Source organism: Heterodontus francisci, unplaced genomic scaffold, assembly GCF_036365525.1.
Source record: "Heterodontus francisci isolate sHetFra1 unplaced genomic scaffold, sHetFra1.hap1 HAP1_SCAFFOLD_85, whole genome shotgun sequence".
NCBI classification, from domain to species: domain Eukaryota; kingdom Metazoa; phylum Chordata; class Chondrichthyes; order Heterodontiformes; family Heterodontidae; genus Heterodontus; species Heterodontus francisci.
This window is the reverse complement of record NW_027142342.1, coordinates 782,739-854,827: the sequence shown is the minus strand read 5'-3', so window position 1 is coordinate 854,827 and position 72,089 is coordinate 782,739.

Sequence of the window (72,089 nt, the reverse complement as noted above, 5' to 3'; positions counted from 1 at the left end):
AACAGCATGTCAATGGTGGATCTCTCTGCTCGATAGCCTCACTGTGCCTCAGGGTAGACATGCTCAGCCAGCTTCTGAAGTCTGTTTAAAACGACTCGAGGGAAGACTTTCCCCACTGTGCTGAGCAGGGAGATTCCACGGTAGTTGTTGCCGTCACCAAGGTCACCCTTGTCCATATAGAGGGTGATGATATTGGCATCTTGCATGTCCTGTTGTACTGTTCCCTCATCCCAGCACAGGCAAAGCAGTTCATGGACTGCTGAGAGTATAGCAGGCTTAGCACTCTTGATTATTTCAGAGGTAATGCCGTCCTTCCCATGGGATTTTCCACTGGCTACAGAATCAATGGCATCACTGAGTTCCGATTTTGTTGGCTGTTCGTCCAGCTCATCCATGACTGGCAGAGACTGGTTTGCAGTGAAGGCGGTTTCAGTGACAAAATTTTCCCTGGAGTACAGTTCTCGGTAGTGCTCCACCCAGTGGTCCATTTGCTTGCGTTGGTCAGTGATTGTGTCCCCAAATTTAGACTTGAGAGGGGCTATCTTCCTGATAGTTGGCCCAAACGCTTTCTTAATATCATTATACATTCCTCTGATGTTTCCGGCGTCGGAGGTCGGCTGAATACGACTGCATTGGTGTTGCCAGCAGTCATTTGCAAAGCGCCTGGCTGTTCTTTTTGCAGTGCTTCTGCCTACTTTAAGTGCTACAGATTTTAACTCACTGGGGCCTTTCTTGTAGTTCAACAGTGTAATGTGCCTAGCGGCTATGACAGGTTCCAAAGATTGAAACCAGTCCACATTCTGCTTCTCACGTTTGCCATAGGTGGTCATTACTGAGCCGTAGATGGCATCTCTGATGTGGGCCCACTTGGTTTCTGCATTCCCTGTAGGAGTGTTTTGAAGGGCTTTTTCAAGTGAAATTAGAAACGTGTGAAACAGCTGCAGATAAGAAATTCTGCTGTGTTGATTTGCGGGCAGGGGGGCCCTTCTGCTTGGAGTGATGTAACTTCTTTGGTTTGAGTCTAACTTTGCTGCACACCAGGGAGTGGTCTGTGTCACAGTCCACTCTGTGGAAGCTGCCTGTGATTTGAACACTGTTCATAGAGGCTCGCCTTTTGATGATGAGGTCCAGCTGTTGCCAACGACGTGACCTTGGGTGCCTCCATGAAATCTGGTGTAAACCGTAGCGTGGAGTCAACTCCCCTTTGGCCCCTTTATTCCCATCACCCACTTGATCCTGGCCATCACGTGGGACTAAGTCCTCTTAATTCAGGCTCAGGCTGGGTGTTTGGGATATCGGGTTGCAGGAGAGCCACCCTCCAACTAATCCACCGGCTACAGTTAATGGCTTAGTACAAAGAGGAGAAAAATCAGTCCTTTCTTTAAATATCAATTTACTTTATTCACGTTGTTGTACAATGTAAAAATAAGGCTTATTCACTTGGTTAGACAAAAGCATGCAAATCAAACTGGGTTATACAGATAATAACAAAGTTAGCTAGAATTGCTAAGCACACCCACTAGGTTCCTCTGACCTTTCCCTGACCTAGTCACAGAAAACAAAGGATAATACCCGAAAAAGGGGAGAGCTGACACTGCCCAGGCGTTCCATTCTCTCTCTCTTTTACGTCGTAGCCGCGTTGCAGACGCAGGGTCTTCGGATGGTTGGTCTCCAGAGTTTATCGCTGGCTCTGTGCCCGAGAAGTTCTATACTTATTCTCCTTCTTATCTCTCCAAAACGGAGCTGTCTCTTTCCGGTTGGTTTAAGCTTGCTCACCTCGTTCATATCTTCTCCTAATTGGCCCAGGCCCAAAGACCCCGGTATCATACCGTGCCCAAATAAGTCTCTTTTCTTGTGCTCTCGCCTTTGTCTTGTCACATAAATTAATTAGTTCAAACTGGTTTTTACCAGCACAGGCCAGTGTCTAAGCTCCAGATTACGATAGTTCACAAACAATCCAGCAGTTTGTAACAGACTCTGTATTTCTCGCAGTCCCTGGCTAAAACTGGTGACAGGGTTTAGTGTGAAAGAACTAGTTAATGATGCAGCGGTTGTGAGTGGGACTCAACTCCAGCAGTCTCTGTCCATTCTCATTCATCCTTCCAATGCCATAACGCCCAAGGCAGGAGGGCCATGTGTCATGGTTAGCTCCAACCCTGGCATTAAAGTCCCCCAGCAGGAACAAATGTTCGATATTGGGAATGCTGCTAATGATATTATGGCATTCCTCATAGAACTGGTATTTTACTTCAAGTGGGGAGCAGCGTGTTGGAGCAGAGATGCTGAGCAGGCGTACTGGACCAGAGGCGTGAGCAGTCGGAAGGACAATATGCATTCTGTGCCATGTGAGGGAGGCTCTATCATGCTGAGCAATGAGTTTCTGATGGTGTAGCCCACTCCATGTTGTCTTGGTTCTTCAGGATCCCGACCCTGCCAGTAGAAGGTGTAGTCTTGCTCTCTTAGAGATCCGTCCGCAGGGAGGCGTGTCTCCTGAAGTGCTGCAATGTCCAGATTGAATCTACTGAGATCGTTGTTAATGATGGCGGTCTTCCGAGAATCGTTGATTTGTGTAAGGTCTTCCAACAGGCCGGGACACATAGTTCTGACGTTCCAGCTTGCAAAATGAAGAGTTGGCACCTTCTTTCCGTTTTTCGTCGTGCTGTGCGGTGCATTGTTACAGTCCACTTGTCGGGCAGCTTTACTCTGCATCGAACGCCACAGTCTACCTGCCCCAGGGTGTTTGATAGAACAGAGAAGTTGGAGATTTACTCTATAGCTGACTACGGGCTGCACTCCGCTTGGCAGTATTTGATGGGACACTGTAGATGGAGATCTACTCTATATCGCTGGAATTTAGATGGTTAAGGGATGGCTTGATCAAAGTTCACAAGATAATAATGGAACTAAGGGACGATGAAGAGAAACCCTTCTCACTGGCTGGGAGAGTCTTCGACCAGGGGCAAAGTCTAAAAATCGAACATTATTCTAAAACACTTTCAAGAGTGAAATTAAGAAATATTTCTGCACACACAGCATGGTAGCAGCTTGGAACTGTCTTCCACACGTGACCCTTCCCTACCCCTGTAATCTCCTCCAGCTCCACAGTCCTCCAATATCTGTGATCCTCTAATTCTGTCCTTTTGAGCAGCCCCAATTTTAATCGTCCCACCATTCGTGGTCGTGCCTTCTAGCTGCCAAGGCCCAAACTCTGGAATTCCTTTCGTACTCCTCTCCATCTCACTACCTGTTTTCCTCTTTGAAGACGCTCCCTCAGACCAACCTATTTGACCAAGTTTTTGGTCGTCTCGTCTAATATCTCCTCAAGTGACTCAGCGTCAAATTTGCATTTTCTTTATTTATTTGTTGGATGTGTGCATTACTGGCTGGGCCAGCATTTATTACCCATCCCTAATCACTCTTGAGAAAGTGATGGTGAATCTCCTCCTTAAACCACTGCAGTTTATGTAGTGTCATTACACCCGCAGAGCTGTTAGAAGACAGTTCCAGGATTTTGACCCAGTGACAGTGAAAGAGCAGTGATCTCACTGCTAGTCTGGATTGAGTGTGACTTGAAGGGAAGCTTGCAGGTGGTCCTGTTCCCATGTGTTTTTTCACTTTCTATCCTCCTCATTCTCACACTATTCTCCCCAGTCTCTTTGTCTATCTCTCTCTGTCTCTCGCCCTCTCTCTCTCTCTTTCTCCAACTCTGTCCAAGACATTATCTGTGTCTCTCTCACACTATCTCTCACTCTCCCTCTTTTAATCACTCTCTCCTTCCCTCTCTCCTTGGACAACCATGCTTTCAGTCATTTTGTGGTTAATGTCGAACCTGTAACTCTTACCCTTGCTGGGAAAGTCAATGTAGTTTGAAGATATCAAACATAGATCCAATACTCACCCTAAAACACTCACACGAAAGCCTCAATAATGAATTGGACAGAACGTGGGGATTATTACTAAGGTGCTGTCAAGCACTCCTTACACCCTGTCTCCCTTCTTCCCTGCTTGTAAAGTGTATCAGTTTTTTTAGCAATATTTTTTCAACAGCATTATATGTAAAGTAAATGAAACCTGGGGCTCAACATCAACAGCCATTTTTGTCAGAAAGTTCCAAACAAATATCACACCTGGTGTGTTGAAGCGTTTCTTCATTTCACGCTTAAAAGGTTTTCAGGCTATGTTTAAATTTTTAGACTATGCCCCAAAGTTCCTGACTGCGCAGCCAGTGGGAATAGTTACTCTCTGCACACATTATCATTTTCCCTTATGATATTGAAAACATTGATCAAATCACCCCTTAACCTTCTAAATTCCAGGGATACAGAGTAAATCTCCACCGACAATGTCCCAGTAAACACTCCCAAGCCAAGCACAATGGGAACACAGAAGGGGAAACCTGGGGTGAGATACAGGGTAAAGACAGGGCCTATTGTATTATGAACATAGAAATGGTCTTGTGTAGTACAAACTGAGACCGGGTGAAACAAAGCAGAACCAGAGACATGGCCGAGTGTAACAAACCGAGACGTTGTCTAGTGCAGTAATAATGGAGGCAGGGTCTCGCGCTTTACGAGCAGAGGCAGGATTTAGTGCAGTAATATCTGAAATAGATTGTTGGTCTTAAACAGATGAAGACAAGGTCGCGAATCGTGGGGCTGTTTGATTGTGGGATGAAGGGATGGAGTGTAATGTGTCCAGTTAGCTGGTAACACAAATTGAGGTGAGACAGTAAGCTGTGAGGAGGACACAGAGAGGGGGTGGAGTACGGAATATGGACTTCTTCAGTGAGTGGGCAAGAAAGTGGCTGATGGAATATACTGTGGAGAAAAGTCAGGTATTCACATTGGCTGAAAGAAAAAGTCATTGACATTGAAATGATTGTGTTTTATGCAACACATTATTTACACCAGTTCTTTACCAGCGATTTACTGATGGAATCTCCTGATTGTCTACTCTTTCAGTCTTGCAGGAGCTGCATTATATTTAATGGTATTGGTTTTAGTAACCCTGGAATACTTACTGGATTATTGTGTTTATTTAATATATTTGAATCAGATGTCTCGGTTAAGATCAAGAAAAAGAGCTTCAGGAGATTTTCACATTTTCGTGATGTGCAACTAACCGGTCCTGGAATATTTTAATGATTTTTTTTCGCTGTTTGATACCGAGACCACCCACAATATCTATGTTACAAGGAGGCAGCAAAATATTCTCCCAACCCAATAACATGGTTCAGTTTAACTGCGATTTCAATGTATTTATTGGTTATCACTGTTATAAAATATATTGTGTATGTCTGACACTGCTTCAGAGGTCTGGCTACTGAACTGAGTTTGCTGCTGCCTCTTTCACATCTCCTTCTCTGTTTCACCGTGGAGTCTTCACTGTCACTAAACTACATTGTAAAACAGAAAGTATTGATGTGATGTTTTATTGGTTTACACTGTATCAGTTGAATCAAGAGTCTTTTCATTTATCTGCAGATTATCAGCTGCACCGCTGGTGTTGGTGTTTTATTAATTTAATTACCTCACATTCTAACGGTGTACTTTATAATTCCAGGAGAATGAATTTCAATGATTCTGAGGTTTGTCTGGAAGAAGCTTTTGATTCTGTTTATTCCATGTATTGTTGATGAAGTGAAGAGTGTAGGTGAACAGGTGGAGACTTGTGTGCTCTATAGATACACTAAATTATTCAAAGATGTTTCACCATTGAACAAACTGACTCTTAAAATAGAATCATTGAACATGGGGCTGGTGAAGAGAACACAGGCACAGAATGTGATGAACAAATCGCGTGTGAAAAGTGGTATTAAGTAACAGTTTTCAGGATATGAGGAGCCCAGAGAGCTCGGGAGGGCAACTTAGAGAAGGAGCAGGAAGAATGAAACAGAGGGGAAAAGATAACCTGAAGGAAAGTGAAAGAGGAAGAAGCAGAGTGAATAAATCACTCGCATAAAGTGCTGGAATATTCAAAGTAATTATTGAGAAAAACTGAGAGTTGAAGCTGTCAGTTGTCAGATTGTGTTAATTTTACTGTTCGAATTGGTCCCTCAGTATTTATTTCTGTCAGGTCTTCATTTTGTTTTGTAGAAAGTTCATATTCCTTACTTATTGACTTAATGAACATAATAAAATCAGTTCTTCGCTGATGGTTATTCATTATTTAAATACTGTACTTCAAAATTTCTGTGACGATTGAATTCAATAAAGAGCGAGGCTGATAACAGAAATATGCTTAAATTGATATTTAATTGACTGTGCAAACTAAATGTATTGACTATATTGTATAACCAATGACACGTTCTCCAGCACCAATATTAGTTTTTTAATAAATTAATTGAGTTTTGTTGCTGGGATCTATAAATTAGTTCTGCACGAACGCTTTGCTGCAGTCTCTCCCCCTGAAGCTCAGCCTCTCCTCTCACTTTATTGAATCCTCTGCCCATTGCTTCAATTTATCCACTTTCCCAAACCGTTTGCTCCTGTCTCCCCTCCAGCTCGAACATGACCTTTTCCTTCTCGCCCTCCCAATCTCACTCACTTGCTTCACTTCCAACTTCCTCTTCCAAATAAATCCCAACCCTCAAACTCACCGCAGCAGCTCTCACACTTTTCCCACTTTGTACCAGCCTCTGTCTGTTCTCTGAACCCACAGAAACGAACCAGCTGTTCTCAAACCTTCCCGAACGACAATCTGGAGATAAATCCCCATTTAACACATTGGATTCCATCTCTGTAAAACACCTTCTCATTTCCCCACCGGTACTGCATCCTCAGTCAGTACTTTCAGTCGTTCCAGTGCTGACTTTATTCGCTTTCTAGATCAATTTCCCAATTCACCAATAATAATTGTATTTTAAACATTTCACTATGACAAAGCACTGCCCAGGTCAATGAATCAGTTTTCACTGCTCGATGCAGCAACAAAGCTGGGAATTTCAGCCCAGATCCTGTCAAACTGCTGCTTTGTCTCCAGGTCTGATCAGTAATTTCTCCGCTTCTTTTTCCCTCTGTTCCAGTTAACTTGGTGGCGATTGTGATCCTGTCCCGGGGAAAGTGCGGTCTCTCCAAATGTATCACTGTCTACCTGGTGGGAATGGCAGTGCCTGATCTCCTGGTCGTTATGTCTAGTCCCATACTGTTGTGGATTGGTTTAATGTATTTCCCAGATTCATTCCTGAACACTACTCCCAAGTGTTGTCTCATGGCCGTTCTGCTTTCTGCATCCACATTTATTTCTGCCTGGCTCACAGTCTCTTTCACCTTTGATCGATTTGTGGCCATTTGTTGTAAGAAGCTAAAAACAAAATATTGCACCAAGAAAGCGGCAGCTGTGGATGCAGGAACAGTGAGTGTGCTGGGCTGTGCACAGTCTCTCCCAATTTACTTTGCATATAAACCAAGATACATTATTGATAATGTTCCAATGCTTTGTGTTCATAAACCGAGCTTCTTCACTTCCCTCATATGGGCCGCATTTAAATGTCTTCACCGCATTTTAACCCCTTGTGTGCCGGCCTTGCTGATTTTGCTGCTCAATATTCTGACGATCAGACATATTTTATTCTCCAGTAAAGTACGCAGGGGATTCCGGAGTCACAGAAATGGAGAGAATTACAAGGACCCAGAGATGGAGAATCGGAGAAAATCAATTGTTTTACTCTTCAGTATATCTGGCAGTTTTATACTGTTATGGCTGCCCTGGGTTGTGTATGTCATTTATAAGCGAATTGCAGATATTTGGGATAATTTCTCTGACACTGAGCCTCTCGATACCATAAATTACACATCAATGATGCTGCAGGTTCTCAGTTCCTGCACCAACATGTGTATTTACGTTGTCACCCAGACTAAATTCAGAGAGGAGCTGAAGAAGGCGCTGAAATATCCTCTCAATCTCATTGTTAAATTAGTGAAATCATAGACAGAGATAAACACTGGAACTAAATCCCATTTCATATTCCATTCACTACACTCCCCCACAGGACAGAAAGCACATTTTATATTCGCAGCACAGAGCCCTGAAAATATTTTAAATCTGATTCTGAGATTATATTTTATTGATAATCTGACCGATTGAGATGGGATTTCCTCTGCAGATGATTCATGAATTGTTTTGAAAAATGCCTCACTCGAATGCACAGCTGAATTTAACTAAACCACCCCTTGGACCCACAGCAAATTGGGCAAAGTTGCAAATCGCAGTGATTGTGAGATTGTGAGGGGCAGAAACTGCAGTGAATCAGGGACACAAGCAGATGGCGCGAGTGAGAGGGGCAGCAAGTGCAGTGAGACAGGGATACCAGCAGATGGATATGGTGAGTGGAACAGTAACTGCAGTGAGTCAGAGACACCAGCAGATGGATATGGTGAGTGGGACAGTAACTGCAGTGAGTCAGAGACACCAGCAGATGGAGACGTTGCGAGGGGTGGAAATTGCAGTGAGACGGTGGCACCAGCAAATGGAGATGGTGAGCGGGGCAGAAACGTCAGTGAGACTGGAGCACCAATAGATGGAGATGGTGAGAGGCGCAGTGCCTGCAGTAAGACAGGGACACCAGCAGATGGATATGGTGAGTGGGACAGTAACTGCAGTGAGTCAGAGACACCAGCAGATGGAGATGGTGAGAGTGGGGCGGTGGGGGGGGGGGGGGGCAGTAATGGATGTTGCAGATTCCGGGATTTAGATGTTTGAGTAAGAACAGAGAAGATGGTAAAAGAGGGGGGGGGTGTGGCATTGTTAATCAAGGAGAGTATTACGGCAGCAGAAAGGACGTTTGAGGACTCGTCTACTGAGGTAGTATGGGCCGAGGTTTGAAACAGGAGAGGAGAGGTCACCCTGTTGGGAGTCTTTTATAGACCTCCGAATAGTTCCAGAGATGTAGAGGAAAGGATAGCGAAGATGATTCTCGACAGGAGCGACAGAAACAGGGCGGCACAGTGGCGCAGTGGTTAGCACTGCAGCCTCACAGCTCCAGGGACCCGGGTTCGATTCTGGGTACTGTCTGTGTGGAGTTTGCAAGTTCTCTCTGTGTCTGCGTGGGTTTTCTCCGGGTACTCCGGTTTCCTCCCACAAGCCAAAAGACTTGCAGGTTGGTCGGTAAATTGGCCATTATAAATTGTCACTAGTATAGGTAGGTGGTAGGGAAATATAGGGACAGATGGGGATGTTTGGTAGGAATATGGGATTAGTGTAGGATTAGTATAAATGGGTGGTTGATGGTCGGCACAGACTCGGTGGGCCGAAGGGCCTGTTTCAGTGCTGTATCTCTAATCTAAAAATGTTGTTATGGGGGAATTTAACTTTCCAAATATTGACTGGAAATACTATAGTTCGAGTACTTTAGATGGGTCAGTTTTTGTCCAGTGTGTGCAGGAGGGTTTTCTGACACAGTATGTAGACAGGCCAACCAGGGGCGATGCCACATTGGATTTGGTACTGGGTAATGAATCCGGCCAGGTGTTAGATTTAGATGTAGGTGAGCACTTTGGTGATAGTGATCACAATTCGGTTAGGTTTACCTTAGCGATGGGCAGGGACAGGTATATACCGCAGGGCAAGAATTATAGCTGGGGGAAAGGAAATTATGATGCGATTAGGCAAGATTTAGGATGCGTAGGATGGGGAAGGAAACTGCAGGGGATGGGAACAATCGAAATGTGGAGCTTATTCAAGGAGCAGCTACTGCGTGTCCTTGATAAGTATGTACCTGTCAGGCAGGGAGGAAGTTGTCGAGCGAGGGAGCTGTGCTTTACTAAAGAAGTTGAAGCGCTTGTCAAGAGGAAGAAGAAGGCTTATGTTAGAATAAGACGTGAAGTCTCAGTTAGGGCGCTTGAGAGTTACAAGCTAGCCAGGAAGGATTTAAAGGGAGAGCTAAGAAGAGCAAGGAGAGGACACGAGAAGTCATTGGCGGATAGGATCAAGGAAAACCCTAAGGCTTTCTATAGGTATATCAGGAATAAAAGAATGACTAGAGTTAGATAAGGGCCAATCAAGGATAGTAGTGGGAAGTTGTGTGTGGAATCAGAGGAGATAGGGGAAGCGTTAAATGAATATATTTCGTCAGTATTTACAGTATAGAAAGAAAATGTTGTCGAGGAGAATACTGAGATTCAGACTACTAGGCTAGATGGGATTGAGGTTCACAAGGAGTAGGTGTTAGCAATTTTGGAAAGTGTGAAAATAGATAAGTCCCCTGGGCCAGATTGGATTTATCCTAGGATTCTCTGGGAAGCCAGGGAGGAGATTGCAGAACCTTTGTCCTTGATCTTCATGTCGTCATTGTCGACAGGAATAGTGCCGGAAGACTGGAGGATTGCAAATGTTGTCCCCTTGTTCAAGAATGGGAGTAGAGACAGCCCTGGTAATTATAGACCTGTGAGCCTTACTTCGGTTGTGGGTAAAATGTTGGAATAGGTTATAAGAGATAGGATTTATAATCATCTTGAAAAGAATAACTTCATTAATGATTGTCAGCACGGTTTTGTGAAGAGTAGGTCGTGCCTCACAAACCTTATTGAGTTTTTTGAGAAGGTGACCAAACAGGTGGATGAGGGTAAAGCCGTGGATGTGGTCTATCTGGATTTCAGTAAGGCGTTTGATAAGGTTCCCCACGGTAGGATATTGCAGAAAATACGGAAGTATGGGGTTGAAGGTGATTTAGAGCTTTGGATCAGAAATTGGCTAGCTGAAAGAAGACAGAGGGTGGTGGTTGATAGCAAATGTTCATCCTGGAGTTTAGTTACTAGTGGTGTACCGCAAGGTTCTGTTTTGGGGCCACTGCTGTTTGTCATTTTTATAAATGACCTGGAAGAGGGTGTAGAAGGGTGGGTTAGTAAATTTGCAGATGACACTAAGGTCGGTGGAGTTGTGGATAGTGCCGAAGGATGTTGTAGGGTACAGAGGGACATAGATAGGCTGCAGAGCTGGGCTGAGAGATGGCAAATGGAGTTTAATGTGGAAAAGTGTGAGGTGATTCACTTTGGAAGGAGTAACAGGAATGCAGATTACTGGGCTAATGGGAAGATTCTTGGTAGTGTAGATGAACAGAGAGATCTTGGTGTCCAGGTGCATAAATCCCTGAAGGTTGCTACCCAGGTTAATAGTGCTGTTAAGAAGGCATATGGTGTGTTAGCTTTTATTAGTAGGGGGATCGAGTTTCGGAGCCACGAGGTCATGACGCAGCTGTACAAAACTCTGGTGAGGCCGCACCTGGAGTATTGCGTGCAGTTCTGGTCACCGCATTATAGGAAGGATGTGGAAGCTATGGAAAGGTTGCAGAGAAGATTTTTGCCTGGTATGGAGAGAAGGTCTTATGAGGAAAGGCTGAGGGACTTGAGGTTGTTTTCGTTCTAGAGAAGGAGGAGGAGAGGTGACTTAATAGAGACATATAAGATAATCAGAGGGTTAAATAGGGTGGATAGTGAGAGTCTTTTTCCTCGGATGAGGATGGCAAACACGAGGGGACATAGCTTTAAGTTGAGGGGTGATAGATATAGGGCAGATGTCAGAGGTAGTTTCTTTACTCAGAGATTAGTAAGGGCGTGGAACGCCCTGCCTGCAACAGTAGTAGACTCGCCAACTTTAAGGGCATTTAAGTGGTCATTGGATAGACATATGGATGAAAATGGAATAGTGTAGGTCAGATGGTTTCACAGGTCGGCGCAACATCGAGGGCCGAAGGGCCTGTACTGCGCTGGAATGTTCTAATTCTAATACTAGTTGTGAGCATTGTAGCAGGAAGCAGACATTTACAGAGATATTAATATCTTAAGTGAATGGGCAAAGCTGTGGTGGATGGACTTCAATGTTAGGGGAAAAAAAGAACAGAACAGAGTACTATATAGATGCGGAAAAACTGGAAACACTGGAGATGCAACGAGACTTGGTGAGAGGGAGCAGTACCTGCAGTGAGACAGGGACACCAGCAGATGGAGATGGTGAGGGTGCAGTAACTGCATTGAGACAAGGACACCAGTCGATGGAAATGGTGCAAGGGAACAGTAACTGCAGTGAGACAGGGACACCAGCAAATGGAGATAGTGAGAGAGAGAGAACAGTAACTGCAGTGAGACAGGGACACGAGCAGATGGAGATGGTGAGAGGGGGACAGTAACTGCAATGGGACAGGGACACCAGCAGATGGAGATGGTGAGAGGGCGACAGTAACTGCAGTGAGACAGGAACACCAGCAGATGGAGATAGTGAGAGAGAGAGAACAGTAACTGCAGTGAGACAGGGACACGAGCAGATGGCGATGGTGAGAGGGGGACAGTAACTGCAATGGGACAGGGACACCAGCAGATGGAGATGGTGAGAGAGAGAACAGTAACTGCAATGAGACAGGGACACCAGCAGATGGAGATGGTGAGATAGAGAACAGTAACTGCAATGAGACAGGGACACCAGCAGATGGAGATGGTGAGAGGGGGACAGTAACTGCAATGAGACAGGGACACCAGCAGATGGAGATGGTGAGAGGGGGACAGTAACTGCAGTGAGACAGGGACACCAGCAGATGGAGATGGTGAGAGGGGGACAGTAACTGCAGTGAGACAGGGACACCAGCAGATGGAGATGGTGAGAGGGGGACAGTAACTGCAGTGAGACAGGGACACGAGCAGATGGAGATGGTGAGAGGGGGACAGTAACTGCAGTGAGACAGGGACACCAGCAGATGGAGATGGTGAGAGGGGGACAGTAACTGCAGTGAGACAGGAACACCAGCAGATGGCGATGCTGCGCTATTGCTGATGGGCCATTCTGTGTTGCTGACGGTTTGAAAGTTTCCACAAGTTTGTGCAATTTATTTTTTGTAAACTTGAGATGCTGAACTAAAAAAAAACCAATTTGCGTTAAATGGATATTTTGCAACGATCTAAACACTTGTAACATTAACCTGGTTCCTGTTTGGATAATTATTTTGAGTGATTAACGGAAGTGCATAAATTAACAACTGCATCAAATAAAACTCAATCACTTACAAATAAAAACTCTCTTAATAAGTTCTGTTGAGTTTGTCATCACTAACGTTATGGCATCTTTCTCTTTCACATCTCGTTTATGCTGGTATCATCTCTACTATAACTAAGAGTAATTGAAGTTTTGATCCAGTTGTTTATTGTTTATTGAAAGTTAATATTTAATCTGCTTTCAGTAACCTGTCAGTCAGTGAATTGTCTGTAAATTATGAATTTTACTCTTTCTTCCCAATCCCCTGTAAATTCTATGATGGGTGAATAAGAGTGGTCCAAATGCCGATGCTTGGGGAATATCAATGACATCCTTCTGTCAAAGTGAGAACACCAGCTAGACGTCCATTCTGCTTCTTGTCCCCTAACTCCACTTGCTTTGAGATTAGTCATGAGTCTGCTGTGTGGTGCCTTATCGAAGGCCGTTGGAATGCAAATGTATATTACATATAACATATTATATTTGTATCTATTATTTCTGACACTTATTCAAGTATCCTTTAAGAATGCCTGCTGGCTTCTCTTCATTATGTCATGTGTTTGTTTTAGATGTTTATCTATTTCATCTTTGAATAAGGGTTCCATTATTTTTCCTACCATTGATGTTATGTGAACTGGAATATAGTTCCTTGAACTTGTTCGATCTTTTTTTAAATACCAGGCTCACAGTAGCTGTTCATCATTCCTCTGGTAGTATTCCCGATTCTGATGATTATTAATGAACAGATAATCGTGCCTCTACTATCTCTCCTCTATCTTTTCTGTCTGTGGATGCAATCCATCCGAAGCAGAAAGTTTACCTTCTTTTTGATAACTTGACCAAATATCTCCCACTGAACATCTTGAAAGATTTTTATGTCAAATTTATTCACTTATTTCAGAATTTACTTCCACCCCTGAGAGATCTCTATCCCTCCTTCAAGCTCAGAATCCTTATCCACGGTTTCATTCAGCCCCGATGGTCCCACGACACACGAGCCTTACTTCCTTCTGAGCTCAAAGTTCTGCTCCAGAATTCCATCTACATTTCTGTCCATGTCAGTCTGCCCCTCTCTGATCCAAATTCCAGTACACTCGAGCTGTCCTTAAAGTCATAGTGGATGGGATGATGCCTGACAGACACTACAAGGCCATTTGAAGCCAGTTTCCCTTCACCATCTCCTGCTGATACATTCCCAGGGCCCCATTTGTATTTGATTTCTTTCATTCACTCGCAATTCCTGTTGGAACACCTCTTTTCCTCTGCAACTCTCATCTGGGAATGGAAATCCTCCCAGGATCCTGATCTTGACCTGGAGGCAATGACCCTGTTGTACAGTGGATGTCCCGAGTATAAACATTGGAATATTCCACACTCAAAGGCTGTCGTTAAGGAAGCCTGTTTGGGTCCTAGAGATGAGACTTTGTGTAGGATAAATGGACCATTCTTTGTTCCAATTCGACTCAGCTTCTTCCCTTTACATATTGTTTTTCTGATACTTTGATGACTGTGCTGGTGCCATTTCCTTCTGCTGCCTTGAACTGGAATCTTCTGTCAACTTTTCTTCTAATTTCTAACCATCCCCCGTCTACAAATTGTCCATCTCTGACACTCCCCTTCTCTTCCTCGACTTCTGCACCTCCATTGCAGGAAATTGGCTTCCCGATAATATCCGTTATTATCCCACTGACTCCCACAACTACCTTGACTATATTTCCTCCGAAAGAAATTAATGGAAAGACTCTGTTCCATTTTCCCAGTTTCTCCACCTCCATTACATCTTTTCTGATGATGCTTCCTTCCACACCAGAGCTTACGGAATATATTCATTATTACTCAACCAGATATTCCCCTGCACTGTGGTGAACAGGGCCCTCGACTGTGTCCATCCCGTTTCCCACGTTACTGCCACCACCCCTTCCCCTCCGTGCCAGGACCACAATAATGATCGATTCGTCCTCGCCTTCCATCCTACCGGCCTTCGTATTCCAAGCTCCATCCGCCAGATTTCTGCCACATTCGGCTATGTCCATGTACAACCGTATATTCTGCTCCCCTCCCGTCCCCCTGCTCCTTATGAAACCCTGGTCAACTCCTCAATTCCCCCAATAACTGTTTCCTTTCCTGGAGCACCTTTCCATGTGAGCGCAGGAGATGCAACACCTGGACTTTCAGCTCCTCGTTTCCCATTATCCAAGGACAAGCACTCCTTCCATGTGAAACAGGGATTTGCTCCCACTTCTTGCAAGCTAGTAATTGTATTCACTGCACGCAATGGAGTTCCCTGGACATTGGGGAAAGGAGCGAATGGAGATTGTGTGATCACTTTGCTGGACTCCTCCGGTCTGTCAGCAAACGTGACCTTGAGATTTCCCTGGGGATCACCTCTTGGAGCACAGCTGGCAGACTGGGCCATCCCCTGGGGTTCACTCACCATTCTCTGTCACTTCTCCAGTCGAATGGAACCTTCTGCTTGTTGCCAGATTTTCCATACTTCCCTCCCACTCTGTTATTCTGTAACCATTTACACCTCCTCTGGACCCAGCCTCTTGCTCTTTAATTATCTCATTCGCCTTGCACCATCATCCTTTTGCCCTCCATTCGATCACGGACATTCCCCTTTGCTATTTCCACCCTCTACCCCACTTTTCACTGGCTTTAACCATTGCTTGCAAGCTGTTATTCTGCAATACATTGAAATTCCGATGAAAAGCTTTCAGCCTGAACCGTTAACTCTCTTTTCTGTCTCTACAAATGCTGCCTGACCTGCTGAGTGTTTTCAACATTCTCCTAATTTTATCAGATTTAAAACCATTCCATTATTTTATTTTTAATCCAGTAATTAGTCCTGGGTATTACAGAGGTGAGTGACATAGGTGGGGTGCGAGTTGCCAGAGTTTTAGCTCCACAGACTGTCTGTATTTACGTTGACTAGTTCCCATCCTGAAGTCTGAAGTCAGGGTGATTTTAATTGCCTTGGCTTGGCTTTCGGTCGGACAGTGGGGGGGGGGGGGGGGACTCTGGAGCAGGACCCAGGCCCAGGATTGTCCAAACAATGAGCCCGAGGTACAGGGAGCTCCCTGATATTGGGGAGTATCCGATCACCAACTCCGGAGGTGGGGAGGGTGGAGACATTACTGATCACTGGACTGTCGATCCACAAACCCTGGAGCCGTCTCCTATCGGGCAGTGCAGTCCCAGTCTTGAGAGGTGAAGTCAGGGAGAGAGAGTGGCTGGTCCTTAAATCCAGGGCAACGTCTCCCATGATGGAGATTGGACTGACACCTGGGACAGGGAATGGTATGGAGGAGGGAGAGTGATTCCCAACAGCGGGAGTGGTCTCCCATGCTGGAGTGTGGTCTGACAACTGGGACAGAGAAGGGTCTGGGGCAGGGAGAGTGATTCCCAAAACTGGGGAGGGGTCTCCCATGCAAGAGTGTGATCTGATAACGGGGACAGAGAAGGGTCTGGGGCAGGGAGAGTGATTCCCAAAACTGGGGAGGGGTTTCCCATGCAAGAGTGTGATCTGATAATGGGGACAGAGAAGGGTCTGGAGGAGGGAGAGTGATTCCCAAACACAGGGAGGGGTTTCCTATACTGGAATGTGGACTGACAACTGGGACATTGCAGGGTCTGGGCGGGAGGTGGGGGGGGGGTGGTGGAAGAGTTATTCCGAACAGCGGGAGGGGTCTCCCATACTGGAGTGTGGACTGGCAACTGGGACATTGAAGGGTCTGGGCGGGGTGGGAAGAGATTTTCCGAACAGCGGGAGGGGTCTCCCATACTGGAGTGTGGTCCAAGTCCGGAAAGGTGGATGGGGCATGTGGAGTGTCTGATTGCAGACTTGATGTGTGGGTCCTAACACCCGGGATGTCCGAACCAAGGGTGGTGTTGCAGTCCCGTGTGGGTGGTGTAATCCCTTCGGGACTTCTGATCCCAGAATATCCAATCCTGGGAGGGGTTTGTGAGTACCCAGTCCTGGTTAGTGGGTGTGATAAATTTCTGGGAGGGGTCTGATCCCAGGGTTTGAATGCCAGGGAGGCGGGATGTCAGACCAGGGCAGGTGGTCTGATCCTGGGGAGAATACAATCTCAGGGGATATCCAATCTTGTTGGAGGGGAAGTGTCTGATCCTGGGGAGAATCCAATCTCAGGGGATATCCAATCTTGGTGGAGGGGAAGTGTCTGATCCTGGGGAGAATCCAATCTCAGGGGATATCCAATCTTGGTGGAGGGGAAGTGTCTGATCCTGGGGAGAATCCAATCTCAGGGGATATCCAATCTTGGTGGAGGGGAAGTGTCTGATCCTGGGGAGAATCCAATCTCAGTGGAAATCCAATCTTGGTGGAGGGGAAGTGTCTGATCCTGGGGAGAATCCAATCTCAGGGGAAATCCAATCTTGGTGGAGGGGAAGTGTCTGATCCTGGGGAGAATCCAATCTCAGGGGATATCCAATCTTGGTGGAGGGGAAGTGTCTGATCCTGGGGAGAATCCAATCTCAGTGGATATCCAATCTGGGTGAAGGGGAAGTGTCTGATCCTGGGTAGAATCCAATCTCAGTGGAAATCCAATCTTGTTGGAGGGGAAGTGTCTGCTCCTGGGGAGAATCCAATCTCAGGGGATATCCAATCTTGTTGGAGGGGAAGTGTCTGATCCTGGGGAGAATCCAATCTCAGGGGATATCCAATCTTGGTGGAGGGGAAGTGTCTGATCCTGGGGAGAATCCAATCTCAGGGGATATCCAATCTTGGTGGAGGGGAAGTGTCTGATCCTGGGGAGAATCCAATCTCAGTGGAAATCCAATCTTGGTGGAGGGGAAGTGTCTGATCCTGGGGAGAATCCAATCTCAGTGGAAATCCAATCTTGGTGGAGGGGAAGTGTCTGAACCTGGGGAGAATCCAATCTCAGGGGATATCCAATCTGGGTGGAGGGGAAGTGTCTGATCCTGGGGAGAATCCAATCTCAGTGGATAACCAATCTTGGTGGAGGGGAAGTGTCTGATCCTGGGGAGAATCCAATCTCAGGGGATATCCAATCTTGGTGGAGGGGAAGTGGCTGATCCTGGGGAGAATCCAATCTCAGGGGATATCCAATCTTGGTGGAGGGGAAGTGTCTGATCCTGGGGAGAATCCAATCTCAGTGGATATCCAATCTTGGTGGAGGGGAAGTGTCTGATCCTGGGGAGAATCCAATCTCAGTGGATATCCAATCTGGGTGGAGGGGAAGTGTCTGATCCTGGGGAGAATCCAATCTCAGTGGATATCCAATCTTGGTGGAGTGGAAGTGTCTGATCCTGGGGAGAATCCAATCTCAGGGGATATCCAATCTTGGTGGAGGGGAAGTGTCTGATCCTGGGGAGAATCCAATCTCAGTGGATATCCAATCTTGTTGGAGGGGAAGTGTCTGATCCTGGGGAGAATCCAATCTCAGGGGAAATCCAATCTTGGTGGAGGGGAAGTGTCTGATCCTGGGGAGAATCCAATCTCAGTGGAAATCCAATCTTGGTGGAGGGGAAGTGTCTGATCCTGGGGAGAATCCAATCTCAGTGGATATCCAATCTTGGTGGAGGGGAAGTGTCTGATCCTGGGGAGAATCCAATCTCAGTGGATATCCAATCTTGGTGGAGGGGAAGTGTCTGATCCTGGGGAGAATCCAATCTCAGGGGATATCCAATCTTGGTGGAGGGGAAGTGTCTGATCCTGGGGAGAATCCAATCTCAGGGGATATCCAATCTTGGTGGAGGGGAAGTGGCTGATCCTGGGGAGAATCCAATCTCAGGGGATATCCAATCTTGGTGGAGGGGAAGTGTCTGATCCTGGGGAGAATCCAATCTCAGTGGATATCCAATCTTGGTGGAGGGGAAGTGTCTGATCCTGGGGAGAATCCAATCTCAGGGGATATCCAATCTTGGTGGAGGGGAAGTGTCTGATCCTGGGGAGAATCCAATCTCAGGGGAAATCCAATCTTGGTGGAGGGGAAGTGTCTGATCCTGGGGAGAATCCAATCACAGTGGAAATCCAATCTTGGTGGAGGGGAAGTGTCTGATCCTGGGGAGAATCCAATCTCAGTGGATATCCAATCTTGGTGGAGGGGAAGTGTCTGATCCTGGGGAGAATCCAATCTCAGTGGATATCCAATCTTGGTGGAGGGGAAGTGTCTGATCCTGGGGAGAATCCAATCTCAGGGGATATCCAATCTTGGTGGAGGGGAAGTGTCTGATCCTGGGGAGAATCCAATCTCAGGGGATATCCAATCTTGGTGGAGGGGAAGTGGCTGATCCTGGGGAGAATCCAATCTCAGGGGATATCCAATCCTGGTGGAGGGGAAGTGTCTGATCCTGGGGAGAATACAATCTCAGTGGATATCCAATCTTGGTGGAGGGGAAGTGTCTGATCCTGGGGAGAATACAATCTCAGGGGATATCCAATCTTGGTGGAGGGGAAGTGTCTGATCCTGGGGAGAATCCAATCTCAGTGGATATCCAATCTTGGTGGAGGGGAAGTGTCTGATCCTGGGGAGAATCCAATCTCAGTGGATATCCAATCTTGGTGGAGTGGAAGTGTCTGATCCTGGGGAGAATCCAATCTCAGGGGATATCCAATCTTGGTGGAGGGGAAGTGTCTGATCCTGGGGAGAATCCAATCTCAGTGGATATCCAATCTTGTTGGAGGGGAAGTGTCTGATCCTGGGGAGAATCCAATCTCAGGGGAAATCCAATCTTGGTGGAGGGGAAGTGTCTGATCCTGGGGAGAATCCAATCTCAGTGGAAATCCAATCTTGGTGGAGGGGAAGTGTCTGATCCTGGGGAGAATCCAATCTCAGTGGATATCCAATCTTGGTGGAGGGGAAGTGTCTGATCCTGGGGAGAATCCAATCTCAGTGGATATCCAATCTTGGTGGAGGGGAAGTGTCTGATCCTGGGGAGAATCCAATCTCAGTGGATATCCAATCTTGGTGGAGTGGAAGTGTCTGATCCTGGGGAGAATCCAATCTCAGGGGATATCCAATCTTGGTGGAGTGGAAGTGTCTGATCCTGGGGAGAATCCAATCTCAGTGGATATCCAATCTTGGTGGAGTGGAAGTGTCTGATCCTGGGGAGAATCCAATCTCAGTGGATATCCAATCTTGGTGGAGTGGAATTGTCTGATCCTGGGGAGAATCCAATCTCAGGGGATATCCAATCTTGGTGGAGGGGAAGTGTCTGATCCTGGGGAGAATCCAATCTCAGGGGAAATCCAATCTTGGTGGAGGGGAAGTGTCTGATCCTGGGGAGAATCCAATCTCAGTGGATATCCAATCTTGGTGGAGGGGAAGTGTCTGATCCTGGGGAGAATCCAATCTCAGTGGAAATCCAATCTTGGTGGAGGGGAAGTGTCTGATCCTGGGGAGAATCCAATCTCAGGGGATATCCAATCTTGTTGGAGGGGAAGTGTCTGATCCTGGGTAGAATCCAATCTCAGTGGATATCCAATCTTTGTGGAGGGGAAGTGTCTGATCCTGGGGAGAATCAAATCTCAGTGGAAATCCAATCTTGGTGGAGGGGAAGTGTCTGATCCTGGGGAGAATCCAATCTCAGTGGATATCCAATCTTGGTGGAGGGGAAGTGTCTGATCCTGGGGAGAATCCAATCTCAGTGGAAATCCAATCTTGGTGGAGGGGAAGTGTCTGAACCTGGGGAGAATCCAATCTCAGGGGATATCCAATCTGGGTGGAGGGGAAGTGTCTGATCCTGGGGAGAATCCAATCTCAGTGGATATCCAATCTTGGTGGAGGGGAAGTGTCTGATCCTGGGGAGAATCCAATCTCAGGGGATATCCAATCTTGGTGGAGGGGAAGTGGCTGATCCTGGGGAGAATCCAATCTCAGGGGATATCCAATCTTGGTGGAGGGGAAGTGTCTGATCCTGGGGAGAATCCAATCTCAGTGGATATCCAATCTTGGTGGAGGGGAAGTGTCTGATCCTGGGGAGAATCCAATCTCAGTGGATATCCAATCTGGGTGGAGGGGAAGTGTCTGATCCTGGGGAGAATCCAATCTCAGTGGATATCCAATCTGGGTGGAGGGGAAGTGTCTGATGCTGGGGAGAATCCAATCTCAGTGGATATCCAATCTTGGTGGAGTGGAAGTGTCTGATCCTGGGGAGAATCCAATCTCAGGGGATATCCAATCTTGGTGGAGGGGAAGTGTCTGATCCTGGGGAGAATCCAATCTCAGTGGATATCCAATCTTGTTGGAGGGGAAGTGTCTGATCCTGGGGAGAATCCAATCTCAGTGGATATCCAATCTTGGTGGAGGGGAAGTGTCTGATCCTGGGGAGAATCCAATCTCAGGGGAAATCCAATCTTGGTGGAGGGGAAGTGTCTGATCCTGGGGAGAATCCAATCTCAGTGGATATCCAATCTTGGTGGAGGGGAAGTGTCTGATCCTGGGGAGAATCCAATCTCAGTGGATATCCAATCTTGGTGGAGGGGAAGTGTCTGATCCTGGGGAGAATCCAATCTCAGGGGATATCCAATCTTGGTGGAGGGGAAGTGTCTGATCCTGGGGAGAATCCAATCTCAGTGGAAATCCAATCTTGGTGGAGGGGAAGTGTCTGATCCTGGGGAGAATCCAATCTCAGTGGATATCCAATCTTGGTGGAGGGGAAGTGTCTGATCCTGGGGAGAATCCAATCTCAGTGGATATCCAATCTGGGTGGAGGGGAAGTGTCTGATCCTGGGGAGAATCCAATCTCAGGGGAAATCCAATCTTGGTGGAGGGGAAGTGTCTGATCCTGGGGAGAATCCAATCTCAGTGGATATCCAATCTTGGTGGAGGGGAAGTGTCTGATCCTGGGGAGAATCCAATCTCAGTGGAAATCCAATCTTGGTGGAGGGGAAGTGTCTGATCCTGGGGAGAATCCAATCTCAGGGGAAATCCAATCTTGGTGGAGGGGAAGTGTCTGATCCTGGGGAGAATCCAATCTCAGTGGATATCCAATCTTGGTGGAGGGGAAGTGTCTGATCCTGGGGAGAATCCAATCTCAGTGGAAATCCAATCTTGGTGGAGGGGAAGTGTCTGATCCTGGGGAGAATCCAATCTCAGTGGATATCCAATCTTGGTGGAGGGGAAGTGTCTGATCCTGGGGAGAATCCAATCTCAGTGGATATCCAATCTTTGTGGAGGGGAAGTGTCTGATCCTGGGGAGAATCCAATCTCAGTGGAAATCCAATCTTGGTGGAGGGGAAGTGTCTGATCCTGGGGAGAATCCAATCTCAGGGGATATCCAATCTTGGTGGAGGGGAAGTGTCTATTCCTGGGGAGAATCCAATCTCAGTGGATATCCAATCTTGGTGGAGGGGAAGTGTCTGATCCTGGGGAGAATCCAATCTCAGTGGATATCCAATCTTGGTGGAGGGGAAGTGTCTGATCCTGGGGAGAATCCAATCTCAGTGGATATCCAATCTTGGTGGAGGGGAAGTGTCTGATCCTGGGGAGAATCCAATCTCAGGGGATATCCAATCTTGTTGGAGGTGAAGTGTCTGATCCTGGGGTTAATCCAATCTCAGTGGAAATCCAATCTTGGTGGAGGGGAAGTGTCTGATCCTGGGGAGAATCCAATCTCAGTGGATATCCAATCTTGTTGGAGGGGAAGTGTCTGATCCTGGGGAGAATCCAATCTCAGTGGATATCCAATCTTGTTGGAGGGGAAGTGTCTGATCCTGGGGAGAATCCAATCTCAGTGGATATCCAATCTTGGTGGAGGGGAAGTGTCTGATCCTGGGGAGAATCCAATCTCAGGGGATATCCAATCTTGTTGGAGGGGAAGTGTCTGATCCTGGGGAGAATCCAATCTCAGTGGAAATCCAATCTTGGTGGAGGGGAAGTGTCTGATCCTGGGGAGAATCCAATCTCAGGGGATATCCAATCTTGGTGGAGGGGAAGTGTCTGATCCTGGGGAGAATCCAATCTCAGTGGATATCCAATCTTGGTGGAGGGTAAGTGTCTGATCCTGGGGAGAATCCAATCTCAGTGGATATCCAATCTTGGTGGAGGGGAAGTGTCTGATCCTGGGGAGAATCCAATCTCAGTGGATATCCAATCTTGGTGGAGTGGAAGTGTCTGATCCTGGGGATAATCCAATCTCAGTGGATATCCAATCTTGGTGGAGGGGAAGTGTCTGATCCTGGGGAGAATCCAATCTCAGTGGAAATCCAATCTTGGTGGAGGGGAAGTGTCTGATCCTGGGTAGAATCCAATCTCAGTGGAAATCCAATCTTGGTGGAGGGGAAGTGTCTGATCCTGGGGAGAATCCAATCTCAGTGGATATCCAATCTGGGTGGAGGGGAAGTGTCTGATCCTGGGGAGAATCCAATCTCAGTGGATATCCAATCTTGGTGGAGGGGAAGTGTCTGATCCTGGGGAGAATCCAATCTCAGTGGATATCCAATCTTGGTGGAGGGGAAGTGTCTGATCCTGGGGAGAATCCAATCTCAGGGGATATCCAATCTTGGTGGAGGGGAAGTGTCTGATCCTGGGGAGAATCCAATCTCAGGGGATATCCAATCTTGGTGGAGGGGAAGTGTCTGATCCTGGGGAGAATCCAATCTCAGTGGATATCCAATCTTGGTGGAGTGGAAGTGTCAGACCCTGGGGAGAATCCAATCTCAATGGATATCCAATCTTGGTGGAGGGGAAGTGTCTGATCCTGGGGAGAATCCAATCTCAGTGGATATCCAATCTTGGTGGAGGGGAAGTGTCTGATCCTGGGGAGAATCCAATCTCAGTGGATATCCAATCTTGGTGGAGGGGAAGTGTCTGATCCTGGGGAGAATCCAATCTCAGGGGATATCCAATCTTGGTGGAGTGGAAGTGTCAGATCCTGGGGAGAATCCAATCTCAATGGATATCCAATCTTGGTGGAGGGGAAGTGTCTGATCCTGGGGAGAATCCAATCTCAGGGGATATCCAATCTTGGTGGAGGGGAAGTGTCTGATCCTGGGGAGAATCCAATCTCAGTGGATATCCAATCTTGGTGGAGGGGAAGTGTCTGATCCTGGGGAGAATCCAATCTCAGGGGATATCCAATCTTGGTGGAGGGGAAGTGTCTGATCCTGGGGAGAATCCAATCTCAGTGGATATCCAATCTTGGTGGAGGGGAAGTGTCTGATCCTGGGGAGAATCCAATCTCAGTGGATAACCAATCTTGGTGGAGGGGAAGTGTCTGATCCTGGGGAGAATCCAATCTCAGTGGATATCCAATCTTGGTGGAGGGGAAGTGTCTGATCCTGGGGAGAATCCAATCTCAGGGGATATCCAATCTTGGTGGAGGGGACGTGTCTGATCCTGGGGAGAATCCAATCTCAGTGGATATCCAATCTTGGTGGAGGGGAAGTGTCTGATCCTGGGGAGAATCCAATCTCAGTGGATATCCAATCTTGGTGGAGGGGAAGTGTCTGATCCTGGGGAGAATCCAATCTCAGTGGAAATCCAATCTTGGTGGAGGGGATGTGTCTGATCCTGGGGAGAATCCAATCTCAGGGGATATCCAATCTTGGTGGAGGGGAAGTGTCTGATCCTGGGGAGAATCCAATCTCAGTGGAAATCCAATCTTGGTGGAGGGGAAGTGTCTGATCCTGGGGAGAATCCAATCTCAGTGGATATCCAATCTTGGTGGAGGGGAAGTGTCTGATCCTGGGGAGAATCCAATCTCAGGGGATATCCAATCTGGGTGGAGGGGAAGTGTCTGATCCTGGGGAGAATCCAATCTCAGGGGATATCCAATCTGGGTGGAGGGGAAGTGTCTGATCCTGGGGAGAATCCAATCTCAGAGGAAATCCAATCTTGGTGGAGGGGAAGTGTCTGATCCTGGGGAGAATCCAATCTCAGGGGATATCCAATCTTGGTGGAGGGGAAGTGTCTGATCCTGGGGAGAATCCAATCTCAGTGGAAATCCAATCTTGGTGGAGGGGAAGTGTCTGATCCTGGGGAGAATCCAATCTCAGTGGATATCCAATCTTGGTGGAGGGGAAGTGTCTGATCCTGGGGAGAATCCAATCTCAGGGGATATCCAATCTTGGTGGAGGGGAAGTGTCTGATCCTGGGGAGAATCCAATCTCAGTGGATATCCAATCTTGTTGGAGGGGAAGTGTCTGATCCTGGGGAGAATCCAATCTCAGTGGATATCCAATCTTGGTGGAGGGGAAGTGTCTGATCCTGGGGAGAATCCAATCTCAGTGGAAATCCAATCTTGTTGGATGGGAAGTGTCTGATCCTGGGGAGAATCCAATCTCAGTGGATATCCAATCTTGGTGGAGGGGAAGTGTCTGATCCTGGGTAGAATCCAATCTCAGTGGATATCCAATCTTGGTGGAGGGGAAGTGTCTGATTCTGGGGAGAATCCAATCTCAGTGGATATCCAATCTTGGTGGAGGGGAAGTGTCTGATCCTGGGGAGAATCCAATCTCAGGGAATATCCAATCTTGGTGGAGGGGAAGTGTCTGATCCTGGAGTGGGTGTCAGTTCTGACTCTGCCAATACTGGGTGTTTTTGTTTGCGGTGTGTTGTTATAATGGGGATAACCAGGGGCCAGAGTTACATGTCAAACACAGATTAGATCAGAAAATTCCAGTTTCATTTAAATATTTGCATTTCCAACGTGACCCCTGTGAGCAGTTGCCTGCCCCTCCCTGTTTCGGCTCAGTTATACCCAGAACTTGGTGGCTTTGAGGTCAGTTGTGATTTGCCTATTAATTTCTACCCCTGACCGGCCTCCAACAAACCTGTTTTTGGTACTACAGCCCTTCCCTTACTCTTTGGCTCAGACACGCAGAATGTTTGATTAGTAATTCGAGTCCCTTTTCCCTTCTCTCTCTTACAGTTAATTTACTGGCGACTGTGATGCTAAACCGTGGAAGTTGCGGCCCATTGGCTTCCTGGTGCCCATGGCAAAGGCGGATCCACTGCTCATTATTACTGCCGTGATAATGAACCAGATCAATTCTTATTACTTTCCAATATCTTTCCTGGATATCACCCCTGTGTTGATAGTGACCACTTTCCTGGCTGGTGCTGCCAGAGACTTTTCTGTCTGCTTCACCATCACTTTCACCTTTGATTAATTTGTGGCCATTTGTTGCAAGAAGCTGGAAGGAAAATATTGCACCGAGAAAATTGCGACTGTGGTTTTATCAGCAATCTGCATTCTGCTCAGTTCAGAAAACGTCCGTTTCTATGTTGTACATCAGCCTACAGAGATCATCAACAATATATCATGCTTCTGTTTTCCAAAGACAAGCTATTTTACTGATCCAGGATAAGTGTGAATTGACAGGTTTGAAATGTTTTTAACCCTATTGTACCCAATCGCTTTAATTCTGTTCCTCAACGCTCTGACAGTCAGACACATTTTAGTGACCATTTGAGTCCATAAGAGACTAAGCGATGACAGCAAGGGAGAGAATCACAGTGACCCAGAGATGGAGAGCAGAAGGAAATCCGTCATTTTACTCTTCACCATATCCGATAATTTCATGTTCCTGTGTTTGTTATTTGTAACAGATTTCTTATATTACAACATTGCAGGAAGAGATCTCTTGTATTGCAGGCTCTCCGAATGTATATTCCAACAAGTCGAATGGATGTTGCTGAACTTAAGTTGCTCCCCAAACACATTTATTTCTGTGGTGACTCAGTCCAAGGTCAGAAAGTGGTTTGAGAGTGCGGTGACATATACATTTACATCAATTAATGTATAAACAAAACGATTCGCGAGCAGCCCAGAGACTTTCCCAGTTCTTCCAGTCCATGAATGTAATATTTACCCCGAACTTCCAAGGGGTGACTGACTGTTGGATGCCCCAAAATACACTGGCAGGGGAGAGGTCACACACGTCCAACAGTAGCAGCAGCAGAAAAGAGGTGACTGACAGCTGGATGACCGGAAATCCACAGATGAGGGTGGGTGACTCGTGATCACACACAGCAAAGGACAGCGGGGCAGCAGGAAGATTTCACTTTTAGAGGGCCCAACAGAAAGGTGGCAGGATGATTGTCAGAGCGTTCCCTGCAGGACAGGAGGCGGAACAGCAGCCAACACTCTCTCTTCCAACTCCATTGATTCCATTCTCAGTTCCATAGATCTGCTCTGAAAATAAAACTTGTCCTTATAAAAGCTGTTTTATGATTCCTTCTATCTTTCTTCGAAGACAATACTTTAAGGGCTGATATTTGAATTGTGGACTGAATGAATTGAGCTCAGACTGCAAGGCACCTGTTTGCAAACAAGTCAACAGGGAAATGACAGGGAAATTTATGACTGTCATGTGACATGACTGTTGAAAAAGTTAGTTTCACTTTTGGATTGTGTTCAGTCGCTGCTAGACCTGCCAGAAATATAGCCAATAATGTCTTTCTCTTGAAAATAATTCCTGCATCAAGAGTAATTGCAATTTCCTTATGAACTTAAACAAACTTTGAATGAGTGTGAATTAAATGTGTGGGGGCTGAACCCTTGTTGCTGTGTCTGTCTGGAGAGAGGAAGCCTGTATTTCACTTGCAACAGTTTACTGTTGCCCCTTGTCTCTGAAGAATCTCTGAATTAAGCTGTACTGTTGCCTTTTGTGTTTGAAGAAGCCCTGAATTTGCAGAAATCATGCATTTATTATGGGGAACTTTTGTATTGAGTGTGAGAACTGACAGCTGTTGTTCCAGCCCTCATGGCACACCTTGTGTGATGCCTACTGCGAACGAATTGCCTTGACGTCCTACCCATCACAGACTGTTCATCAACATCGCCTGCAGTTACTTCGAGTGGAATCTGACTCTTTGACTCTGGGACGCTTCACCGACCAGGAAATACCCAACTAGACCGTGAAAACCCAGTTATTTTATTATTTCCAAGAAACAGTTATAATTCGAAAAAGCCTTTTACCCGGTTAACCTGTTTTTTGAGTGCATGTCTGTGTACATGAGGGTTAAGAAGAATAAGGAGTTTAAAATCTTTCAGACATAGATTTATATCATTATTGTTTAAGATTTAGTTTATTAATAAATAGTCAATGTTGCTGTTGAATTAAACCTAGTTTGGTGCACTTCATTCTGGTGCACAAATAGAGTGCTCAATTTGGCTATGTTCCACTAGCTGGTAAACTTTACATGATATGCTACTACCTATGGAGAAGTGGGACTGAGTTAACAGTGCATTACTCACGCCTTGGTCGTAACATATCAATTGGGAACTCTTGTTGGGATCGTTTCCAGCAATAATTACGTGAAGTACAAGGCAAGTAAATATTGAAACAGAAAACAAATAGCCAGCTTTCCCATATAATAGGTTAAAGGCTATACCATCAGAATTGTATTTGCAGTTGCAGCAGTTCGTTTTTTTTTCTGGGAGAGGAGAATATATCCATCAGTGACTTGAAATCTTTAAGAAACGAGAAAGCTAAAATAGTTGGCAGCACAATTGGGGTTAAAATTGAAATCAGGTACAAAAAAAACAGAGATAATTAATGAAATAGACCAACATCGGAAATTAGAAGAAGAAGAATAGAGTAAGTCAGTGAGTGATACAGTTAAATTGGCTAGAATTCAGTAAAAAATGGAAAAAGAAAAACTTGAGGCTGAAAAATAATTTTAAAAACTTGACTTGGAAAAAGAGGGAAGGGGGAAGGAGAGAACATTTCAGCGAGAAAGTGAAAGAGGAGCAAGGAAATACAGATTAAAAAAAGATGGGATGAAGACAATGGATAATCTTAGTCCCTCCTTGGCAAATCCTTGTTCAACGCTTTCCAATTTTAAGGCAAAGAAAGCAGCACAAACAGGCTTTCTCAGGTTTAAAGAAGAAAAGTTGACATGTATTAAACTTGAACTCTAATTTGGTTGATGTCTACAGATACAAGACGCGCCCGCGCTTGCATGCATACACGATACACGCAATAAATAGTGGCAGAAAAGAGCAGAATAAAAAAGTAGAAATGTTTGAGGAAATATCTGCAGAGTTGTTGTTACTGTTCTTTGAGCTCACTGTCGAGTCCTTTATTGTCGGTAATCTTGCTTTTCGTTGGGGCCCATTATTCTTCTTAAACCTTGTTCACTGAAGGAGACTTTTCTCTCTTGGGGTTCTTGTGTCATCATGGATGACAGGTGAAATTGTGAGACTAGCTAAGAGGAAAAAGGAAGCATACATAAGGTCTAGGAGGCTGAAGAAAGACGAAGCTTTGAAAGAATATCGGGAATGTAGGACCAATCTGAAATGAGGAATTAAGAGGGCTAAAAGGGGTCATGAAATACCTTTAGCATACAGGGTTAAGGAAAATCCCAAAGCCTTTTATTCATATACAAGGAGAAAGAGGGTAACTAGAGATAGGATTGGCCCACTCAAGGACAACGGAGGAAAGTTATGCGTGGAGTCAGAGAAAATGGGTGAGATTCTAAATGAGTACTTTGCATCGGTATTCACCGAGGAGAGGGACATGACGGATGTTGAGGTTAGGAACAGATGTTTGATTACTCTAGGTCAAGTCGGCATAAGGAGGGAGGAAGTGTTGGGTATTCTAAAAGGCATTAAGGTGGACAAGTCCCCAGGTCCAGATGGGATCTATCCCAGGTTACTGAGGGAAGCGAGAGAGGAAATAGCTGGGGCCTTAACATATATCTTTGCAGCATCCTTAAACACGGGTGAGGTCCCGAAGGACTGGAGAATTGCTAATGTTGTCCCCTTGTTTAAGAAAGGTAGCTGGGATAATCCAGGTAATTATAGACCGGTGAGCCTGACGTCAGTGGTAGGGAAGCTGCTGGAGAAGATACTGAGGGATAGGATCTATTCCCATTTGGAAGAAAATGGGCTTATCAGTGATAGGAAACATGGTTTTGTGCAGGGAAGGTCATGTCTTACCAACTTAATAGAATTCTTTGAGGAAGTGACAAAGTTGATTGATGAGGGAAGGGCTGTAGATGTCATATACATGGACTTCAGTAAGGCGTTTGATAAGGTTCCCCATGGTAGGCTGATGGAGAAAGTGAAGGCGCATGGGGTCCAGGGTGTACTAGCTAGATGGATAAAGAACTGACTGGGCAACAGGAGACAGAGAGTAGCAGTGGAAGGGAGTTTCTCAAAATGGAGACGTGTGACCAGTGGTGTTCCACAGGGATCCGTGCTGGGACCACTGTTGTTTGTGATATACATAAATGATTTGGAGGAAAGTATAGGTGGTCTGATTAAGAAGTTTGCAGACGACACTAAGATTGGTGGAGTAGCAGATAGTGAAGGGGACTGTCAGAGAATACAGCAGAATATAGATAGATTGGAGAGTTGGGCAGAGAAATGGCAGATGGAGTTCAATCAGGGCTAATGCGAGGTGATGCATTTTGGAAGATCCAATTCAAGAGTGAACTATACAGTAAATGGAAAAGTCCTGGGGAAAATTGATGTACAGAGAGATTTGGGTGTTCAGGTCCATTGTTCCCTGAAGGTGGCAACGCAGGTAAATAGAGTGGTCAAGAAGGCATACGGCATGCTTTCCTTCATCGGACGGGGTATTGAGTACAAGGGTTGGCAGGTCATGTTGCAGTTGTATAAGACTTTGGTTCGGCCACATTTGGAATACTGCGTGCAGTTCTGGTCGCCACATTACCAAAAGGATGTAGATGCTTTGGAGAGGGTGCAGAGGAGGTTCACCAGGCTGTTGCCTGGTATGGAGGGCGCTAGCTATGAAGAGAGGTTGAGTAGATTAGGATTATTTTCATTTGAAAGACGGAGGTTGAGGGGGGACCTGATTGAGATGTACAATATCATGAGAGGTATCGACAGGGTGGATAGCAAGAAGCTTTTTCCCAGAGTGGGGGATTCAATTACTAGGGGTCACGAGTTCAAAGTGAGAGGAGAAGAGTTTAGGGGGATATGCGTGGAAAGTTCTTTACGCAGAGGGTGGTGGGTGTCTGGAATGCGTTGCCAGCGGAGGTGGTAGATGCGGGCACGATAGCGTCTTTTAAGATGTATCTAGACAGATACATGAATGGGCAGGAAGAAAAGAGATACAGACCCTTAGAAAATAGGCGACATGTTTAGATAGAGGATCTGGATCGGTGCAGGCTTGGAGGGCCGAAGGGCCTGTTCCTGTGCTGTAATTTTCTTTGTTCTTTGTTCTTTGTTCAAAGGTTTGTGAGAAAGAGATGGGAGCAGACACTAGAGAAATCTTCTCAGTCTATGAGCGAAGAGATCTCTTCCTTTTGCAGGCTCTCAGGAGAAGGAGCCAAATAGAAAGAGCCAACGAAATAATAAGACAGAGGAAGAGAGAGAAAAAAACAGACAGATATGGAAAGAGATAGCTGGAGGCGAAAGAGAAAATAGAGAAATATCCAAAGAGAAAGAGAGAGAGTGGGAGAGAGAGAGAGAGGGGCGGGGGGGGGGGAGAGAGAGAGAGAGGGAGAGAGAGAGAGAGGGGCGGGGGGGGCGGGGGGAGAGAGAGAGAGAGAGGGAGAGAGAGAGAGAGGGAGAGAGAGAGAGTGAGAGAGGGGGGAGAGAGAGAGAGACTCAGAGCGAAAGAGAGACAGAAAGAAGGAAAGCCAGAGAAAGAAAGAGGCACAAAGAAGGGGAAAGAGACACACAAAGAGAGATAGAGGGAGAAAGACAGTGAGGGACATTAAATATTTAGTACTCAGCATCCCACACGGTCTGTGCTCCATCGTTGGACTCTCTCCCCTTCCGTCCATCAGCTCGTCCATGATGGGGGTGAGAGGAGGGGTGGGTCGGTGAAAAAATCCTGGGACGGGGGAGATAGGGGTTAGAATTAGGGGAAAGGGTTAAAACTGGGACAGGGAGAGGGGGATTAAAGCTGGACTCTCTGTCTCACACACACACCCACCCGGTAATCAGTTGCAATTCACCTGGGCGCACAGACACAGAGACTGAAACACAGAAACGCACCTTCAGACTGTGGCCGAAATGCAAAGTTTTGTAAAGGCTTGTTATCATTCCCGAGTAATGTCGGTCTTTTAGGCTAATGGCTGAATTTGACAGTGAAATGTGGCACCTGGGGGATATTTGAATTCAGATTTTCAGGTCTCAGAATGTGGATTTCACTCTTTAGCCTTCTACGGGAGAGGGGATGGGGTCAGCAGTGTTTGTGTATTTTTACAATGAGGCAGAAACAATGTAGAGACACACACACACAGAAATGGAGAGATACAGAGAGAGAGAGAGAGTAACAGCTGGAAGTAACAGGGTAAACATAGAGGGAGACCCACAGGCTCTAGGGGTTCTGCAGTGTTTAGTCACTGCCCAGCTCCCAGCCCCTGTAAAGATGCTCCACAGCCAATCGCAACCCTGCAAACCACATTTCCCACTCTTGACGGTGTCTTGACTTTTGGTAAATTAAATGCTGGGGCAGTGATTAAGTGTCAGCACGTTCAACTCAGTTTTTTAAAAAAAGAGAATTTCACAGTTTCTGGGAACAGAATGGAGCTGATTGCTGCAAATGTCTGTCTGTAAATTACAGCAATGTTGCCCACAATGGCGTTTGGACTGAAAAGTTTGCAGGTCATCAGGAAGCAGCTCCTTGTCATGTCTCTGCTCAGCGCTGGCGATGTTACCTGGATTAACAGGACAATGGGCATGTACTCAGCTCCTAAAACCCTCTGACACATCTCCCATCACCCCTCATTCTCTGTATCGGGGGATGTGTTTGTAAGATGGGGAGCCACTGAGAGATTGTTTTATGTCAGTGAATGAGAGAAAGAGCCCTGGGCTCTTGCTGTGTTTGTTTGATGTTAAACAACGTTTTGCTTTGTTTTAATCATTTTTTATTTCTCTTATTCCCAAGGAGAATCTTTCCAGAAATTGCAGCTTTGATGATGCAGAGGGAGAATCTTTTGGCAAGTGGAATTCTCAGGAAAGAGCTTTAACCAGAGAGGAAAATAATAATGAATACATATGTGTTATTGTCTAATTCATTTTTAGATTCAGGAAAGAAGACCTTGTCTTTTCGTGGCTGATATAAAATCAAAGTTCTGGAAATTTTCATTGTTTCCAGTACGGTTTTTATTTCAGATTTCCAGCATCTGCAGTATTTTGATTTTGTGCTTTGGGGAGCGGGGCCTTTTTACCACAAGGGAGGGGACTGGAGGGGCCACTGAAGTAAATAATTTGGGAAGCGCTGTCCCAGAACAGTCAATGTAATCCCATATATTTCCCTCTGTCCATCTCTTGCTACAACTATTTCTCTACCCCTTCCCTCCTTGTTCATCACTTAGTTTCTTCACATCTTTAAATCCCTGTCTCTGCATCTCTCAACATCCTTTATATCTCATGCCTCTGTCTTTGATCTCACAAACATAGAACATAGAACATTTCCCCTTTCTTTCTCTTTCTGCAACTCTTTGCATCTTTATCAGTCTCTCAGTGCATTTCTCTCTCACTCAGTTCCACATATCATTTCCTGCAAGATTATCTCTGCATTTCCCACACCCCTTCCCGGGACAGCCCTCTCTATTCTGAATCTGCACCTTACTTTGTAAATCTGCTGCTCGACATCTTTCTGTCTCGGCATCTCTCTATTTTTCTGGGATTATTCTCAATATCTACATCGCTGCTGCGTTCTCTCGCTGCACCTCCATCTCTCTATCTGTCCTTTTTTGTATTTCTACCCTCTGCTCCTAGTTTCTCTCACTGTTTTCTGACTCCCTGCCTCTCTTTCATTCTCCATCTCCCTCTCCATTTGTTTCTCTCTCACTCTCTCGCTCAGTCAATTCTGTCCTGATCCCTGGATCTCTGTTTTCTGTGCCTCTGTTCCTCTCTCTGGGGGTGGATTTGAACTCGCTGCCATGGTATTGTACAGGGTGAGTGTGAACCGGGATCCTGCTTTCCACCTCTTCTGCGTTCTCCTCCCAATGGAGGTAAAATAGCAGAGAGATGCTGAACCTGCTGCCCCCTCCCCGGTTTATACTATTGGCACCAAGTCCAATTCTAGCCCAGCGTTTCTTTGCCTCTCTGTGTATCCGCTCCCCGACTGTCTCTGCTTGTCTTCTTGTGGCCCGGTGGGGGAAGGGAAAGGCCAGCCATGATCTAACATCGGTGGGACAAGTTCAAAGGGCTGAATGACTTTGTCTATCCCTGTTCCAACCAGCGTGTGTGTGTGTGTGTGTGTGTGTGTGCACCTCAGTCTGATTCGCTGATGCTAATGGGGTGATGGGGAGAACAGGTGAAACACCTTTCTACAGGGAGAGATGTGTCTGCGACTGGGATCCTGCTGTGCATAAAAGGCTCACAATGCCAGTTAGCCTCTTCAGATACTTGCTCTCTGCCCGCCCCTGTGTTTGACCAGACAAGAGTTGAAGGTGCCGGGGGCCTGAGAGCCATTTGATAGAATTCCAGTGGCTTATCCGGACTGGAATTAAAATGAATTAGAGACTGTTGGGAGATGGAGCCACACCTTGGAAAGTGCTGGAGATTGGAATACACAGGGGGCTGTTCACTGGGACGGCAGTTACACAGATGGGGGATGTTCACAAGGGAGATGATACAGATTGGGACTTAATAGAGACGGGCGTCTTTTACTGGGCCGAGAGGGTAACTTAGAAAGGGAGGTGTGTTTACAGTGGAGGCAGGGGAGAATTTGAGGGCGATGTTCACAGAGAGAATTGGGTAATTTTCAAAATGGGAGGGACAATTTTCCATGTTTAAAATGGGAGGGGAGCTCTCCAGGTTTAAAATGGGTTGGGGATTCTCTGTGTTTCAAATGGGAGGTGGGACTATCCCGGTTTAAATTGGGAGGGGGTATTCAGGTTTAAGATGGGAGCTGGGTCTACTGCAGGTTAAAAATAGGAGAGGGGCTTCTCCAGGTTTAAAATGGGAGGGGGATCGACTCCAGATTAAAATGGGAGCAGGGCCTCTCCAGGTTTAAAATTCTGTGGTGGAGGGGTTACTCCAGGTATAAAATGTGATGTGGACCTACGCCAGGTTTAAAATTGGAGGGGAGTCTTCTCCCGGTTTCAAATGTGAGGGGGTCTACTCCAGGTTTAAAATAGGAGGGGGGGGGGGGGGGTTTACTGCTGGCTCAGATATTACCATGAAAAGTTAGTTGTTTTGAGTGCTCATTTTGTTTTTTTGCATGAGCAGTCCCTTTAAATTTTTATGAATTTTTGAAGACGTGTGTTATTTTTCACAGAAAAGGACCTGTGCAGTACCTTCCAGGCTACAGCACACAGCTTTGCAGGAACACTGACCGACACTCTCCATCCCAATCTCTTCCCCTTTCTCACTGGTACTCTCTCCCCATTGCTATCCTTCCCTCTCTCTGTTATTCTGTCTCTATATCTATCCCTGTCTTTCTCACTGTTACTCTCTCTATCTGGATGGAGAGGCAGCTTTACTCTGTATCTAACCCCAGACTGTACCTACCCTGGGAGTGTTTGATAAAACAGAGAAGATGGATATTTACTCTGTCGCTGACTCCAGGCTGTACTCAGCTTGGCAGCATTTTATGGGACAGTGTAGATGTATCCCTGGAATTTAGAAGGTAAAAAGGTGAATTGATCAAAGTTTACAAGATAATAATGGAACTAAGGGATAGAGAGAGAGAAACTCTTTTCACTGATTGTTGGAGTCTCCGACGAGGTTGACAATCTAAAAATCGAACATTAGTCGAAAAGTCTTTAAAGAGTGAAGTTAAGAAACATTTCTACACACAAAGGGTGTTAGAAATTTAGAATTAACTTCAACAAATGACCCCTCCCTATCTGTGCAATCTCCTCCAGCTCCACAATCCTCCAATATCTGCGATCCTCTACTTCTGGATTCTTGAGCATCCCCAATTCGAATCGTTCCACAATTGGTGGCCGTGCCTTCAAGCTGCCAAGGCCCTAACTCTGCAATTCCATTCCTAAACCTCTCTGTCTCACTAACTCTCTCTCCTCTTTGAAGATGCTCCCTAAATCCAAGCTATTTGACCAGGGTTTTGGTCACCTAGCCTAATATCTCCTTAAGTGGCTCGGGGCCGAATTTTATTTTATTTAATTCATTCGAGTGACGTGCGTGTCGCTGGCAGGGCCAGCATTTATTGCCCATCCCTAATTTTCCTTGAGAAGGTGGTGGTGAGCCATGTTCTTGAACCACTGCAGTCCATGTGGGGTAGGTAGACCCACAGTGCTGTTAGGGAAGGAGTTCCAGGATCTTGACCCAGTGCAATATAATTTCAAGTAAGGATGGTGTGTGACTATAGTTGTTGTGAGCGGCCATCTTTTTCAGTGCACAGTCCCTTTAAATTTTTGATATTTTTTAATGCTGTTAGATGTAAAAGTTCTCCTACAATCTGCCTGTCTCTCCCCATCTCTCCCTCCCTTTTGCTGCCCGTCTCTCCCTCTCTCTCTCTCTTTGTCTCCCTGAAGACCAAGATCGCATATGTTTTGCTAATTACTCTCTTAATATGTCCTGCCACCTTCAAAGATCATTTGAGCCTAATATCACCTGATATGGATCGGTGTATTTTTTCTTTTACTTTATCCATTGGTTGGATGTTAGCGTTACTGGTAATTCCAGGATTTATTGCCCATCCATAATTGCTGTTTGAGAAAGTGGCAGTGAACCGATTCCGAGAATCACTACAGCCAACGTGGTGTAGGTACACTCATAGTGCTGTTAGAATGGAATTATAGGATTTTGATCCAGTGACAGTTAAGGAGCAGTGATATAATTCCAAGTCAGGATAGTGAGCGACTTTAAGGGAAACTTGCAGGTGGTGGTGTTCCCATGCATGTTTCCTGTTTGTTCGCTCTCTCTCCTCCTCCCTCTTTCTGGATCTCCCTGTCACTCTCTGTCATTTGAACTGAAGAACAGAACAAATAAGAGTAGGAGTAAGCCATAAGGCCCCTCAAGTCTGCTCCACCGTTATCTCGTGACTCTTTGTTGTCCTGAATGTAAGGCAAGTATATCCTTTCTTAGGTATGGAGACCAAACCAGTACACTTTATTCTAGCAATCTTCTCACCAATTGCATTGAGACTTCCTTACTCTTGTACTCCAATCCCTTGCAATAAAGAGCAAGAAACCATTTGCCTTTCTTTTTTCACCAGTATGTTAACTTTGTGTGATCTGTGTACAAAGACAGCCAAATCCCTCTGAACACCAACATTTAATAGTTTCTCGCCAGAGAAGATCACGTGGCAGATGAAATATGGTGCAGAGAAGTGTAAAGTATGAGGAGAGGCAATAAAAAATAAAGGATACAATTCTGAAGTGGGTTCACGAACAGAGAGACCTGGGGATATCTGTGCACAAATTGAAGGTGGCAGGGCTATTTTAGAAAGTGGTTAAAAGGCATGTGGGATCCCAGGCATTGTAAATAGAGGCTTAGAGTATAAAAGCAAGGAGGTTATGATGAAGCTTTATAAAACACTGGTTCAACTTTAACTAGTATTGTGTCCAACAGTGGACACCGCACTTTCAGAAGGATGTGAAGGCATTAGAGAGGGTGCAGAAAAGATTCATGAGATCGTTTCCAGCGATGAGGGACGTCAGTTATGTGGATAGATTGGAGAGTTGGGGTTGTTCTCCATAGAAAAGAGAAACTTGAGATTAGATTTGATAGAGCTGTTCAAAATCATGAGGAGTCCGAACAGAGTAGATGCAGGAGTAAGAATGCAGCACATAGGACATTCCATAGCGATGTCTGTTAAGTGTTTAATTGTACAAGTGAATTGACCATTTAATATTTTTAACTTACTTAACCCTTGTGTTCCCACAAAGATCAAGCTAGCAAATTCAACAGTGGCCACTTTGACTTCATCCCATCGTGTCTTATCTACATTCTCACAGGATAGCAGGTATAACTGTAGTCATAAAATTCAACTGAAAATGGATCAGTTACATTGTTATTGCAGTCATTTCAGTCCATATTTACAGTACACACCGTACTTTACTTTTGTAATACGTTCATGGAGTATCTATTCATCCCACTGCAGCAAAATTTCACTGGCTCAACATTCTTACCAAATGCTAAAGCATTCTGCAATGCAAGGCTCACAATTTCAACACCAGATACATTTTTTTTTCATTCTCGCTGGTGTGTACTGTTTCTCCGAGGGATTGCTGATGTTTATCCTCCACATGGGCAGTCGCCCTAATCTCGTGCCCGTCCTGCTCCCAAACCCGGTATCCACTTACATTAAGGCAAGTGATGCAGGAGCGTCTCAGTGGCTGAGGCACAGTGAGTGACCCAGGTTAATCCGACACTCCAGGGACAGTTTAAACAGAGCTTTACGCTGTATCTAACCAGTGTGGTATCTTCTCTGAGAGTGTTCGATGGGAATGGATAGACATGGAGAATTTATTCCTTCAAGTGGATAGCCAAGTGTTTTTGATTGGGAGAATATGGAGAGCTGAAGATGAATTGAATGACCTTGGAGTGAATGCCCATGGATCCCTGAAGGTAGCAGGACAGGTCCATAAATTGGTTAAGGAGGTGTATCCCCCAGGACCTGCGTTTACAGTTGTGACTGCTCAGTATTTCCCCCAGGCCCTAGGTTTACAGTTGTGACAGTTCAATGTTTCCCCCAGGCCCTGTGATTAAGTTTGGGACAGTTCAGTATTTCCTCCAGGGCATGTGTTTAAAGTTATGACAGTTCAGTATTTCCCCCAGGACCTGTCTTTAAAGTTGTGACAGCTCAGTAGAGAAAGAAAATGTTGTCGAGGAGAATGCTGAGATTCAGAGTACTAGGCTGGATGGGATTGAGGTTCACAAGGAGGAGGTGTTAGCAATTTTGGAAAGTGTGAAAATAGATAAGTCCCCTGGGCCAGATGGGATTTATCCTAGGATTCTCTGGGAAGCCAGGGAGGAAATTGCAGAGCCTTTGTCGTTGATCTTTATGTCGTCATTGTCGACAAGAATAGTGCCGGAAGACTGGAGGATAGCAAATGTTGTCCCCTTGTCCAAGAAGGGGAGTAGAGACAGCCCTGGTAATTATAGACCTGTGAGCCTTACTTCGGTTGTGGGTAAAATGTTGGAAAAGGTTATAAGAGACAGGATTTATAATCATCTTGAAAAGAATAAGTTCATTTGCGATAGTCAGCACGGTTTTGTGAAAGGTAGGTCGTGCCTCACAAACCTTATTGAGTTTTTTGAGAAGGTGACCAAACAGGTGGATGAGGGTAAAGCCGTGGATGTGGTGTATATGGATTTCAGTAAGGCGTTTGATAAGGTTCCCCACGGTAGGCTATTGCAGAAAATACGGAAGTATGGGGTTGAAGGTGATTTAGAGCTTTGGATCAGAAATTGGCTTGCTGAAAGAAGACAGAGGGTGGTGGTTGATGGCAAATGTTCATCCTGGAGTTTAGTTACTAGTGGTGTACCGCAAGGATCTGTTTTGGGGCCACTGCTGTTTGTCATTTTTATAAATGACCTGGAAGAGTTTGTGGAAGGGTGGGTTAGTAAATTTGCGGATAACACGAAGGTCAGTGGAGTTGTGGATAGTGCCGAAGGATGTTGTAGGGTACAGAGGGACATAGATAGGCTGCAGAGCTGGGCTGAGAGATGGCAAATGGAGTTTAATGCGGAAAAGTGTGAGGTGATTCACTTTGGAAGGCGTAACAGGAATGCAGAGTACTGGGCTAATGGGAAGATTCTTGGTAGTGTAGATGAACAGAGAGATCTTGGTGTCCAGGTGCATAAATCCCTGAAAGTTGCTACCCAGGTTAATAGGGCTGTTGAGAAGGCATATGGTGTGTTAGCTTTTATTAGTAGGGGGATCGAGTTTCGGAGCCACGATATCATGATGCAGCTGTACAAAACTCTGGTGAGACTGCACCTGGAGTATTGTGTGCAGTTCTGGTCACCGCATTATAGGAAGGATGTTGAAGCTTTGGAAAGGGTGCAGAGGAGATTTACTAGGATGTTGCCTGGTATGGAGGGAAGGTCTTACGAGGAAAGGCTGAGGGACTTGAGGTTGTTTTCATTGGAGAGAAGGAGGTGGAGAGGTGACTTAATAGAGACATATAAGATAATCAGAAGGTTAGATAGGGTGGATAGTGAGAGTCTTTTTCCTCGGATGGTGATGGCAAACACGAGGGGACATAGCTTTAAGTTGAGGGGTGATAGATATAGGACTGATGTTAGAGGTAGTTTCTTTACTCAGATAGTAGTAGGGTCGTGGAACGCCCTGCCTGCAACAGTAGTAGACTCGCCAACATTAAGGGCATTTAAGTGGACATTGGATAGACATATGGATGAAAATGGAATAGTGTAGGTCAGATGGTTTCACAGGTCGGCGCAACATCGAGGGCCGAAGGGCCTGTACTGCGCTGTAATGTTCTAATTCTATTTATAATTCCCCCAGGCCCTGTGTTTACAGTTGTGACATTTCAGTATTTTCCCCAGGACCTTTCTTTAAAGTTGTGACGGATTAGCGATTCCTCCAGGCCCGGTGTTTACCGTGTGACAGCTCAATATTTCCTCCACGCCCTGTGTTTAAAGTTGTGACAGCTCAGTATTTCCCACAGGAGCTGTCTTTAAAGTTGTGACAGTTCAGTATTTCCCCCTGGATCTGTGTTTAAAGTTGTGACAGTTCAGTATTTCCCCCAGGAAATGTCTTTATATTTGTGACAGCTCAGTATTTCCACAAGGACCTGTCTTTAAATTTGTGACAGCTCAGTATTTCCCCGAGAACCTGTGTTTAAAGTTGTGACAGCTCAGAATTTCCGCAAGGACCTGTGTTTAAAGTTGTGACAGCTCAGTATTTGCCACAGGACCTGTGTTTAAAGTTGTGACAGCTCAGTATTTCCTCCAGGACCTGTCTGTAAAGTTGAAACAGCTCAGTATTTGCCATAGGACCTGTGTGTAAAGTTGTGACAGCTGAGTATTTCCCCCAGGACCTGTGTTTAAAGTTGTCACGGCTCGGTATTTGCCTCAGTACCTGTGTTTAAAGTTGTGACAGCTCAGTATTTCTCCCAGGGCCAGTCTTTAAAGTTGTGACAGCTCAGTATTTCCACCAGGACCTGTGATTACGCATGGGACAGTTCAGTATTTCCTCCAGGGCATGTGTTTAAAGTTATGACATGTCAGTATTACCCCCAGGCCTTTATTTAAAGTTGTGACAGATCAGCGTTTGCCCCAGGCCCTGTTTTTACAGTTGTGACTATTCAGTATTTCCACCAGTCCCTGTGTTTACAGTTGTGACAGCTCAGTATTTCCCCCAGGACCTGTGTTTACAGTTGTGACAGTTCAGTATTTCCCCCAGGACCTTTCTTTAAAGTTGTGACAGATTAATATTTCCTCCAGGCTCTGTGTTTACAGTTGAGACAGTTCAGTATTTCACCCAGGCCCTGTGTTTCCAGTTGTGACAGCTCAGTATTTCTTCCAGGCCTTGTGTTTACAATTGTGAAAGCTCAGTAATTCCCCCAGGAATCGTCTTTGTAGTTGTGACAGCTCAGTATTTCCCCCAAGACCTGTGTTTAAAGCTGTGACAGTTCAGTGTTTCCCCCAGGACCTGTTTTTACAGTTGTGACTATTCAGTATTTCCCCCAGTCCCTGTGTTTACAGTTGTGAAAGCTCAGTAATTCCCCCAGGAATCGTCTTTGTAGTTGTGACAGCTCAGTATTTCCCCAAGACCTGTGTTTAAAGCTGTGACAGTTCAGTGTTTCCCCCAGGACCTGTGTTTACAATTGTGACAGCTCTGTATTTCCCCCAGGATCTGTCATTACGTATGGGACAGCTCAGTATTTCCCCCAGAACCTGTGTTTAAAGATGTGACAGTTCAGTATTTCCCCCAGACCCTGTGCTTAAAGATGTGATAGCTCAGTATTTGCCACAGCACCTGTGTTTAATGTTGTGACAGCTGAGTATTTCCCCCAGGACCTTAGAATATTACAGTGCAGTACAGGCCCTTCGGCCCTCGATGTTGCGCCGACCTGTGAAACCATCTGACCTACACTTTTCCATTTTCATCCATATGTCTATCCAATGACCACTTAAATGCCCTTAAAGTTGGCGAGTCTACTACTGTTGCAGGCAGGGCGTGCCACGCGCCTACTACTCTCTGCGTAAAGAAACTACCTCTCACATCTGTCCTATATCTATCACCCCTCAACTTAAAGCTATGTCCCCTCGTGTTTGCCATCACCATCCGAGGAAAATGACTCTCACTATCCACCCTATCTAACCCTCTGATTATCTTATATGTCTCTATTAAGTCACCTCTCCTCCTCCTTCTCTCCAATGAAAAGAGCCTCAAGTCCCTCAGCCTTTCCTCGTAAGACCTTCCCTCCATACCAGGCAACATCCTAGTAAATCTCCTCTGCACCCTTTCCATAGCTTCCACTTCCTTCCTATAATGCAGTGACCAGAACTGCACGCAATACTCCAGGTGCGGTCTCACCAGAGTTTAGTACAGCTGCAGCATGACCTCGTGGCTCCGAAACTCGATCCCCCTACTAATAAAAGCTAACACACCATATGCATTCTTAACAGCCCTATTAACCTGGGTAGCAACCTTCAGGGATTTATGCACCTGGACACCAAGATCTCTCTGCTCATCTACACTACCAAGAATCCTCCCATTAGCCCAGTACTCTGCATTCCTGTTACTCCTTCCGAAGTGAATCACCTCACACTTTTCCGCATTAAACTCCATTTGCCATCGCTCAGCCCAGCTCTGCAGCCTATCTATGTCTCTCTGTACCCTACAACATCCTTCGGCACTATCCACAACTCCACCGACCTTAGTGTCATCCGCAAATTTACTAACCCACCCTTCTACACCCTCTTCCAGGTCATTTATAAAAATGACAAACAGCAGTGGCCCCAAAACAGATCCTTGCGGTACACCACTAGTAACTAAACTCCAGGATGAACATTTGCCATCAACCACCACCCTCTGTCTTCTTTCAGCTAGCCAATTTCTGATCCAAAGCTCTAAATCACCTTCAACCCCATACTTCCGTATTTTCTGCAATAGCCTACCGTGGGGAACCTTATCAAACGCCTTACTTAAATCCATATACACCACATCCACGGCTTTACCCTCATCCACCTGTTTGGTCACCTTCTCGAAAAACTCAATAAGGTTTGTGAGGCACGACCTACCCTTCACAAAACCGTGCTGAATATCGCTAATGAACTTATTCTTTTCAAGATGATTATAAATCCTGTCTCTTATAACCTTTTCCAACATTTTACCCACAACCGAAGTAAGGCTCACAGGTCTATAATTACCAGGGCTGTCTCTACTCCCCTTCTTGGACAAGGGGACATTTGCTATCCTCCAGTCTTCCGGCACTATTCCTGTCGACAATGACGACATAAAGATCAAGGACAAAGGCTCTGCAATCTCTTCCCTGGCTTCCCAGAGAATCCTAGGATAAATCCCATGTGGCCCAGGGGACCTATCTATTTTCACACTTTCCAAAATTGATCACACCTCCTCCTTGTGAACCTTAATCCCATCCAGCCTAGTACTCTGAATCTCAGCATTCTCCTCAACAACATCTTCTTTCTCTACTGTAAATACTGACGCAAAATATTCATTTATCACTTCCCCTATCTCCTCTGATTCCACACACAACTTCCCACTACTACCCTTGAGTGGCCCTAATCTAACTCTAGTCATTCTTTTATTCCTAATATACCTGTAGAAAGCCTTAGGGTTTTCTTTGATCCTATCCGCCAATGACTTCTCGTGTCCTCTCCTTGCTCTTCTTAGCTCTCCCTTTAGATCCTTCCTGGCTAGCTTGTAACTCTCAAGCGCCCTAACTGAGCCTTCACGTCTCATCCTAACATAAGCCTTCTTCTTCCTCTTGACAAGCGCTTCAACTTCTTTAGTAAACCACGGCTCCCTCACTCGACAACTTCCTCCCTGCCTGACAGGTACATACTTATCAAGGACACACAGTAGCTGCTCCTTGAATAAGCTCCACATTTCGATTGTTCCCATCCCCTGCAGTTTCCTTCCCCATCCTACGCATCCTAAATCTTGCCTAATTGCATCATAATTTCCTTTCCCCCAGCTATAATTTTTGCCCTGCGGTATATACCTGTCCCTGCCCATCGCTAAGGTAAACCTAACCGAATTGTGATCACTATCACCAAAGTGCTCACCTACATCTAAATCTAATAACTGGCCGGGTTCATTACCCAATACCAAATCCAATGTGGCATCGCCCCTGGTTGGCCTGTCTACATACTGTGTCAGAAAACCCTCCTGCACACACTGGACAAAAACTGACCCATCTAAAGTACTCGAACTAAAGTATTTCCAGTCGATATTTGGAAAGTTAAAGTCCCCCATAACAACTACCCTGTTACTCTCGCCCCTGTCGAGAATCATCTTCGCTATCCTTTCCTCTGCATCTCTGGAACTATTCGGAGGTCTATAGAAAACTCCAAACAGGGTGACCTCTCCTCTCCTGTTTCTAACCTCAGCCCATACTACCTCAGTAGACGAGTCCTCAAACGTCCTTTCTGTCGCTGTAATACTCTCCTTGATTAACAATGCCACACACTCCCCCCCCCCCCCCCCCCTCTTTTACCATCTTCTCTGTTCTTCGTGAAACATCTAAATCCCGGAATCTGCAACATCCATTCCTGCCCCTGCTCTACCCATGTCTCCGAAATGGCCACTACATCGAGATCCCAGGTACCAACCCATGCTGCAAGCTCACCCACCTTATTCCGGATGCTCCTGGCGTTGAAGTAGACACACTTTAAACCAGGTTCTTGCTTGCCAGTGCCCTCTTGCGTCCTTGTAACCTTATCCCTGACCTCACTACTCTCAACATCCAGTACACTAGCACTACAATTTAGGTTCCATCCCCCTGTTGAATTAGTTTAAACCCCCCCCCGAAGAGCACTAGCAAATCTCCCCCCCCAGGATATTGGTACCCCTCTGGTTCAGGTGAAGACCATCCTGTTTGTAGAGGTCCCACCTACCCCAGAAAGAGCCCCAGTTATCCAGGAAACCAAAACCCTCCCTCCTACACCATCCCTGCAGCCAGGAGTTCAACTCCTCTCTCTCCCTTTTCCTCGCTTCGCTATCACGTGGCACGGGCAACAACCCAGAGATGACAACTCTGTTTGTTCTCGCTCTAAGCTTCCACCCTAGCTCCCTGAATTTCTGTCTTAAATCCCCATCTCTCTTCCTTCCTATGTCGTTGGTGCCTATGTGGACCACGACTTGGGGGTGCTCCCCCCTCCCCCTTAAGGATCCCAAAAACACGATCCGAGACATCATGTACCCTGGCACCTGGGAGGCAACATACCAACCGTGAGTCTCTCTCGTTCCCACAGAACCTCCTATCTGTTCCCCTAACTATGGAGTCCCCAATGACTAATGTTCTGCTCCTCTTCCCCCTTCCCTTCTGAGCAACAGGGACAGACTCTGTGCCAGATACCTGTACCCCATTGCTTACCCCTGGTAAGTCGTCCCCCGCAACAGTATCCAAAACGGTATACCTGTTGTTGAGGGAAACGGCCACAGGGGATCCCTGCACTGCCTGCTGGTTCCCTCTCCTTCCCCTGACGGTAACCCATCTACCTACTTCTTTTACCTGAGGTGTGACTACCTCCCCATAACTCCTCTCAATAACCCCCTCCGCCTCCCGAATGATCCGAAGTTCATCCAGCTCCAGCTCCAGTTCCCTAACGCGGTTCTCGAGGAGATGGAGTTGGGTGCACTTCCCACAGATGCAGTCAGCAGGGACACTCTTGGCGACCCTTACCTCCCACATTCTGCAGAAGGAACATACAACTGCCTTAACTTCCATTCCCTCTATTCTAAATTCCCAACAAATCTGCTGAAAAACCAAAAAAAATAAAATGTCAGAACTTGTTAGGTTAGAAATCCAACGGACAGAACTTCTTAAATGAAAAGCTTACCTTATCAACACAACAGAGTCCTTTTTTTTTTGGTTAGCGGAGGAGGGTGGGTGGAAGACACTACACGTGTAGTGTCTTGGATACAGCCACCACCCAAATATATAGTTTTTACTTACCCAGCAGTCCCCTGGTCCTCCGAAAACAAAAGGGAATTAACTTTTAAACTTCCACTGAAATTGACTTCCCAGCTGTTAGCTCGCTCTCGCACCTCCGCTGCAGTCAAGCTGCAGTCACCAAAACTGTGCTAAAATATGTGACAGGTGAGTATTTCCCCCAGGACCTGCGTTTAAATTTGTGACAGTTCAGTGTTTCCCCCAGGACCTGTGTTTAAATTTGTTACAGCTCAGTGTTTCCCCCAGGACCTGTGTTTAAATTTGTTACAGCTCAGTATTTCTTCCAGGCCCTGTGTTTACAATTGTGACAGTTCAGTATTTCCCCCAGGACCTGTGTTTAAAGTTGTTACAGCTCAGTATTTCCCCCAGGACCTGTGTTTAAAGTTGTGAAAGCTCAGTATTTCCCCCAAGACCTGTGTTTAAATTTGTTACAGCTCAGTATTTCTTCCAGGCCCTGTGTTTACAATTGTGACAGCTCAGTATTTCCCGCAGAACCTGTGTTTAAAGTTGTGACAGTTCAGTGTTTCCCCCATGCCCTGTGTCTACAATTGTGAAAGCTCAGTATTTCCCCCAAGACCTGTGTTTAAATTTGTTACAGCTCAGTATTTCTTCCAGGCCCTGTGTTTACAATTGTGACAGCTCAGTATTTCCCCCAGGACCTGTCTTTGAAGTTGTGACAGCTCAGTATTTTGCCCTGGCACTTTATAGACCATTGTGACAGTTCAGTGTTTCCCCCAGGCCCTGTGATTACGTTTGGGACAGTTCAGTATTTCCTCCAGGCCCTGTGTTTAAAGTTATGACAGCTCAGTCTTTCCCCCAGGACCTTTCTTTAAAGTTGTGACAGATTAGCTTTTCATCCAGGCCCTGTGTTTACAGTTGTGACAGCTCAGTATTTCACCCAGGGCTGTGTTTACAGTTGTGACAGTTCAGTAATTCACCCAGGGCTGTGTTTACAGTTGTGACAGTTCAGTAATTCCCCCAGGCCCGGTGTTTACAGTTGTGACAGCTCAGTATTTCCCCCAGGACCTGTCTTTAAAGTTGTGACATTTCAGTGTTTCCCCCAGGCCCTGTATTTAAAGCTGTGACAGCTCAGTATTTCCCCAGGACCTTTCTTTAAAGTTGTGACAGATTAGCGTTTCATCCAGGCCCTGTGTTTAAAGTTGTGACAGTTCAGTATTTCCCCCAAGACCTGTGTTTAAAGCTGTGACAGTTCAGTATTTCCACCAAGACCTGTGTTTAATGTTGTGACCGCTCAGAATTTGCCACAGGACGTGTGCTTAAAGATGTGACAGCTCGGTATTTATCCCAGGACCTTTGTTCACAATTGTGACAGCTCAGTATTTCCCCCAGGACCTGAGTTTCAAGTTGCGACAGCTCAGTATTTCACCCAGGACCTGTGTTTAAAGTTGTGACAGCTCAGTATTTCCCCCAAGACCTGTGTTTAAAGTTGTGACAGCTCAGTATTTCCCCCAAAACCTGTGTTTAAAGTTGTGACAGCTCAGTATTTCCCCCAAGACCTTTGTTTAAAGATGTGACAGCTCAGTATTTCTTCCAGGCCCTGTGTTTACAATTGTGACAGCTCAGTATTTCCCCCAAGACCTTTGTTTAAAGTTGTGACAGCTCAGTATTTCCCCCAGGACCTGTGTTCAAAGTTGTGACAGCTCAGTATTTCTTCCAGGCCCTGTGTTTACAATTGTGACAGCTCAGTATTTCCCCCAAGACCTTTGTTTAAAGTTGTGACAGCTCAGTATTTCCCCCAGGACCTGTGTTTCAAGTTGTGACAGCTCAGTATTTCCCCCAGGACCTGTGTTTAATGCTGTTACAGTTCAGTGTTTCCCCCAGTACCTGTGTTTAAAGTTGTGACAGCTCAGTATTTCCCCCAGGCCCTGTGTTTAAAGTTCTGACAGTTCAGTATTTCCTCCAGGACCTGTGTTTAAAGTTGTGACAGCTCAGTATTTCCCCAAGACCTGTGTTTAAAGATGTGACAGTTCATTGGTTCCCCCAAGACCTGTCTTTAATGTTGTGACAGTTCAGTATTCCTTCCAGGCCCTGTGTTTACAATTGTGACAGCTCAGTATTTCCCCCAGGACCTGTGTTTAAAGTTGTGACAGTTCAGTATTTCCTCCAGGACCAGTCTTTAAAGTTGTGAGAGCTCAGTATTTCCCCCAGGTCCTGTGTTTAAAGTTGCGACAGCTCAGTATTTCCACCAGGACCTGTGTTTAATGCTGTTACAGTTCAGTCTTTCCCCCAAGACCTGTGTTAAAAGTTGTGCCAGCTCAGTATTTCTTCCAGGCCCTGTGTTTACAATTGTAACAGTTCAGTATTACCCCCAGGACCTGTAATTAAAGTTATGACAGTTCAGTATTACCCCCCGGACCTGTAATTAACGTTATGACAGTTCAGTAATACCCCCAGGACCTGTAATTAAAGTTGTGACAGTTCAGTATTTCCCCCCGGACCTGTAATTAAAGTTATGACAGTTCAGTAATACCCCCAGGACCTGTAATTAAAGTTGTGACAGTTCAGTATTTCCCCCAGGCCCTGTGTTTAAAATTGTGACAGCTCAGTGTTTCCCCCAGGCCCTGTGATTACGTTTCTGGCAGTTCAGTATTTCCTCCGGAACCTGTCTTTAAAGATGTGACAGTTCAGTATTTCCTCCAGTCCCTGTGTTTACAGTTGCGACAGTTCAGCATTTCACCCAGGCCCTGTGTTTACAGTTGTGACAGCTCAGTATTTCCCTCAGGACATGTTTTGATATTTGCGACAGCTCGGTATTTCCCCCAGGACTTATCTTTAAAGTTGTGACAGTTCAGTATTTCCTCCAGGCCCTGTGTTTAAATTTGTGACAGTTCAGTATTTACTCCAGGCCTTGTGTTTAAATTTGTGACAGTTCAGTATTTACTCCAGGCCTTGTGTTTAAAGTTGTGACAGCTCAGTATTTCCCCCAGGACTTATCTTTAAAGTTGTGACAGTTCAGTATTTCCTCCAGGCCCTGTGTTTAAATTTGTGACAGTTCAGTATTTACTCCAGGCCTTGTGTTTAAATTTGTGACAGTTCAGTATTTCCTCCAGGCCTTGTGTTTAAATTTGTGACAGTTCAGTATTTCCTCCAGGCCTTGTGTTTAAATTTGTGACAGTTCAGTATTTCATCCAGGCCTTGTGTTTAAATTTGTGACAGTTCAGTATTTACTCCAGGCCTTGTGTTTAAAGTTGTGACAGCTCTGTATTTCCCCCAGGACTTATCTTTAAAGTTGTGACAGTTCAGTATTTCCTCCAGGCCCTGTGTTTAAATTTGTGACAGTTCAGTATTTACTCCAGGCCTTGTGTTTAAATTTGTGACAGTTCAGTATTTCCTCCAGGCCTTGTGTTTAAATTTGTGACAGTTCAGTATTTCCTCCAGGCCTTGTGTTTAAATTTGTGACAGTTCAGTATTTCCTCCAGGCCCTGTGTTTAAATTTGTGACAGTTCAGTATTTCCTCCAGGCCTTGTGTTTAAATTTGTGACAGTTCAGTATTTCCTCCAGGCCTTGAGTTTAAATTTGTGACAGTTCAGTATTTCCTCCAGGCCTTGTGTTTAAATTTGTGACAGTTCAGTATTTCCTCCAGGCCTTGTGTTTAGATTTGTGACAGTTCAGTATTCCCTCCAGGCCCTGTGTTTAAATTTGTGACAGTTCAGTATTTCCTCCAGGCCCTGTGTTTAAAGTTGTGGCAGTTCAGTATTTCCTCCAGGCCTTGTGTTTAAATTTGTGACAGTTCAGTATTCCCTCCAGGCCCTGTGTTTAAATTTGTGACAGTTCAGTATTTCCTCCAGGCCTTGTGTTTAAATTTGTGACAGTTCAGTATTTCCTCCAGGCCTTGTGTTTAAATTTGTGACAGTTCAGTATTCCCTCCAGGCCCTGTGTTTAAATTTGTGACAGTTCAGTATTTCCTCCAGGCCTAGTGTTTAAATTTGTGACAGTTCAGTATTTCCTCCAGGCCTTGTGTTTAAATTTGTGACAGTTCAGTATTTCCTCCAGGCCTTGTGTTTAAATTTGTGACAGTTCAGTATTCCCTCCAGGCCCTGTGTTTAAATTTGTGACAGTTCAGTATTTCCTCCAGGCCTTGTGTTTAAATTTGTGACAGTTCAGTATTCCCTCCAGGCCCTGTGTTTAAATTTGTGACAGTTCAGTATTTCCTCCAGGCCTAGTGTTTAAATTTGTGACAGTTCAGTATTTCCTCCAGGCCTTGTGTTTAAATTTGTGACAGTTCAGTATTCCCTCCAGGCCCTGTGTTTAAGTTTGTGACAGTTCAGTATTTCCTCCAGGCTCTGTGTTTAAATTTGTGACAGTTCAGTATTTCCTCCAGGCCTTGTGTTTAAATTTGTGACAGTTCAGTATTTCCTCCAGGCCTTGTGTTTAAATTTGTGACATTTCAGTATTTCCTCCAGGCCTTGTGTTTAAATTTGTGACAGTTCAGTATTTCCTCCAGGCCTTGTGTTTAAATTTCTGACAGTTCAGTATTCCCTCCAGGCCTTGTGTTTAAATTTGTGACAGTTCAGTATTTCCTCCAGGCCTTGTGTTTAAATTTGTGACAGTTCAGTATTTCCTCCAGGCCTTGTGTTTAAATTTGTGACAGTTCAGTATTTCCTCCAGGCCTTGTGTTTAAATTTCTGACAGTTCAGTATTCCCTCCAGGCCTTGTGTTTAAATTTGTGACAGTTCAGTATTTCCTCCAGGCCCTGTGTTTAAATTTGTGACAGTTCAGTATTTCCTCCAGGCCTTGTGTTTAAATTTCTGACAGTTCAGTATTCCCTCCAGGCATTGTGTTTAAATTTCTGACTGTTCAGTATTTCCTCCAGGCCCTGTGTTTAAATTTGTGACAGTTCAGTATTCCCTCCAGGCCTTGTGTTTAAATTTCTGACAGTTCAGTATTTCCTCCAGGCCTTGTGTTTAAATTTGTGACAGTTCAGTATTTCCTCCAGGCCTTGTGTTTAAAGTTGTGGCAGTTCAGTATTCCCTCCAGGCCTTGTGTTTAAAGTTGTGACAGTTCAGTATTTCCTCCAGGCCTTGTGTTTAAATTTGTGACAGTTCAGTATTTCCTCCAGGCCTTGTGTTTAAATTTGTGACAGTTCAGTATTCCCTCCAGACCCTGTGTTTAAAGTTGTGACAGTTCAGTATTTCCTCCAGGCCTTGTGTTTAAAGTTGTGACAGTTCAGTATTTCCTCCAGGCCTTGTGTTTAAAGTTGTGACAGTTCAGTATTTCCTCCAGGCCTTGTGTTTAAAGTTGTGACAGTTCAGTATTTCCTCCAGGCCTTGTGTTTAAAGTTGTGACAGTTCAGTATTTCCTCCAGGTCTTGTGTTTAAATTTGTGACAGTTCAGTATTTCCTCCAGGCCCTGTGTTTAAATTTGTGACGGTTCAGTATTTCCTCCAGGCCTTGTGTTTAAATTTGTGACAGTTCAGTATTTCCTCCAGGCCTTGTGTTTAAATTTCTGACAGTTCAGTATTCCCTCCAGGCCTTGTGTTTAAATTTGTGACAGTTCAGTATTTCCTCCAGGCCCTGTGTTTAAATTTGTGACAGTTCAGTATTTCCTCCAGGCCCTGTGTTTAAATTTGTGACAGTTCAGTACTTCCTCCAGGCCTTGTGTTTAAATTTCTGACAGTTCAGTATTCCCTCCAGGCCTTGTGTTTAAATTTCTGACAGTTCAGTATTTCCTCCAGGCCCTGTGTTTAAATTTGTGACAGTTCAGTATTTCCTCCAGGCCTTGTGTTTAAATTTCTGACAGTTCAGTATTCCCTCCAGGCCTTGTGTTTAAATTTCTGACAGTTCAGTATTTCCTCCAGGCCCTGTGTTTAAATTTGTGACAGTTCAGTATTTCCTCCAGGCCTTGTGTTTAAATTTGTGACAGTTCAGTATTTCCTCCAGGCCTTGTGTTTAAAGTTGTGGCAGTTCAGTATTCCCTCCAGGCCTTGTGTTTAAAGTTGTGACAGTTCAGTATTTCCTCCAGGCCTTGTGTTTAAATTTGTGACAGTTCAGTATTTCCTCCAGGCCTTGTGTTTAAATTTGTGACAGTTCAGTATTCCCTCCAGACCCTGTGTTTAAAGTTGTGACAGTTCAGTATTTCCTCCAGGCCTTGTGTTTAAATTTGTGACAGTTCAGTATTTACTCCAGGCCTTGTGTTTAAAGTTGTGACAGTTCAGTATTTCCTCCAGGTCTTGTGTTTAAATTTGTGACAGTTCAGTATTCCCTCCAGACTCTGTGTTTAAATTTGTGACAGTTCAGTATTTTCTCCAGGCCCTGTGTTTAAATTTGTGACAGTTCAGTATTTCCTCCAGACCCTGTGTTTAAAGTTGTGACAGTTCAGTATTTCCTCCAGGCCCTGTGTTTAAATTTGTGACAGTTCAGTATTTCCTCCAGGCCTTGTGTTTAAATTTGTGACAGTTCAGTATTTCCTCCAGGCCCTGTGTTTAAATTTGTGACAGTTCAGTATTTCCTCCAGGCCCTGTGTTTAAATTTGTGACAGTTCAGTATTTCCTCCAGGCCTTGTGTTTAAATTTGTGACAGTTCAGTATTTCCTCCAGGCCTTGTGTTTAAATTTGTGACAGTTCAGTATTTCCTCCAGACCATGTGTTTAAAGTTGTGACAGTTCAGTATTTCCTCCAGGACCTGTCTTTAAAGATGTGACAGCTCAGTCTTTCCCCCAGGACCTGTGTTTAAAGTTGTGAGAGCTTAGTAATTCCCCCAGTACCTGTGTTTAAAGTTGTGACAGTTCAGTGTTTCCCCCAAGACCTGTCTTTAATGTTGTGAAAGCTCAGTATTTCTTCCAGGCCCTGTGTTTACAATTTTGACAGCTCAGTATTTCCCCCAGGACTTGTCTTTAAAGTTGTGAAAGTTCAGTATTGTCCCAAGAAACTATGTTTAAAGTTGTGCCAGCTCAGTATTTCCCCAAGGACCTGCCTTTCAAGTTGTGACAGATTAGCATTTCCTCCAGGCCCTGTATTTAAAGTTGTGACAGCTCAATATTTCCTCCAGGCCCTGTATTTAAAGTTGTGACTGCTCAGTATTTCCCTCAGGCCCTGTCTCTAAAGTTGTGACAGCTCAGTATTTCCCCCAGGACCTGCCTTTCAAGTTGTGACAGATTAGCATTTCCTCCAGGCCCTGTATTTACCGTTGTGACAGTTCAGGATTTCCCCCAGGCACCGTGTTTAAAGTTGTTACAGTTCAGTATTTCCTCCAGGACTTGTCTTTAAAGTTGCGACAGCTCAGTATTTCCCCCGGGACCTGTGCTTACAATTGTGACAGATCAGTATTTCCTCCAGGCCCTGTGTTTAAATTTGTGACAGTTCAGTATTTCCCCCAGGACCTGTCTTTAAAGTTGTGACAGTTCAGTATTTCCCCCAGGACCAGTCTTTAAAGTTGTGACAGTTCAGTATTTCCCCCAGGACCTGTCTATAAAGTTGTGACAGTTCAGTATTTCCTCCAGGACCAGTGTTTAAAGTTGTGACAGCTCAGTATTTCCCCCAGGACCTGTGTTTAAAGTTGTGACAGTTCAGTATTTCCTCCAGGCCTTGTGTTTAAACTTGTGACAGTTCAGTATTTCCTCCAGGCCTTGTCTTTAAAGTTGTGACAGTTCAGTATTTGCCCCAGGACCTGTCTTTAAAGTTGTGACAGTTCAGTATTTCCTCCAGGCCCTGTGTTTAAATTTGTGACAGCTCAGTATTTCCCCCAAGACCAGTGTTTAAAGTTGTGACAGCTCAGTATTTCCCCCAGGACCTGTGTTTAAAGTTGTGACAGTTCAGTATTTCCTCCAGGCCTTGTGATTAAATTTGTGACAGTTCAGTATTTCCTCCAGGTCCTGTGTTTAAATTTGTGACAGTTCAGTATTTCCTCCAGGCCCTGTGTTTAAATTTGTGACAGTTCAGTATTTCCTCCAGGCCTTGTGTTTAAATTTGTGACAGTTCAGTATTTCCTCCAGGCCCTGTGTTTAAATTTGTGACAGTTCAGTATTTCCTCCAGGCCTTGTGTTTAAATTTGTGACAGTTCAGTATTTCCACCAGGCCTTGTGTTTAAATTTGTGACAGTTCAGTATTTCCTCCAGGCCTTGTGTTTAAATTTGTGAGAGTTCAGTATTTCCTCCAGGCCTTGTGTTTAAATTTGTGAGAGTTCAGTATTTCCTCCAGGCCCTGTGTTTAATTTTGTGACAGTTCAGTAATTCTTCCAGGCCTTGTGTTTAAATTTGTGACAGTTCAGTATTTCCTCCAGGCCTTGTGTTTAAATTTGTAACAGTTCAGTATTTCCACCAGGCCTTGTGTTTAAATTTGTGACAGTTCAGTATTTCCTCCAGGCCCTGTGTTTAAATTTGTAACAGTTCAGTATTTCCACCAGGCCTTGTGTTTAAATTTGTGACAGTTCAGTATTTCCTCCAGGCCTTGTGTTTAAATTTGTGACAGTTCAGTATTTCCTCCAGGCCTTGTGTTTAAATTTGTGACAGTTCAGTATTTCCTCCAGGCCTTGTGTTTAAATTTGTGACAGTTCAGTATTTCCTCCAGGCCTTGTGCTAAAATTTGTAACAGTTCAGTATTTCCTCCAGGCCTTGTGTTTAAATTTGTGACAGTTCAGTATTTCCTCCAGGCCTTGTGTTTAAATTTGTGACAATTCAGTATTTCCTCCAGGCCTTGTGTTTAAATTTGTGACAGTTCAGTATTTCCTCCAGGCACTGTGTTTAAATTTGTGACAGTTCAGTATTTCCCTGCAGGCCTTGTGTTTAAATTTGTGACAATTCAGTATTTCCTCCAGGCCTTGTGTTTAAATTTGTGACAGTTCAGTATTTCCTCCAGGCCTTGTGTTTAAATTTGTGACAGTTCAGTATTTCCCCCAGGCCCTGTGTTTAAAGTTGTGGCAGTTCAGTATTCCCTCCAGGCCCTGTGTTTAAATTTGTGACAGTTCAGTATTTCCTCCAGGCCCTGTGTTTAAATTTGTGACAGTTCAGTATTTCCTCCAGGCCTGGTGTTTAAATTTGTGACAGTTCAGTATTTCCTCCAGGCCCTGTGTTTAAATTTGTGACAGTTCAGTATTTCCTCCAGGCCTAGTGTTTAAATTTGTGACAGTTCAGTATTTCCTCCAGGCCCTGTGTTTAAATTTGTGACAGTTCAGTATTTCCTCCAGGCCCTGTGTTTAAATTTGTGACAGTTCAGTATTTCCTCCAGGCCTTGTGTTTAAATTTGTGACAGTTCAGTATTTCCCCCAGGCCCTGTGTTTAAAGTTGTGGCAGTTCAGTATTCCCTCCAGGCCCTGTGTTTAAATTTGTGACAGTTCAGTATTTCCTCCAGGCCCTGTGTTTAAATTTGTGACAGTTCAGTATTTCCTCCAGGCCTTGTGTTTAAATTTGTGACAGTTCAGTATTTCCTCCAGGCCCTGTGTTTAAATTTGTGACAGTTCAGTATTTCCTCCAGGCCTAGTGTTTAAATTTGTGACAGTTCAGTATTTCCTCCAGGCCCTGTGTTTAAATTTGTGACAGTTCAGTATTTCCTCCAGGCCCTGTGTTTAAATTTGTGACAGTTCAGTATTTCCTCCAGGCCTTGTGTTTAAATTTGTGACAGTTCAGTATTTCCTCCAGGCCCTGTGTTTAAATTTGTGACAGTTCAGTATTTCCCCCAGGCCCTGTGTTTAAAGTTGTGGCAGTTCAGTATTCCCTCCAGGCCCTGTGTTTAAATTTGTGACAGTTCAGTATTTCCCCCAGGCCCTGTGTTTAAAGTTGTGGCAGTTCAGTATTCCCTCCAGGCCTTGTGTTTAAATTTGTGACAGTTCAGTCTTTCCTCCAGGCCTTGTGTTTAAATTTGTGACAGTTCAGTATTTCCTCCAGGCCTTGTGTTTAAATTTGTGACAGTTCAGTATTTCCTCCAGGCCCAGTGTTTAAATTTGTGACAGTTCAGTCTTTCCTCCAGGCCTTGTGTTTAAATTTGTGACAGTTCAGTCTTTCCTCCAGGCCTTGTGTTTAAATTTGTGACAGTTCAGTATTTCCTCCAGGCCTTGTGTTTAAATTTGTGACAGTTCAGTATTTCCTCCAGGCCTTGTGTTTAAATTTGTGACAGTTCAGTCTTTCCTCCAGGCCTTGTGTTTAAATTTGTGACAGTTCAGTATTTCCTCCAGGCCTTGTGTATAAATTTGTGACAGTTCAGTCTTTCCTCCAGGCCCTCTGTTTAAATTTGTGACAGTTCAGTATTTCCTCAAGGCCCTGTGTTTAAATTTGTGACAGTTCAGTATTTCCTCCAGGCCTTGTGTTTAAATTTGTGACAGTTCAGTGTTTCCTCCAGGCCTTGTGTTTAAATTTGTGACAGTTCTGTATTTCCTCCAGGCCCTGTGTTTAAATTTGTGACAGTTCAGTCTTTCCTCCAGGCCTTGTGTTTAAATTTGTGACAGTTCAGTATTTCCTCCAGGCCTTGTGTTTAAATTTGTGACAGTTCAGTATTTCCTCCAGGCCCTGTGTTTAAATTTGTGACAGTTCAGTATTTCCTCAAGGCCCTGTGTTTAAATTTGTGACAGTTCAGTATTTCCTCCAGGCCATGTGTTTAAATTTGTGACAGTTCAGTATTTCCTCCAGGCCCTGTGTTTAAAGTTGTGGCAGTTCAGTATTTCCTCCAGGCCTTGTGTTTAAATTTGTGACAGTTCAGTATTTCCTCCAGGCCCTGTGTTTAAATTTGTGACAGTTCAGTATTCCCTCCAGGCCCTTTGTTTAAATTTGTGACAGTTCAGTATTTCCTCCAGACCCTGTGTTTAAATTTGTGACAGTTCAGTATTTCCTCCAGGCCTTGTGTTTAAATTTGTGACAGTTCAGTATTTCCTCCAGGCCTTGTGTTTAAATTTGTGACAGTTCAGTATTTCCTCCAGGCCTTGTGTTTACATTTGTGACAGTTCAGTATTTCCTCCAGGCCTTGTGTTTAAATTTGTGACAGTTCAGTATTTCCTCCAGGCCCTGTGTTTAAATTTGTGACAGTTCAGTATTTCCTCCAGGCCTTGTGTTTACATTTGTGACAGTTCAGTATTTCCTCCAGGCCTTGTGTTTACATTTGTGACAGTTCAGTATTTCCTCTAGGCCTTGTGTTTAAATTTGTGACAGTTCAGTATTTCCTCTAGGCCTTGTGTTTAAATTTGTGACAGTTCAGTATTTCCTCCAGGCCTTGTGTTTACATTTGTGACAGTTCAGTATTTCCTCTAGGCCTTGTGTTTAAATTTGTGACAGTTCAGTATTTCCTCCAGGCCCTGTGTTTACATTTGTGACAGTTCAGTATTTCCTCCAGGCCTTGTGTTTAAATTTGTGACAGTTCAGTATTCCCTCCAGGCCTTGTGTTTAAATTTGTGACAGTTCAGTATTCCCTCCAGGCCCTGTGTTTAAATTTGTGACAGACCAGTATTTCCTCCAGGCCTTGTGTTTACATTTGTGACAGTTCAGTATTTCCTCTAGGCCTTGTGTTTAAATTTGTGACAGTTCAGTATTTCCTCCAGGCCCTGTGTTTACATTTGTGACAGTTCAGTATTTCCTCCAGGCCTTGTGTTTAAATTTGTGACAGTTCAGTATTTCCTCCAGGCCTTGTGTTTAAATTTGTGACAGTTCAGTATTTCCTCCAGGCCTTGTGTTTAAATTTGTGACAGTTCAGTATTCCCTCCAGGCCTTGTGTTTAAATTTGTGACAGTTCAGTTTTTCGTCCAGGCTGTGTTTTTAAAGTTGTTACAGTTCAGTAATTCCCCCAGGACCTGTGTTTAAAGTTGTGACAGTTCAGTATTTCCCCCAGGACCTGTGTTTAAAGTTGTGACAGTTCAGTATTTCCCCCAGGACCTGTGTTCTAAGTTGTGACAGCTCAGTTTTTCGTCCAGTCTGTCTGTTTAAATTTGTGACAGTTCAGTATTTCCTACAGGCCCGAAGTTTAAAATTGTGACAGTTTAGTATTTCCTCCAGTCCCAATGTTTACAGTAGGGAAAGTTCAGTATTTTTTCCAGGCCCTGTATTTACAGTTGTGACAGTTCAGTATTTCCCCCAGGCCATGTGTTTAAAATTGTGACATTTTAGTATTTCCTCCAGCCCTGTGTTTACAGTTGTGACAGTTCAGTATATCCTCCAGGCCTTGTGTTTAAAATTGAGACAGTTCAGTCTTTCCCCCAGGACCTGTGTTTACAGTTGTGAAAGTTCAGTATTTCCTCCATGCCTTATGTTTAAATTTGTGACAGTACAGTATTTCCTCCAGGCCTTGTGTTTAAATTTGTGACAGTTCAGTATTTCCTCCAGTCCCTGTGTTTAAATTTGTGACAGTTCAGTCTTTCCCCCAGGACCTGTGTTTACAGTTGTGAAAGTTCAGTATTTCCTCCATGCCTTATGTTTAAATTTGTGACAGTTCAGTATTTCTCCCAGGCCCTGTGTTTAAAGCTGTGACTGTTCAGTATTTCCCCCTGGCCCTGTCTTTAAATTTGTGACAATTCAGTGTTTCCCCCCGGACCTGTCATTAAAAGTTGTGACAGTTCAGTATTTCCACCAGGACCTGTGTTTACAGTTGTGACAGCTCACTATTTCCGCCAGGACCTGTGTCTACAGTTGTGACAGCTCAGTATTTCCTCCAGGACCTGTCGTAATGTTGTGACAGTGCCGTATTTCCCCCAAGGCCTGCGTTTATAGTTATGGCAGATCAGTATTTCCTCCAGGCCCTGTGTTCAAAGTTGTGACAGCTCAGTATTTCACCCAGGACCTATGTTTAAAACTGTGACAGTTCAGTATTTCCTCCAGGCCCTGTGTTTACACTTGTGACAGTTCAGTATTTCCTCCAGACCCTGTGTTTAAAATTGTGAAAGTTCAGTATTTCCTCCAGCCCTGTGTTTACAGTTGTGACAGTTCAGTATTTCCCCCTGGCCCTGTCTGTAAATTTGTGACAGTTAGTATTTCCTCCAGGACCTGTGTTTACAGATGTGACAGCTCAGTATTTCCCCCATGACCTGTGTTTAAATTTGTGACAGTTCAGTATTTCCCCCAGGACCTGTGTTTAAATTTGTGACAGTTCAGTATTTCCCCCAGGACCTGTGTTTACAGCTGTGACAGTTCAGTATTTCCCTCCAATCCCTCTGTTTAAGCCTGTGACGAAGGGTGTTGGAGGGTACAGAGGGACATAGATAGGCTGCAGAGCTGGGCTGAGAGATGGCAAATGGAGTTTAATGCGGAGAAGTGTGAGTTGATTCACTTTGGAAGGAGTAACAGGAATGCAGAATACTGGGCTAATGGGAAGATTCTTGGTAGTGTAGATGAACAGAGAGATCTTGGTGTCCAGGTACATAAGTCCCTGAAGGTTGCTAACCAGGTTAATAGGGCTGTTAAGAAGGCATATGTTGTGTTAGCTTTTATTTGTAGGGGGATCGAGTTTCAGAGCCACGAGGTCATGCTGCAGCTGTACAAAACTCTGGTGAGACCGCACCTTGAGTATTGCGTGCAGTTCTGGTCACCGCATTATAGGAAGGATGTGGAAGCTTTGGAAAGACTGCAGAGGAGATTTACTAGGATGTTGCCTGGTATGGAGGGAAGGTCTTACGAGGAAAGGCTGAGGGACTTGAGGTTGTTTTCGTTGGAGAGAAGGAGGAGGAGAGGTGACTTAATAGAGACATATAAGATAATCAGAGGGTTAGATAGGGTGGATAGTGAGAGTCTTTTTCCTCGGATGATGATGGCAAACACGAGGGGACATAGCTTTAAGTTGAGGGGTGATAGATATAGGGCAGATGTCAGAGGTAGTTTCTTTACTCAGAGAGTAGTAGGGTCGTGGAACGCCCTGCCTGCAGCAGTAGTAGATTCGCCAACTTTAAGGGCATTTAAGTGGTCATTGGATAGACATATGGATGAAAATGGAATAGTGTAGGTCAGATGGTTTCACAGGTCGGCGCAACATCGAGGGCCGAAGGGCCTGTACTGCGCTGTAATGTTCTAATTCTAATTCTAAGAGCAATAACAAATCTCCCCCCCAGGATATTGGTACCCCTCTGGTTCAGAGGGAACATTTGAAAAATGTTCTGTGTTTCTATTCTTCCTGCCAAAGTGAAGAACCTCACATCTCTCCACATGATATTCCAGCTGCCACTTTCTTGCCCACTCGCTTAACCCGTCCATCTGCCAATGCAGTATCTTTGTGCCCTCCTCACAGCTTTCAGTACCACCTAACTTTGTATCATCAGCCCATATAAACCCAACATCGGCCGTGTTTGAGAGAGGAACCTTTGTCCTGACAAGTATTAAGAAACAACTGGTTGATATTTTGTGCAGGATATTTCTGCATATTTATTGGAGTTAAGATGGAAGATCTTTAATAAGAGATTAGAGTGTGTCCTTTTGTGCCCTCTCCCACCCTCACATCCAGAATTGGAAACACAAACACACAGAGACACATAGACAGCCAAGTAAACACAGATAGACTAACACGTCCAGATAAAAACACACACGCGCACACACACACACACACACACACACACACATAGAAATCCACACCCAGGCACATCCACTCCCACTGATCGAGAGAGAGAAAAACCCACACAGAGACACATAGACAGCCAAGTAAACACAGATAGACTAACACGTCCAGATAAAAAAAAACACACACACACACACACACACACACACACACACACACACACACATAGAAATCCACACCCAGGCACATCCACTCCCACTGATCGAGAGAGAGAAAAACCCACACAGAGACACATAGACAGCCAAGTAAACACAGATAGACTAACACGTCCAGATAAAAACACACACACACACACACACACACACACACACACACACACACACACACACACACACACACACACACACACACACACACACACACACACACACATAGAAATCCACACCCAGGCACATCCACTCCCACTGATCGAGAGAGAGAAAAACCCACACAGAGACACATATATTCACATTGACCAACTTAGACAGATAAACACACATACTGCCTTCTGTTTAAATACTGTTTTTACAAACATCATAATCTCTCTTTTCTCCTTTTATATTTCACTCTCGGGTTTTAAATTTATTGTCAATCTGATTTCTCAGGGACCAGGAGAATTTTGGCTTTCCTTTTCTTGCCTTTGGGGTCAGGGGTTATTGGTGAATCCCAGTGTCCGTCCAGTCTGTTTACCCCTGACCCAGCGCTGTGTCCCCGAGGGGGGTGGAGGGAGTAGGGAGAGTGTCAGTCCCAACCTCTTAAAGGGACCCCGCACTGCCAGAAATGCTCCTTCGGTTTAGATCTTCGAAGGAATCAGTAGGAAATTGAACAAGGATGGGAACAAAATGACATTGAATCTTCCAATATTAATTTATTCAGTGATGTTATTAAACAGCAAATTATCTGCCAACCCCAAATTCACACAAATACTATTGTGAATTCGGATTAATAATTTTAAAGGAGAACCTGTTGTTAATTACTTGCATTTCATTTGCTAAAAAATGACCAAGACCTTGTTTATTTCAGGATGTAATATTAATAAAAAACTTAGGAAGACAGGAGGAGGCCGTTCGGCCCCTCGAGCACGTCCAATCCCCAGGAGACATTTTATTCCTCACCCTCTCCCTTACTATGTGTGTGTGTCTCTCTCTCTCAACCCGTCTCTCTCTCTCTCTTTCCCTCACCCCGTCTATCTCTCTCTCTCTCTCTTTCCCTCACCCCATCTATCTCTCTCTCTCTCTTTCCCTCACCCCGTCTATCTCTCTCTCTCTCTTTCCCTCACCCCGTCTATCTCTCTCTCTCTCTCTTTCCCTCACCCCGTCTATCTCTCTCTCTCTCTCTTTCCCTCACCCCGTCTATCTCTCTCTCTCTCTCTCTTTCACTCACCCTGTCTATCTCTCTCTCTCTCTTTCCCTCACCCTGTCTATCTCTCTCTCTCTCTTTCCCTCACCCCGTCTATCTCTCTCTCTTTCCCTCACCCCATCTATCTCTCTCTCTCTCTTTCCCTCACCCCGTCTATCTCTCTCTCTCTTTCCCTCATCCCGTCTATCTCTCTCTCTCTCTCTCTTTCCCTCACCCTGTCTATCTCTCTCTCTTTCCCTCACCCCGTCTATCTCTCTCTCTCTCTCTCTTTCCCTCACCCCGTCTATCTCTCTCTCTCTTTCCCTCACCCCGTCTATCTCTCTCTCTCTCTTTCCCTCACCCCGTCTATCTCTCTCTCTCTTTCCCTCATCCCGTCTATCTCTCTCTCTCTCTCTCTTTCCCTCACCCTGTCTATCTCTCTCTCTTTCCCTCACCCCGTCTATCTCTCTCTCTCTCTCTCTTTCCCTCACCCTGTCTATCTCTCTCTCTCTCTCTTTCCCTCACCCTGTCTATCTCTCTCTCTTTCCCTCACCCCGTCTATCTCTCTCTCTCTCTCTTTCCCTCACCCCGTCTATCTCTCTCCCTTTCCCTCATCCCGTCTATCTCTCTCTCAGAAGACGACTAAAAAATCAAATAGGATTGCAGAAAATACGGAAGTATGGGGTTGAAGGTGATTTAAAGCTTTGGATCAGAAATTGGCTAGCTGAAAGAAGACAGAGGGTGGTGGTTGATGGCAAATGTTCATCCTGGAGTTTAGTTACTAGTGGAGTACCGCAAGGATCTATTTTGGGGCCACTGCTGTTTGTCATTTTTATAAATGACCTGGAAGAGGGTGTAGAAGGGTGGGTTAGTAAATTTGCGGATGACACTAAGGTCGGTGGAGTTGGGGATAGTGCCGAAGGATGTTGTAGGGTACAGAGGGACATAGATAGGCTGCAGAGCTGGGCTGAGAGATGGCAAATGGAGTTTAATGCGGAGAAGTGTGAGGTGATTCACTTTGGAAGGAGTAACAGGAATGCAGAGTACTGGGCTAATGGGAAGATTCTTGGTAGTGTAGATGAGCAGAGAGATCTTGGTGTCCAGGTGCATAAATCCCTGAAAGTTGCTACCCAGGTTAATAGGGCTGTTAAGAAGGCATATGGTGTGTTAGCTTTTATTGGTAGGGGGATCGAGTTTCGGAGCCACGAGGTCATGCTGCAGCTTTACAAAACTCTGGTGAGACCGCACCTGGAGTATTGCGTGCAGTTCTGGTCACCGCATTATATTGGTAGTGTTCCCTACTGGATCTCTTGTTGCGGCATCAGTTCTCATGTGGCCTTGGAACCTGCCGTCACCAGCTTAAAAAGAATCCATTGTGGCTCTGCCCCTGAGCCCAATGGGTTAATTTGTCCAATTCTATCTGTCAATTTAGAAATGTAAAATTTAACAATGTCCAATATGTATAAATTTGACTCTCAGCAATGCAAAAAGCTGCAGCGGGTTAAGTTCTTTGTTTGCCTCCAAGGGCGCGGAGCAAAACATTCTCAGCTACGTCATTTTCTGAAACTTTTTTTTTCTGATCGAAAACAACTATCCATTTTAAATTTATTTCAATCCTTTTGGTATCCTTCGGGTTTAAAAACAACAAAATCATGTGTAACATTTTCAAATTCAAAGGAAAGCATCTCCATCAGGAAAGACAGCATTTTAGATTACACTCCAATTGTTTCCACATTTTTTAGTATTTTTTGTAAGAGGTTCCTAATCCAAGGATTTTTACAACAAAGATGATTCCAATTCCAATTCATTGCAATAATATTTAAAAATCAAAACTGCCGATGTTATATGAGTGAGTCCTCTGTCCGGAACTTAAGACTCCTCCAAAACTCGACATGCTAAACTTGAAAGTTCATTGTGGTTGCAAATGACATTTCCAGTTCTTCAACTTAAGCAGGTCAATTAACCTTAACAGTATTAATTCAATTCAGACTTATTAACTTATAATACTTATTAACTACACACAGAACAGAATAGCACGTGCTTATTTTAAAATATAGGAAAAATACATCATTTTCTTGCTCTTTCTTCAGGCGCCTTTTCAAATGACTGTAATAAAACCAAAAACTAAAGAAAAAGTTATTTAACATTCTTACAACAAAAGACTTAACACTAGGTCCTTACACAAACTTTAATCTTTTTAAACAGACAGAATCTTGCCTATACCTCCTTTTCTATCCTTTCTTTCCCTTAAAACAATATAACAGTCAGTAAAACATGTCTTCAAATTTAGACTGCAAAATAAAACAATAGCAGACTTTCCAATTAAAACAATGTTCCAAACCCCAAATTAGATTTCTGCCAGACCTTCAGACCTTCAAGGCTGAAGCTTATCCCTCAGAAAATTGTTCATTGCCTTTTCACAATTGCAAAACCAACTAAAAATAAAACTTTAACTTAAAATATAATTCAATTTTATATCCCATTCCTGGGTGCACAACACTAAATAGAAATGAACACACTCAACAATCACTTTTCACAATCATTTAATTCCAAACAACTTAATAGACTTCAATTTTCAACATTAAAGCCAGACAACAAAGAGTTAACGACAGTCACTTTTACAGAACACAAACTGTACATCCCAGATATTCAATTCATTCGTGGAAGCTTCCAACATTCTCACAATTGAATCAAATACACCGTAACTTGTTTTTACTTTAAAACATACCTATCTTTAAAACACATATTTACCGTGACACTTCTGCATCTCCTTCAAGGGGGCAAATGGACGTGGGTCGCCTTTCTCCAGAGGACATGGATTATTCGTCCCCGGGGGCGACCCTTCCTTCTTGGAAGCCGTTAAGTCCATTCTTGCATCTACTTTCTCAAAACCTTCTAATTTTACGAGTTAATTTCTATGGAGTAAACAACATTAACACAAACAAAAGACAAAACCACACACAAAGAGACGAACAGGCGCAGTTAATGTTAAATTCTCAAGGTCAGTGAACCGGCTCATCCCTGTCTCTTCAGGTCAACGGTATTTTCGTTCTCCAACCCTTGTCACCCGCATCTTTCTCTAGGGCCAGATCAGCGGGTGTACTCAGGAGCCCCGAAAACGTGCCTGTTGGGTCAATTTGGTAATTTAGTTACAGCTCCAGTCATCTCTGTCCCATATCTTGTCACCGTATTTTACTCACTTCCCATGTGTGAGAGTTAACTTCGTATACTCAATGGGATCAGGTATTCGGCCCAGCCGATGATGCCAGATTCCTAAATTTACTGGATTTTCCAATTATCTACTTTTCAACTTCCCTTCGCAGAATTACTCACTTCCCATGTGTGAGATTTAACGTACTCAATTTTAGAACTTTTCTGATCAGGTTTCATCCAATTCTTCCTTGACCACTCTGTCCCCCCTCTCCCAGTTATCTGGCCTTCACGTGGGGCCCAGTCGCCCTCTTAATTCCGGCTCAGGCAGCGTGATTGAGACACTAGGGTCGCAGAAAAGTTGACTTACCCCTGATCCTGTCGATTAGTTTTTTCACTAGGTTCTTTTGGATCCCGTGAACTCAGGGATCCTGCCGACTACACAAAACTGTTGGAGAAAATCCAGATTGTGCCCAATTGTTGTACAAATTCTCTGGACTCAGACGTTGGGAACAAACACTTTATTTTTGATATCATGGGGGAGCAGCACTGGATCGCCTTTAGGTAAGGTGTGCTCCCCCATGATATCAAAAATAAAGTGTTTGTTCTCAACGTCTGAGTCCGGAGAATTTGTTCAACAATTGGGCACAATCTGGATTTTCTCCAACAGTCATCCGTCTGCAGTGACAGTTCAGGGGATTGTTTGTCCATGGACCGAGTCACCACACAATCAGTGAGAATGCCAGGGACCTTCTCCTGTAACTGCTCTGTCTCCCTGACCTCTTTTGGTCTCTCCAGAGCTACTGGGGAAGCTGCCACCTTTTCCCCTGTCAGATCATTACCCAGGAGCTGATCGACCCCTCCACCGGTAAACTAGGTACAATCCTCATGTTTACCAGTCTTGAAACTGGGTCACATTCCAAGTGCAGTCGATATACAGGTATGGTCATATGTCATCTTCCGATACCATTCACTAACACTCTAGCATTCACTGCACTCTCTCGGGTAAAGGTGTTTTCCCAGCAGAAGGGTTTGTTTGGCCCCTGTATCCCTCAGTATGATTATGGGTTTGCTTGTCCCACTCGAGGGGTATGGGGTCACTTTTCCTTGGAATACAAATTCCTGGTAACTCTCAGGGATTTTGTTAAGTTTTCCCGCACTCTCTGTGTGGGGTTACTGTGTCTGACTGTTACAGTTAAAGGCACAGCCTGACCTGCTGTGCTTTCCATCAGGGCCCGTTTTCCAGCACTGATCTAGTGGACTCTCATTAATCCTACAGGTTTTCCCCGTCACTTCCATTAGTCAACTCAATGGTGACCTGCCTTATTACAGTGGAAACACGCAGATCTTCAGCCATTACTCCTGCTCTCAGCACCTATTTGGCCTGAGTATGGACCCTTGTGTGTCCCGCTTCTTGCCCATGACTGCTCGGGCTCCGATCTCCCTTCCACCTTTTATTCTCGGATCTTTGGGGTGACGAGGAAAGGGCTTTCCTCTGGGGTTAAGGCTTTGTGTACATGGGAAAATTCATCAGCCAGAAAACCTTTGAACCTTCTGTCCCTCTAGGTGGGTTTTACTGGGAGGGGGCGAGTTTGTGAACTCCTCGAGAGGGTTCACCGCTCTGAGGGTTTCATATGTGGGCTCTATCTTGAGAGCTCATATCACTGGCCAAAAACAAACACAAAAATGGACTGTAAAATCTTCTATAGATACGTGAAAAGGAAACGTTCAGCTAAGACAAATGTGGGTCCATTACAGGCAGTGTCAGGAGAATTTATAATGGGGAATGGAGAAATGGCAGAGAAGCTAAATGATTACTTTGTGTCTGTCTTCACTGAGGAAGATACAAGAAATCTCCCAGAGTTAGCGATCCAAGGGATTCGGGTGAATAAGGAAATGGATTTAATTAGTATAAGTAAGATGGTTAGCTTGGAGAAATTAATAGAGCTGAAGGTTGACAAGTCCCCAGGACCTGATATTCTACATCCCAGAGTGTTGAAAGAGGAAGCTTTGGAAATAGTGGATACATTGGTGAATATCTTTCAATATTCTGTAGATTCTGGAACTGTTCCTGTAGATTAGAAGATAGAAAATGTCTTCCCAGTATTTAAGAATGGAGGGAGAGAGAAAACAGGGCACTACAGACATGTTAGCCTTACATCAGTCGCTGGGAACAAGCTATACTCTATTCTAAAGAATGTGATAAATGGATCTGATTGGGCAGAGTCAACATGGATATATAAATGGGAAACAATGTTTGACGAACCTGTTGGAGTTATTTGAGGATGTTTCTCACAGAATTGATAAAGGCGAGTCGGTGGACGTGGTATACTTGGATTTTCAGAAAGCTTTTGATAAAGTCCCCGACAGGAGGTTGGTTAGTAAAATTGAAGCACATGGGATAGGAGATAATGTACTGGCATGGATTAAGGATTAGGTAACAGGCAGAAAGCAGAGAGTAGGAATAAATGGGCAATTCTTGCCTTGGAAGGCTGTGACTAGCGGGGTACGACAGGGATCAGTGCTTGGGCCCCGGCAGTTCACAATACGTATCAATGACTTGGATGTGGGGACCACATATTTCCAGGTTTTCGATGCCAGTAAACTAGATGGGAATGAGTGTTGCGAGGAAGATGCAAAGCGGCTTCAAGGGGATTTGGACAGCCGTAGTGAGTGTGCAAGAACATGACAGTTGAAATATAATGTGGAAAGATGTGAGGTTATCCACTTCGGTAGCAGGAACAGATGTGCAGAGTATTTCTTAAACGGTAAGACAATTAGAAAGTGTAGTTGTACGAAGGGACCTGGATGTCCTCGTCAATAAGTCACTGAAAACAAACATGCAGGTGCAGAAAGCAATTAGGAAGACTAATGGTATGTTAGCCTTTATTAAAGTGGATTTGAGTGCAGTAGTAGTGACGTTTTGCTGCAATTGTATGGAACCTTGGTTAGACTGCCCCTGGAGTAATGTGTTCAGTTTTGGTTCCCTTACCTTAGGAAGGATGTTATGATCATAGAGGGAGTACAATGACGGTTCATCAAACTTGTTCCCGAGATGGCGAGACTGTCCCACGAAGAGAGATTGGGGAAACTGGGCCTGTATTCTCTAGAGTTTCGAAGAATGAGAGGTGATCTCATTGAAACCTACAAAATACTGAAAATGATAGACAGGGTAGATGCAGCTAACATGTTTACCCTGGTTGGGGAATCTAGAACCAGGGGAAACAATTTCAAAATAAGTAGAAATCCACTTAGGACAGAGATGAGGAGACATGCCTTTTCTCAGAGGGTTGTGAATCTTTGGAATTCTCTACCCCAGAGGGCTGTGGAAGCTCAGTCATTGAGTATGTTTAAAGCAGATATTAACAGATTTATAAATGGAGTCATAGAGTAGTACAGCATCGAAACAGGCCATTTGGCCGTCCGCGTCTGGGCTGACTATAATGCCGATCCATACTAATCCCAACTGCTTGCATTAATTCCATATCTTACTATGCCTTGCTCATTCAAGTACCTGTCCAGATGCCTCTTAAATGTCGTTACTGTTCCTGCCTCCACCACCTCCTCAGGCAGTTCATTCCAGATACCCACTATTCTTTGTGTGAAACATTTACCCCTTTGATCCCTTTAAACCTCCTCCCTCTCACCTTAAATCTATGCCCTCTAGTTTTAGTCACCCTTACCATGGGAAACAGACTCTGACTATCTCCCCTATCTATGCCTCTCATAATTTTATATACCTCTATCATGTCTCCTCTCAGCCTCCTTCGCTGCAGGGAAATCAGACCCAGCCTATCCAGTCTCTCTTTATAACTCAAGCCCTTCAAACCAGGCAACATCTTTGTGAATCTTTTCTGCACCCTCTCTAGCTTAATCACATCTTTTGTGTAGTGCGGCGACCAGAACTGCCCACAATACTCCAAATGCGGCCTAACCAATGTTATGCACAACTGTAACATGACGTCCCGACTCTGTTCCTCAATGCCTCGGCCTAAATACCAGTGACATAAAGGGAAATGGGCATTGTGTCGGAAAAAGGCATAGAAGTGGATGATCAGCTATTATCATATTGAATGGTGGAACAGGCTCGATGTCCTATTGCAGCTCCTATGTTCCAATGTTCCGAAATTGCTTAACTCTTTCAAACGCCAGGGAGGTTTGGTCAGGCTGCTTTCCAAAGATTCTGAATTTCTGCTGGTCCAGCTCCAGTACTATCTCATATGGGCCAGGATAGCATTTTCAGTCCGCTCAAAATCTGATGAACTTTCATCTTTCCTGTCATTTTATTTTGTAAAACCAGCATCCAGTTCTCTGACGGTCATTGCAGTTGCTTTGAAAATTTTTTAAAAGTAATGAAAAGTGCTGCCATATCCTCCTCATTGAACTTTAGAATGAACTGGGAGATCTTTAAGAGCTCAGCACATGATCCTGAGCTAGGGATAGCTCCGTCAGCAGCTGTGCCTTCACTGGGTGTACTGGGACTTTCTCTAGTTGTTTGAGCCACCTTTACTCCCTTTTCTCCTTCTCCTTCTGGAACACACTTACTTTTTCCCTTTCTTGATTCTCATTCTGCTCTTTCTCGCTCTCTCTGGAATTCTAATTCAAGTCTCTTCTGTTCTAGTTTTACCTTAGCTAACATTACTCTATCTGTTAGTGATTCTAACCCTGGTTGAGCCTTCAGCTTCAAGTGAAATATGGTTGGTCACAGTCTTACTATTTCGGGTTTCCTAGCTTTTGACGGAGTGTAATCCCTAACCTTCCAGCTACATTACTCAACTTTCCAGCAGACAGTGTTTTAACCTGTACCGAGTTACTTCACTCTGTATGTAACTCCTTTATTCAAAAAGGGAGGCAGACAGAAAGCAGGAAACTACAGGCCAGTTAGCTTCACATTTGTCTTGGGGAAAAAGTTAGAAGCTATTATTAGAGGTGGTATAATCGGCACTTAGACCAAATCGAGGTAATCAGGCAGAATCAATATGGATTTATGAAAGTTAAATCATGTTTAATCAGTTTGTTGGAGTTCCTTGATGGAGTTACATGTGCTGCGGATGAAGGGGAACCGGTGGATGTACTGTACTGAGATTTCTATAAGGCATTTGATAAGATGCCACATCAAAGTTTATCGCAGAAAATAAAAGCTCATGGTGAAGGGAGTAACTTATTGGTATGGATAGAAGATTGAGTAGCGAACAGGAAAACGAGTGTCGGCATAAATGGGTCATTTTCTGGTTGGCAAGATTAAACAAGTGGTGTGCAATGGGGATCAGTGCTGGGGCTTCACCTTTTTACAATTTATATTAATGAATTGGATGAAGGGACCGAAGGTATAGTTGCTAAATTTTCCGATGACACAAAGATATGTAGGAAACTAAGTTGTGAACAGGACATAGGGGACTGCAAAGGAATATAGATAGGTTAAGTGAGTAGGAAAAGACCTGGAAAATGGAGTATACTGCAGGAAAGTGTGAAATTATCCACTTTGGCAGGAAGAATAAAAAAGAAGCCTGTTATCTAAATGGTGAGAGATTGCAGTGCTCTGAGATGCAGAGGGATCTGGGTGTCCAAGTACATGAATCACAAAAGGCGAGTATGCAGGTACAGCACGTAATTAGAAAACTAATAGAATGTTATTGTTCACTGCAAGAGAAATTGAATACCAAGGTATGGAGGTCATGCTTCAGTTTCACAGGGCATTGGTGAGACCACATCTGGAGTACTGTGTGCAGTATTGGTCTCCTTGTTAATAGAAGAATGTAAATGTATTGGGGGCAGTAAAGAGAAGGCTTATTAGACTGATACCTGGAATCGGCGGGCCGTCTTATGAGGGAATATTGGACAGGTTAGGCTTGTATCCGCTGCAGTTTAGAAGGGTAAGAGGCGGCTTGATTGAAACATATAGGACTCCGAGGGGTCTTGACGGGGTGGATGTGGAAAGGATGTTTCCCATTGTGGGAGAATCTAGAATTAGGGGTCACTATTTAAAAATAAGGGGTGGGGGTCACCCATTTAACACACAGATGAGGAGATTTTTTTCCTGTGAGGGTCGTGTGTTTTTGGAAATCTCTTCCTCAAAAGGCGCTGGAAGCAGAGTCTTTGAATATTTGTAAGGCAGAGGTAGATAGATTATTGATAAGCAAGGGGTTGAAGGTTATCGGGGGCTGGTGGAAATGTGAAGTGGAGTTTACAATCAGATTAGTCATGATCTTATTGAATGGCAGAGCAGGCCTGAGGGGCCGAGTGCCCTACTCCTGCTCCTAATTCATCTGTTCATATTTTCATAAACTGTGGCTTAGGATGGTACTGTCTCCGAATGTGAACTTTTTAGTGCTGTAGCAGCGAAAGCCACAATAAAATCTACATTGAAATCTTCATTTTTTTCTGGGAATCAATTGTTTTTCCTACTTCTAATTTCTCGTTTGTCATTGGGTTACAATCAATTTCTGTTACAGCCATGTGAGGAGTGGTCCCAGGTCCCCTCTTGTCCTATCTCAGATTTGACCACAATAGGCTTTATTCCTTTATAGCAGTGGACGTGCTGACCACCTCAGTGAGTATTTTACCTTATACTTTTATTGTGCTCGTGAAAGAGCCAATCAGACTTGAGATTAAACAAGAGGTGAGTTTATTATACTTAACAAACTAAACTGGATCTAAATAAAATAATAAACATGTACGCTACACATTCACGCAGACACGAGAATCATACACAAATAAATTAGAGTGAGAAATACACTGGTGTTGGATGAGAGTCCATGATAAATAAAAAAAAATACACAGTCTGTGAGGTTGGATAATTCTGTGGTCTGCGCCTTTGCCACTCTTGCATATGAGTTTCATGTCATCTGCAGGAGTTGAAATTGTTTATTTTTACATTTAATTCTATATCATGTATCTATCTATATGTCAGGAACAGCACTGGTTCTAACACTGACCCCTGAGAAATAGCACTGTACACTCCCCCTCCCCCAGAATAAACAATGTCTGTTCACAACTTCTCTCTGCTTTCTGTCCCTGAGTCAATGTCATATCCACACTATCACTGTCACAGTAATCCATGTCATCCATTTTTCATAACAAGTCTATGAAATGTCATTTGATGACAGGCCTTTTGAAAGTTCATATACATAACACGAAACAAGCTGACCTCATCAACACTCACAGTTATGTCATCAACTAACTTGATCAAGATTAACAGACATGATTGGTTATCAAGAAATCCATCCTGTTTGTCATTTATTATCAGA